The 72,089-nt window shown below is 42.7% G+C and overlaps 1 protein-coding gene across 1 annotated transcript; it reads right to left on the bottom strand.

Annotated features, from left to right (window-relative positions):
- Positions 1-37,246: 37,246 nt before the first annotated feature.
- On the bottom strand, positions 37,247-51,341 carry LOC142256254 (phospholipase A2 inhibitor and Ly6/PLAUR domain-containing protein-like). Its single transcript, XM_075327830.1, has 5 exons — positions 51,235-51,341; positions 46,202-46,315; positions 45,964-46,110; positions 40,059-40,208; positions 37,247-37,758 (listed from the first exon to the last, which is right to left on the bottom strand). The coding sequence occupies exons 1-5, from the start codon at positions 51,284-51,286 to the stop codon at positions 37,643-37,645; spliced, it is 579 nt and encodes a 192-aa protein (XP_075183945.1). The 5' UTR covers positions 51,287-51,341; the 3' UTR covers positions 37,247-37,642.
- Between the last annotated feature and the right edge of the window lie 20,748 nt (positions 51,342-72,089).

The raw sequence follows: 72,089 nt of genomic DNA, 5'->3' as shown, positions 1-72,089 counted from the left end.
CAAAACCCTATGAACACTCTGCACCACACCCACCAGACACACCATTGGGAGACCTGAAAGGAATAGGGCCACCCACTTGGGGCGTTGGTAGGGAAGGAGTCAGAAGTGTGGAGCAGTGAAGTTGAGGAGAGAGGAGGTGAGGTGCAGGGCTCCCTATAGAATACTAGGTGGCAGATGTTGGTCTGGGTCTGGTAGGAGCTGGAACCCCGGTTGCAGGGGATCGTGTCAATGGGCATGGATCTGTCGAGGTGGGCAGCCAGCGGCCTTGAGCCATCTCCGGGCAGGGGCCAGGGCACGATGGGGTACGTGGACCCTAGGCCGGGAAGTTGCTTCATATGTCCTGGTAATTTACCCGACGAGGGTACAGTCTTCAAGATTCATCCTCCACCCACTCCACAATCGGGGTACTAGCACAATGAGGGGGATAGGACTTTCCAAAATCATAGTCCAGAAAATCCCAAGCGTGAACCCTGAGAGCAAGCTCACTCCCTTAGCCATACGGGTGAGCAGGACCCGACTATTTCCACACTACAGGGTCTAAATAGTGAATAAAGTGCCACGGAAAAGGTCACAGGCTAACAAGCAACACCAAGGACAAGGATCCAAGCGTGCTCCCTCCCTGCTGCAGCGGTGCTCAGAATTCTGGTTTACAAACTGTTGGTGTCAGTATTCTTGGACTGAGTGAGTACGCAGAAAAACCTCTTTTCCTCCCCAACGGCACCCATTCACTACCATCATCGGGCCCCGGGGCAAACCCCCCTACCCATGGAGGGGTTAAACACCTTGCGTTGTACCACCGCCACCGGGCACTCCCAACAGCAACGATGGTACTCCATCTTACCACACACCGTGGGTGGCGTCACGAACTTCTAATCCCCCTGTACATATCCCAACTTTTAAATTCAAGTGTCCGCACGACCCCTCCTCGGGTCCGGAGACCCCTTGAGCCACCACGGTTCCGGATATGAGTGGCTCGGCCGCTGATATGGGGGCGGTACAATAACATTTTCAAAATGGCTAACAGAAAGTTTATCTCTCCAAGTGCTTTACATGAATTAACACAAAATGTCTGCATTTTTTCATTTTCTCAAGAAATAAAAAAAGATAGTGGGCCCCACCATTATTATACAACTGGCTGTAGTACCCGGGCATTGCCCAGGATAATAAATATTTCTTTGACTCTCTCCCAGTCTGTCTGTCTGTGTCTGTTTATCTCTTTCTGTCTGTGTGTCTGTCTCTGTGTGCGTGGCTGTGTCTGTCTCTTTCTTTGTCTGTCTCTGTGTGTCCGTCTCTCTGTCTGTCTCTTTCCCTGTTTGTCTGCGTGTCTGTCTCGGGTGTCATGTGTGTCTATGTCTCTATCCATATCTATCTGTCTGTGTCTATCTCTCTGTCTGTCTCTGTATTAGTCTCTGTCTGTCTCTATATCTCTGTACTTGTCTGTCTCTCTCTATCTCTGTATCTGTCTGTGTCTTTCTATCTCTGTATCTGGCTGTCTCTCTCTATCTCTGTCTGTATGTCTCTCTATCTCTGTCTGTCTGTCTCTCTCTATCTGTGTCTGTCTGTCTCTCTCTCTTCAGAATATCTTATTAGTATTCATTGAATTAAATATTCATATTCAAAAGGGATTAAAGGTCGAAATTCGTGACGCACATCCGTCCTCGTTAACGACGTCGTTTCGTGTGACACATACGAACGACCGCTGACGATAAAAAATAATCACCTTATCGTTGATTGTTGACACGTCGTTCTAATCCCAAATATCATTGATGGTGCTGGATGCAGGTTGTTCGTCGTTCCTGAGGAAGCACACATCGCTACGTGTGATACCTCAAGAACGACGAACAACACCTTACCTGCATCCTCCAGCAACGAGGTGGGCGTCACTTTCTTTTGGCTGCTCTCCGCCCCTCCACTTCTATTGGACGGCTGCCGTGTGATGTCGCCTTGACGCCGCACTAACTGCCCCCTTAGAAAGAAGGCGGTTCGCCGGCCACAGCGACGTCGCTAGGCAGGTAAGTCCGTGTAACAGGGACTAACGATATTGTGTGCCATGGGCAGCAATTTGCCCGTGACGCTCAAACGATGGGGGCGGGTTCTTTCACGAGCGACATCGCTAGAGATGTCATTGCGTGTAAAGTCCCCTTAACAGGTGATTCAACAGCATTATTGTTGTGATGTGGATACTCTCTGTTCAGGAATTTAATTTTCAATATTAATTTTTTTCTTTAAGAATAACCTTCTTCCTAGTCATTTGATAGATTGCCTTTCTATATCTATATAAGAGCTTCCAGATATTTACCAGGTATCTGTGCTTTTATAATATATATATATATATATATATATATATATATATATATATATATATATACAGTGCCTATACGTAGTATTCAACCCCCTGCAGATTTAGCAGGTTTGATAAGATGCAAATAAGTTAGAGCCTGCAAACTTCAAACAAGAGCAGGATTTATTAACAGATGCATAAATCTTACAAACCAACAAGTTATGTTGCTCAGTTAAATTTTAATAAATTTTCAACATAAAATTGTGGGTCAATTATTATTCAACCCCTAGGTTTAATATTTTGTGGAATAACCCTTGTTTGCAATTACAGCTAATAATCGTCTTTTATAAGACCTGATCAGGCCGGCACAGGTCTCTGGAGTTATCTTGGCCCACTCCTCCATGCAGATCTTCTCCAAGTTATCTAGGTTCTTTGGGTGTCTCATGTGGACTTTAATCTTGAGCTCCTTCCACAAGTTTTCAATTGGGTTAAGGTCAGGAGACTGACTAGGCCACTGCAACACCTTGATTTTTTCCCTCTTGAACCAGGCCTTGGTTTTCTTGGCTGTGTGCTTTGGGTCGTTGTTTTGTTGGAAGATGAAATGACGACCCATCTTAAGATACTTGATGGAGGAGCGGAGGTTCTTGGCCAAAATCTCCAGGTAGGCCGTGCTATCCATCTTCCCATGGATGCGGACCAGATGGCCAGGCCCCTTGGCTGAGAAACAGCCCCACAGCATGATGCTGCCACCACCATGCTTGATGTAGGGATGGTATTCTTGGGGTCGTATGCAGTGCCATCCAGTTTCCAAACGTCACATGTGTGGTTGGCACCAAAGATCTCGATCTTGGTCTCATCAGACCAGAGAACCTTGAACCAGTCTGTCTCAGAGTCCTCCAAGTGATCATGAGCAAACTGTAGACGAGCCTTGACATGACGCTTTGAAAGTAAAGGTACCTTACGGGCTCATCTGGAATGGAGACCATTGCGGTGGAGTACGTTACTTATGGTATTGACTGAAACCAATGTCCCCACTGCCATGAGATCTTCCCGGAGCTCCTTCCTTGTTGTCCTTGGGTTAGCCTTGACTCTTCGGACAAGCCTGGCCTCGGCATGGGTGGAAACTTTCAAAGGCTGTCCAGACCGTGGAAGGCTAACAGTAGTTCCATAAGCCTTCCACTTCCGGATGATGCTCCCAACAGTGGAGACAGGTAACTCCTTGGAAAGGGTTTTGTACCCCTTGCCAGCCTTGTGATCCTCCACGATCTTGTCTCTGATGGCCTTGGAATGCTCCTTTGTCTTTCCCATGTTGACCAAGTATGAGTGCTGTTCACAAGTTTGGGGAGGGTCTTAATTAGTCAGAAAAGGCTGGAAAAAGAGATAATTAATCCAAACATGTGAAGCTCATTGTTCTTTGTGCCTGAAATACTTCTTAATACTTTAGGGGAACCAAACAGAATTCTTGTGGTTTGAGGGGTTGAATAATAAATGACCCTCTGAATAAACTTTTCATAATTTAAAAAAAAAAATAAAAAAAGGAATAACATTCTTTTTTGCTGCATTTCACACTTCCAGGCTGATCTACAGTCCAAATGTCACAATGCCAAGTTAAATCCGAAAGTGTAAACCTGCTAAATCTGCAGGGGGTTGAATACTACTTGTAGGCACTGTATATATAAAAAAGGTCCCATGACAATCACAGTTTTCATTTACATTTTTTCACCCCTTCCCCCCCATTTTTTTCCTGGTTTCAAAAGGAGCAGATTACATAACCTTTGTCTGCTAGATCTGTTGGTGACACACGATTATCACACTGAATAGCAGGGTTATTGCCATGACCTTTACCAATACAAGGTATAGCATGTTTCATCTTTACCAGTAATCTTCCCATATGCATTATTTTTCCTTAATAGAACACATTTTTTCTTGAAGTTTACCACATGTTTTTGTTGTTTTTGTTTTTTGCCTATAAGCAAATAAATACAGACAGGACGTTGTATTTTTCTAAATATATTCATGTTTATATGTGACGGCCGGTTCACTGTCTTTTCGTTCTCTTTTTAGGGAAGCCTCAAATACCTACAAGATGTTATATTGTGATGACCTTTTTGTATATCACACATAAGCTATTTTAGGTAGTCATGTGTTAATATTGTTGATACAATAGTCTATTATGGACACTAGAGGGAGTGCTTCCCCTATTTAATTTGTACTTGTGACATGTGTAATATCTCATGTTATATGATTTTCATTAATGAATTTTTTTGATGTATAGATTCTGATTTTATGTTTTTGTTTCTATTTTGATAGTCAATGCTGAAGAAGACAACATAGCCGAAACGTTTTTTTCTTTGACTTTGACTGGGATAATTTCTCTAAGCCAATATATAACATCAAAAAATTAAAGTTCTAAATCATATGGTTGCTTGTTCTTCTTTTTTCACAAAGTGCCGGAGTCTAATTTTTCTAAAAAATGTGTTATTTTAGAGGCTGCTACAGAGAAGCCCAGATAGGTTTAAAGGGGTGATGGCATGACATGAATATTAGGGTAGAGGAAAAGCTGTGGAGGATAAAGCGCAATAGGGTCTTACCCTTATAGGCACAGGGCAATAGGCAAGGGGAGCAAATATACTCACCAACTGAAGTTGTGACAGTCACAACTACTGTACTCGCATTTACAAATGGATCCAGGCAGCGGCAACCCAAGGTGGCTGATAACAGAAAACAATTGTAGAAAAAGGGTTTCTATACCGCGCCAATGATCACAAGTCTGGAAGTCGGATTGATGTGGCTTTATTGTAGCATAGGTCTACGCGTTTCAGGAGCTCTGCTCCCTTCCTCAGGACCATAGAAACAACATCAAATCTACCGCAGTGAATACACACATACATTAAATAGATCCAGTGACGTCATAGTGCCGCCCCGTATAGAAAAAAACGGCGGGAAAGGATGCAACGTGGAAGAAAAAACATGACGCAATACAAAAAAGACATGATCAAAAGAAAAAACATACAACTCTTATTCAATGTAAGTGACCCAATTACTGACAGATCATAATAAATTCAGTGAACATTGAAAAATTAAACTTATTTCAATTATATCTGCTAAAAATGAACGCAGTTAGTAAAATATACAAGCATATCTATATATATATATACATATACCCAGATCAATGGAATATACCAAATCAATCAAGTGATAAAGTACAAAGCGAGCCCAGAACTCAAGAAGGGTGAAAGGTACTAAATCGTGAGTGACTACAAATCTAAACTGAAGCGGGTAAAGCCCGCTGTACCATGAGGACGTTATAATCCAAGCCGTGCAACAAACAGCAAAAACCACTGCAATGGAAGGTGTGCAATGATCGGACAAAAAAACCTCCCGATGTGGAAGTTATACATCTTATTTAACTAATAAAAAGTTAAACCAATAAACCCCACTTCCCCTGCTCGGGCAGAACTAACAAGGGGTAAAAACTCAGAATATTACTATCGTGCTCATTTATTATAAGTGTACATACATACACCCCTTTTAATAAGGATTATGTGTCATAGAGCTCCAGGGAACCGCTCCCTACCCTCATTATAAGCGTGAGTTCAAACAAGTTCAAACCATGGGAAAAAAAACCACGGCGGCTGCGCAAGCCGCGGATGTCAAAAGAGCGGGGTGAAACAAGTTCATACCCGTGGGAAAAAATTCCGGCGCGCATGCGCTGGTAACTACCTAGCACAAAGTAGATAGAGAACAGAAGAAGGGTGTGCTAAAAGAAATAGAAAGTGCTAAGAAACACCTCAGGTGCACAAATACTGCCAGCACAGATTAACTAATATTGTGACACTACTGCCATAAGGTCCAATCTAATGAACGGTGTACTGTTATGGCGGATTAGCAAAGGATCAAGTGAAGGGCAAAAAAGAAATTAAGGAGGGAGAATATTAGATAATTAACAAACATACAGAAAATGGAAAAGGGAAGGGGAGACGTCCCAATACAGGACCTGTATCAACAATTATCACCAAAAAGCGGATCTGAAAAGGTTTGTAACCAGTCACCGGAAAGAGATACGGAAGAACTCCAATTATCTCCCTACGGCACCAATACCGAAAAATTTCTAAAAACATTTTAATAACTAGTAATGGTATCATACACCCACATAAAAGGTTAAAAAATTCCCCAACCAATAATTCTACGTGTACAAATATGGTTATACCGGTGATAACACAGGTGCATTGGCAACTTGAAAAACAATATTTGTACTTTATACACGAATATTTGAGTTAAAATTTAAGAGATAACATCTAAAACCCATAAAATAATAAAAAATATATATATGTATAATGGAAAAATTCTAAAAAGGACTAAAATTACTAAAACCCTAACGGAAGTTTAATGGACCTTAATTAACAAACAAATGAAAAACCTGCAAAGGCACCCGTATCCACAACCCTCTCCCATCTGTTATGTGGATGTATATGAAAAAATGGTTTAATGGAACAGGTCTGTGACTTCATTTAGGCCCTGCGGTTTTAAAGTGTTCAGTTTATATATCCAATAGGTTTCCTTCCTATTTAGGACCTCGGCCCTATTACATACATGTGGGGGTATCTGTTCGATAGGGGTTATCTTTAATTTAATTTTCTTATTATGATGTAGGGTCACATGTCGAGACAGGCCATGTAACATGAACCCAATCTTAATGTTATGCCTGTGTGAGTTTAACCTATTGTGCAAAGGCTGCGTCGTCCTGCCAACATAACGCTTTGCACAATCGCATTCAATAAGATAAATAACATAGTCCGACTGACATGTAAGGTGACTTTTTTTAAAAAACTCCATTCCTCCCGGTTTAAGACCAAAGCTCAGCCTTCCATGCTGGATGTTTTTACAGCACAGACAATTTTTAGCGTAGCACTTGTAAGCACCCACCATTTTATTCATGACAATAGGAGTGTCAAAATCTCTAAGCCTACTAGGGGCTAAATGATTTTTGAGGGTAGATGCCCTCCGGTATGTAACCCCAGGATGACTGGGTAATACATTTTTCAAAAATGGATCATTGTGCAAAATAGCCCAATGTTTTTTGAGGATATTTTTGATCAAATTTCCATCGCTGCTAAACGTGGTTAGGAAATGGGAAGAAAAATTTAACCCCGGGGTACCCTGAGATATAGTCATATTGCTCTCCTTTTTGTGGATAAGATCGGACTGTTTGAGACTCTTATTTGTCTGATAGGCTTTTTTTATAGTGGCCATAGGGTAATTCTTCTCCCTGAATCTTTCTCTGAGTATCACTGCCTGTTCATTGAAATCTTTATCAAGTGTACAATTCTTTCTAATCCTTTTGAATTGGTTCCCAGGGATATTAAGTAACCATTTCTCATAATGGCTGCTAGTGAAATCTATATAGCCATTTGAATCCACAGGTTTAAAGAAGGTTTTCGTAATAATAATTCCATCAATATGTGATATCGTGAGGTCCAAAAAATCAATGGACTCAGCACCAATAGTAGGGGAGAATTCTAAGCCCCAATTATTGTTGTGTATACTCTCTAGGAAGTGAGGGAGGTTATTTTCACTATTATCCCAGATGATTATCAGATCATCTATATATCTCTTATAAACTATCACATTTTTGAAAAATTCGGAGGAATAAATATATAAGAGTTCGAACAATCCCATTACCAAGTTAGCGAACGTAGGAGACACTTTGGAACCCATTGCGACTCCACAACACTGATGGTACATGGCGTCCAGAAAGGTAAAGAAATTATTTTCAAGTATAAACTTCATCCCTTTCAAGATGAAGTCTTTTTGTATATGGGGCAACCGGTCGTCCATCTCTAAAAAATTCCTGAAACATTCAAGACCTAATGGATGTAAAATGTTGGTGTACAGTGACGTTATATCAAGGGTCACGAACAAAAAAGTCTCCCTCCATTCAATATCCTTAAGGATCTCAATCAAATGAGTGGAGTCCCTGAGAAAACTTCTAAGGTTGTTAACGTGTGGTCTCATAATGGTGTCAATATACGCTGCCAGGTTCTCTGTTAGAGACCCAATCCCTGAAATGATGGGTCTCCAGGGGGATTGGATAAACTTTTGTGGATTTTCGGGAGATGGTAGAAGAAGGCCAATCTGGGATTTTTGACCTCCAAAAACTTTTTCTCATCCTTACTGAGAATCCCTGTCTTCACTGCATCTTGAATGAGGATGTCATAATTCCGGATGGCATTCTGATAAACTACAGCATCCACTACCTCATAATGTAAACTATTTGAGAGCATCCTAAGGGCTTCTTGGATGTAGGCGCTCTTATCTTGTATCACAATCCCCCCCCCTTGTCAGCACTTCTGATGACAATATGGGGGTTATTTCTTAATTTTGACAGGGCAGTATTTTCATCTTTCGTCAGATTATTCTTGGAATGATTTTTCCTAGTGAGGATTCCTTTGAAGTCCTCTAAGACTAAATCACTAAATGTCTTAATGTGATGCCCAGTACTATGTACCGGGTAAAACTTAGACCTAAGCTTCAAATCCGTATGAAAAAAATCATCAGGCATAGATAAATCCTTGGATGGATTCACCCTATTAATCTGAAAATGACGCTCGAGGGTTAATTTCCTGATAAAACTCTGAAAGTCTATATATAGCTTAAAATCATCAGAGGGTTTCATAGGGCAAAAAGAAAGGCCTTTTTTCAAAATACTAATCTCATTATTGGAAAGCTCATGACTGGAGAGATTAAAAATTCCAGCATTACCACAACTCAATGGTTGCTTCTTTTCTCTTTTTTGTTTGACCCGGTGTCCTGCTCTAGTTCCTCTGACGTGTTTTTTCTTTCCCCCCCCCTGGGGGTGAGGAACTTGGTAATGTGGATCTGTGTGTTCCTGGCAACCGGTAAAAAAGGAAAGCAAGGGTTTCCTTTAAGGGTATTATCAATGGTATCCCTCTGGAAGGGGAAACAAGGGGTTCAGCTGGCGTATTGGAAATAGTGACAATCCCTTTTGAAGGGGAAGTCGGGGGTTCAATTGACATAGAGGGATGGGACTCACCCTCTTCATCCCCTGATGACCCTGGCAGAGGTAAGTATTCCTCATGCACTGATAAGTCTAAAAGGTCAGCAACGTCAATCTCTGGGAGAGTGCCACTACAAGGGAAAGTATCATTCGCCTCAGTCACTAGATTGATGGCTCTATTTTTTCATATCCTATCAATCTGTAATCTGAGTGACTCTAACTGTTTTTACGTCTCTTCAAAATCCACGGACACTCTGGAGGGGGTCCGAGTGACAGAAGGACCTGTGGAGGGGTTAACTTCCATAAGAGTGGTATTAACCTGTGGTAGAGTATTTGGTACCAAGGTCAAGACATCATCACTGGTAGTCACATTGGAATCCACCCGGGGTATAACAGTCTCATGACCAGTGTGGACCGGGATTTTTTTAGGCCGTTCATTGGAACTAGTCCCATCTCTGTCATTAGTAGAGACAGAGCCTTTCTTATGGAATTTACTATTAAAGAAATTCCTATTATTGCTGATAGATTGGGGTCTGCGTTTGATCGGTACAGACTCTCCTTCACTGGGTGTGGGTCTCCTTACTGCCCCAGGAATCATGTCAGATCTGTCCCTTTGAAGTTTCTTGGACTTTCGGAAAATGGTTTCCTGTTCTAACTGGATTAATTTAGTATTAATATCCGAGTTCAAGATCCTAAACTCAGGATGTAAGTCAAAACCGCTGAGCTTTTTATAAAGTTCAGCAATATTAACAGAAGCCTCATTAGCAATATTATTGCGCTTTTTAAAAAGGCATTGTAGCATTCCAGGCATTTGCAGGTTTTTCATTTGTTTGTTAATTAAGGTCCATTAAACTTCCGTTAGGGTTTTAGTAATTTTAGTCCTTTTTAGAATTTTTCCATTATACATATATATATTTTTTATTATTTTATGGGTTTTAGATGTTATCTCTTAAATTTTAACTCAAATATTCGTGTATAAAGTACAATTATTGTTTTTTAAGTTGCCAATGCACCTTGGTTATCACTGGTATAACCATATTTGTACACGTAGAATTATGGATTGGGGAATTTTTTAACCTTTTATGTGGGTGTATGATACCATTACTAGTTATTAAAATGTTTTTAGAAATTTTTCGGTATTGGTGCCGTAGGGAGATAATTGGAGTTCTTCCGTATCTCTTTCCGGTGACTGGTTACAAACCTTTTCAGATCCGCTTTTTGGTGATAATTGTTGATACAGGTCCTGTATTGGGACGTCTCCCCTTCCCTTTTCCATTTTCTGTATGTTTGTTAATTATCTAATATTCTCCCTCCTTAATTTCTTTTTTGCCCTTCACTTGATCCTTTGCTAATCTGCCATAATAGTACACCGTTCATTAGATTGGACCTTATGGCAGTAGTGTCACAATATTAGTTAATCTGTGCTGGCAGTATTTGTGCACCTGAGGTGTTTCTTAGCACTTTCTATTTCTTTTAGCACACCCTTCTTCTGTTCTCTATCTATTTTGTGCTAGGTAGTTACCAGCGCATGCGCGCCGGAATTTTTTCCCACGGGTATGAACTTGTTTCACCCCGCTCTTTTGACACCCGCGGCTTGCGCAGCCGCCGTGGGTTTTTTTCCCACGGTTTGAACTTGTTTGAACTCACGCTTATAATGAGGGTAGGGAGCGGTTCCCTGGAGCTCTATGACACATAATCCTTATTAAAAGGGGTGTATGTATGTACACTTATAATAAATGAGCACGATAGTAATATTCTGAGTTTTTACCCCTTGTTAGTTCTGCCCGAGCAGGGGAAGTGGGGTTTATTGGTTTAACTTTTTATTAGTTAAATAAGATGTATAACTTCCACATCGGGAGGTTTTTTTGTCCGATCATTGCACACCTTCCATTGCAGTGGTTTTTGCTGTTTGTTGCACGGCTTGGATTATAACGTCCTCATGGTACAGCGGGCTTTACCCGCTTCAGTTTAGATTTGTAGTCACTCACGATTTAGTACCTTTCACCCTTCTTGAGTTCTGGGCTCGCTTTGTACTTTATCACTTGATTGATTTGGTATATTCCATTGATCTGGGTATATGTATATATATATATATATAGATATGCTTGTATATTTTACTAACTGCATTCATTTTTAGCAGATATAATTGAAATAAGTTTAATTTTTCAATGTTCACTGAATTTATTATGATCTGTCAGTAATTGGGTCACTTACATTGAATAAGAGTTGTATGTTTTTTCTTTTGATCATGTGTTTTTTGTATTGCGTCATGTTTTTTCTTCCACGTTGCATCCTTTCCCGCCGTTTTTTTCTATACGGGGCGGCACTATGACGTCACTGGATCTATTTAATGTATGTGTGTATTCACTGCGGTAGATTTGATGTTGTTTCTATGGTCCTGAGGAAGGGAGCAGAGCTCCTGAAACGCGTAGACCTATGCTACAATAAAGCACATCAATCCGACTTCCAGACTTGTGATCATTGGCGCGGTATAGAAACCCTTTTTCTACAATTGTTTTCTGTTATGAATATTAGGGTGACTCTGGGACCTTCAAGTCTAATTGGTGAGTGCAAAGTGCCCAGAGTCTTTTCTACATTAATACATTTATATTTTTTCTACAGCACCTGTGCCATTCAGAATATCTTATTATTATTCATTGAATGAGATATTCATATTCAAAAGGGATTAACAGGTGATTCAACAGCATTATTGGTATGATGTGGATACTCCCTGTTCAGGGATTTAATTTTCAGTTTTAAAAAATGTTTCTTTAAGAAAAAATTCCTTACTAGTTATTTGATAGATTGCCTTTCTATATTGATATAAGAGCTTCCAGATATTTACCAGGTATTTGTGCTTTTATATAATTATGTAATAAAGTTCCTAAAATCGCTCTGCTATACAAACCGCAATCCATCTATTCTGTAATCTCTACACACTTGAAGGAAGGTAGCGCTGAAACGCGCGTGTTGGAGAGGGTGTCACATCTTTTGGCCCAGTGCTCTTGCTACACTTTGGTAAATATTTGTGGATTATCCTTTTCCTTTGTTTACCACTTAAAGTATGCCCTTACCGCCAGCAATCACTTATCCTCTCTGACCGTTGAAACGGTTCTTACTGTTTGTTAGAAACCTGCAGCTACATGAGACCAGTATACAGTACAGATCAAAAGTTTGGACACACCTTCGCATTCAAAGTTTTCTTTATTTTCAGGACTCTGACAATTGTACATTCACATTGAAGGCATCAAAACTATGAATTAACACATGTAGAATGAAATACTTATCAAAAAGTGTGTGAAACAACTGAAAATATGTCTTATATTCTAGGTTCTTCAAAGTAGCCACCTTTTGTTTTGATTACTGCTTTGCACACTCTTGGCATTCTCTTGATGAGCTTCAAGAGGTAGTCACCGGAAATGGTCTTCCAACAGTCTAGAAGGAGTTCCCAGAGATGTTTAGCACTTGTTGGCCCTTTTGCCATCACTCTGCGGTCCAGCTCACCCCAAACCATCTCGATTGGGTTCAGGTCTGGTGACTGTGGAGACCAGGTCATCTGATGTAGCACCCCATCACTCTCCTTCTTAGTCAAATAGCCCTTACACAGCCTGGAGGTGTGTTTGGGATCATTGTCCTGTTGAAAAATACATGATGGTCCAACTAAACACAAACCGGATGGAATAGCACGCCGCTGCAAGATGCTGTGGTTGTCATGCTGGTTCTGTATGCCTTCAATTTTGAATAAATCCCCAACAGTGTCCCCAGCAAAGCACCCCCTTACCATCACACCTCCTTCTCCATGCTTCACGGTGGAAACCAGCCATGTAGAGTCCATCTGTTCACCTTTTCTACAAAAACATGATAGTTAGGTCCAAAGATCTCAAATTTGGACTCATCAGACCAAAGCACAGATTTCCACTGGTCTAATGTCCATTCCTTGTGTTCTTTAGCCCAAACAAGTCTCCTCTGCTTGTTGCCTGTCCTTAGCAGTGGCTTCCTAGCAGCTATTTTACCATGAAGGCCTGCTGCACTTTTGGTCTGTACTGTATGCTGTTATAAAATTGCAGCTACATGTGGCCAGTATATGTGGTTATAAACCTGCAGCTACATGTGACCAGTGTACATTGGTGTGCAAATCACCCGTGCCTATAACAACTTCCTTGTGGTTTATGCTTTTTTTACTACGTACCATGGTAGCTACTTCATCTTGTATGTTGATTACAATTGATAACATTACTAGAGATGAGCGAACCGGTCGCGGTTCGGCTCGAGGTTGGTTCGCCGAACGGACCTCCCGTTCGAGTTCGGTTCGTCGAACGTTCGACGAACCGAACTCGAACTGCATAGGAAACAATGGCAGGCAATCACAAACACAGAAAAACACCTAGAAAACACCCTCAAAGGTGTCCTAAAGGTGACAAACAACTCAAACACATTGGAAAGTGACAAGGACATATACTCATGCGAAAACAAAACAGCTGGACAAGGAAAAAGAGGAGGACACACAGATATAGGCATGGCACGCCCTTCTAAAATCATGTAAAACACCGCAAGGTGACTCCAAGCGGAGTCTCCCTTTTTTCCAAAAATTGGGCCACACACACACCCACCCCTTCAGTGGTAGCACTTGTGCCCCAGTTGCACACTTCACAGCAAGATTTGCATCAAGCACATTCAAAAATACGCCATAATTAACCGTCCCCAGGATGACACCAGGGTAGGTAGCTAAGTCTTTCCTGATCCCAGCTCTGTGCAGCTTGGATCATTTATAAAAAACACAGCAATCAAGGGTTACTCCAAGCGGAGTCTCCCTTTTTTCCAAAAATTGGGCCCCACACACACCCACCCCTTCAGTGGCAGCAGTTGTGCCCTAGTTGTACACTTCACAGCTACATTTGCATCAAGCACATTCAAAAATACGCCATTCTTATCCGTCCCCAGGATGACACCGGGGTAGGTAGCAAAGTCTTTCCTGATCCCAGCTCTGTTCATCTTGGCTTCTTTTAAAAACAATGTAAGCAAGGGTTACTCCAAGCGGAGTCTCCCTTTTTTCCAAAAATTGGGCCCCACACACACCCACCCCTTCAGTGGCAGCAGTTGTGCCCTAGTTGTACACTTCACAGCTACATTTGCATCAAGCACATTCAAAAATACGCCATTCTTATCCGTCCCCAGGATGACACCGGGGTAGGTAGCAAAGTCTTTCCTGATCCCAGCTCTGTTCATCTTGGCTTCTTTTAAAAACACATCAAGCAAGGGTTACTCCAAGCGGAGTCTCCCTTTTTTTCCAAAAATTGGGCCCCACACACCCACCCATTCAGTGGCAGCAGTTGTGCCCCAGTTGTACACTTCACAGCTAGATTTGCATCAAGCACATTCAAAAATACGTCATTCTTATCCGTCCCCAGGATGACACCGGGGTAGGTAGCAAAGTCTTTCCTGATCCCAGCTCTGTTCATCTTGGCTTCTTTTAAAAACACATCAAGCAAGGGTTACTCCAAGCGGAGTCTCCCTTTTTTCCAAAAATTGGGCCCCACACACACCCACCCCTTCAGTGGCAGCAGTTGTGCCCTAGTTGTACACTTCACAGCTACATTTGCATCAAGCACATTCAAAAATACGCCATTCTTATCCATCCCCAGGATGACACCGGGGTAGGTAGCAAAGTCTTTGCTGACCCATGACTTGTTCATCTTGGCTTCTTTTAAAAACAATGTAAGCAAGGGTTACTCCAAGCGGAGTCTCCCATTTTTCCAAAAATTGGGCCCCACACACACCCACCCCTTCAGTGGCAGCAGTTGTGCCCTAGTTGTACACTTCACAGCTACATTTGCATCAAGCACATTCAAAAATACGCCATTCTTATCCGTCCCCAGGATGACACTGGGGTAGGTAGCAAAGTCTTTCCTGATCCCAGCTCTGTTCATCTTGGCTTCTTTTAAAAACACAGCAAGCAAGGGTTACTCCAAGCGGAGTCTCCCTTTTTTTCCAAAAATTGGGCCCCACACACCCACCCATTCAGTGGCAGCAGTTGTGCCCCAGTTGTACACTTCACAGCTAGATTTGCATCAAGCACATTCAAAAATACGTCATTCTTATCCGTCCCCAGGATGACACCGGGGTAGGTAGCAAAGTCTTTCCTGATCCCAGCTCTGTTCATCTTGGCTTCTTTTAAAAACACATCAAGCAAGGGTTACTCCAAGCGGAGTCTCCCTTTTTTCAAAAATTGGGCCCCACACACACCCACCCCTTCAGTGGCAGCAGTTGTGCCCTAGTTGTACACTTCACAGCTACATTTGCATCAAGCACATTCAAAAATACGCCATTCTTATCCATCCCCAGGATGACACCGGGGTAGGTAGCAAAGTCTTTGCTGACCCATGACTTGTTCATCTTGGCTTCTTTTAAAAACAATGTAAGCAAGGGTTACTCCAAGCGGAGTCTCCCTTTTTTCCAAAAATTGGGCCCCACACACACCCACCCCTTCAGTGGCAGCAGTTGTGCCCTAGTTGTACACTTCACAGCTACATTTGCATCAAGCACATTCAAAAATACGCCATTCTTATCCGTCCCCAGGATGACACCGGGGTAGGTAGCAAAGTCTTTCCTGATCCCAGCTCTGTTCATCTTGGCTTCTTTTAAAAACACATCAAGCAAGGGTTACTCCAAGCGGAGTCTCCCTTTTTTTCCAAAAATTGGGCCCCACACACCCACCCATTCAGTGGCAGCAGTTGTGCCCCAGTTGTACACTTCACAGCTAGATTTGCATCAAGCACATTCAAAAATACGTCATTCTTATCCATCCCCAGGATGACACCGGGGTAGGTAGCAAAGTCTTTCCTGATCCCAGCTCTGTTCATCTTGGCTTCTTTTAAAAACACAGCAAGCAAGGGTTACTCCAAGCGGAGTCTCCCTTTTTTTCCAAAAATTGGGCCCCACACACCCACCCATTCAGTGGCAGCAGTTGTGCCCCAGTTGTACACTTCACAGCTAGATTTGCATCAAGCACATTCAAAAATACGTCATTCTTATCCGTCCCCAGGATGACACCGGGGTAGGTAGCAAAGTCTTTCCTGATCCCAGCTCTGTTCATCTTGGCTTCTTTTAAAAACACAGCAAGCAAGGGTTACTCCAAGCGGAGTCTCCCTTTTTTTCCAAAAATTGGGCCCCACACACCCACCCATTCAGTGGCAGCAGTTGTGCCCCAGTTGTACACTTCACAGCTAGATTTGCATCAAGCACATTCAAAAATACGCCATAATTAACCGTCCCCAGGATGACACCAGGGTAGGTAGCAAAGTCTTTCCTGATCCCAGCTCTGTTCATCTTGGCTTCTTTTAAAAACAATGTAAGCAAGGGTTACTCCAAGCGGAGTCTCCCTTTTTTTCCAAAAATTGGGCCCCACACACCCACCCATTCAGTGGCAGCACTTGTGCCCTAGTTGCAAACAGGATGTTTTGATTTGCATCAAGCACATTCCAAATCAACAAGCATTTACTCTCCCCAGGATGACACAGGGGTAGTAAATTCCTTCTGGATCCATGATTTGTTCATTTTGATGAACGTCAGTCTGTCCACATTGTCACTGGACAGACGCGTGCGCTTATCTGTCAGCACACTCCCAGCAGCACTGAATACACGTTCAGAGACAACGCTGGCAGCTGGACACGACAAAATCTCCAAGGCGTAAGTTGCGAGCTCTGGCCATTTTTCTAGGTTTGAAGCCCAAAAGGAGCAAGGCTCCAGTTGCACAGTCATGGCATCGATGTTCATTTGGAGATACTCCTGTATCATCCTCTCCAGCCGTTGACTATGTGTCAGACTTGTTGTCTCTGGTGGCCTTGCAAAAGAGGGTCTAAAAAAATTATGAAAAGATTCCATAAAATTGCTGTTACCGGCACCAGATACGGTCCTACTGGTACGGGTAGACTGTTGAAGATGACGAGACCGTCCCATGTTTGTCAAGTTACAACTGGGAGATTCACTCCCTGCACCTGCACGGTTGTTTGGTGGAAAAGCCGAGCTAAGATCTAGTAACAGCTTCTGCTGATACTCCTGCATACGTGCGTCCCTTTCTATGGCTGGAATTATGTCACAAAATTTGGACTTGTACCGGGGATCTAATAGTGTGGCAATCCAGTAGTCATCATCACTTCTAATTTTGACAATACGACTGTCATGTTGGAGGTAGTGCAACAAAAAGGCACTCATGTGTCTTGCGCAGCCATGCGGACCAAGTCCACGCTGTGTTTGTGGCATAGAGGTGCTACCCGTTCTTTCTTCCTCTGACATCTGACCCCAACCTCTTTCAACTGAAATTTGACCAAGGTCTCCCTCATCCGCTGAGTCTTCCATGTCCATGGACAGTTCGTCCTCCATTTCTTCATTTTCTCCTGCACCTTGCTCAACATTTCGCCTGCTACTATGCGCCCTTGTCGATCCCTGTCCCCTTGGTCCCATGCCTGCTGCGTTGGTGATGATGAACGTCTGGACCTTGGTGATGTTGTTGTCCCTTGCGCATATGAATCCTCCTGTAGTTCCTCCCCTTCATGTTGTCCCACCCCCTGACTCCGAATAGTGTTTAGCGTGTGCTCCAGCATGTAAATGACTGGAATCGTCATGCTGATAATGGCATTGTCAGCGCTAAACATATTCGTCGCCATGTCGAAACTGTGCAGAAGGGTGCATAGGTCCTTGATCTGAGACCACTCCATCAGGGTGATCTGCCCCACCTCTGCATCTCGTTGGCCCAGGCTATACGTCATGACGTATTGCACCAGGGCTCTGCGGTGCTGCCACAGTCGCTGTAACATGTGGAGAGTTGAATTCCAGCGTGTCGCCACATCGCATTTCAGGCGATGAACCGGCAGGCCGAAAGACTTCTGGAGCGATGCAAGTCGCTCAGCTGCGGCGCTTGAACGGCGGAAGTGAGCAGACAGTTTTCGTGCCCTGTTCAGAAGGCCATCTAGGCCGGGATAGTGTGTTAAAAATTGCTGCACGACAAGGTTCAACACGTGAGCCATACAAGGTACGTGTGTCACCTTGCCCAGGCGAAGGGCCGCACCCAGGTTTGCAGCATTGTCGCACACGGCCTTACCAGGCTGCAGGTTGAGTGGAGACAACCATTTATTAAACTCGGACCGCAGAGCTGACCACAACTCCTCAGCTGTGTGACTCTTATTACCAAGACATGTCAAGCTAAAGACCGCCTGATGCCGTTGCGCTCTGCTGCCAGCATAGTAATGAGGGGTGCGTGATTCCTTCTGCGCAGTGAGAACGCTGGTGGCCTGACCAGGCAGGCTTGGGGCGGAGGTGGAGGACCCAGATGAGGTGGAGGATGCAGAAGCAGTGGCGGAACTTGGACAGACAGAGGATTGACACACAAGTCGTGGGGACGGCAAGACTTGTGCAGCAGACCCTTCACCATCTATCACCATAGTTGCCCAGTGCCCAGTCAGCGACATGTAACGTCCCTGTCCATGCTTACTGGTCCAAGTATCGGTGGTGAATGCACCCGTTCACACACAGAGTTTCTCAAGGAAGCGGTGATGTTGTGTGCGACATGCTGGTGTAGCGCGGGCACACCTTTCTTAGAGAAGTAGTGGCGACTAGGCATCTGGTACTGGGGCACAGCGACAGACATAAGGTCTCTAAAATCCTGTGTGTCCACTAGGCGGAAAGGCAGCATTTCGGTAGCCAACAGCTTACAGAGGGATAGAGTCAACCTCTTAGCTTTGTCATGGGTCGGAGGAAGTGGCCTTTTATTTGACCACATCTGAGGGACAGAGATCTGGCTGCTGTGTGTAGACGGTGTTGAGTAGGGTGTCCCTGGAAAAATGCAGGTTTGTGAGGAAAGTGCAGGCGGAGACATGATGTTGCCTTCATCCAACGTTGGTGCTATCGATGTCTGAGAGAGCTGTACACACTCACTTGTTTCCCCTTCCAAACCAACTGACGACCTTACAAGCAAACTGCCTGTTGCGGTTACAGTGGTGGAAGTTTTGCGTGGAAAAACAGGTGTGACAGCTGTCCCCACAGTCCTAGAAGATGAAGAGCGCGCGGATGCACTGGAAGGGGCGGGCGGTGGATGGTTCGCTCCGCTAGGCCGCATTGCAGCACGGTGAGCTTCCCACCGGGACTTATGATATTTAGTCATGTGACGATTCATGGAAGAAGTTGTCAAACTGCTGAGGTTTTGACCTCTACTAACAGAATCATGACAAATGTTACATATCACATGAGTTGGGCGATCTTTTTCGATGTGAAAAAAGGACCAGGCTAGGCAAGGCTTAGAGGCCATGCGACCTGTTGATCCACCCCGAATAATGCTCATAGGCAGAGTGGTGGCTGAGGATGCAGTTGTAGACGTGCTACCAGTGCTCCGACTCTGTCCAGGAAGGCGCAAGGTAACTTCGTCGTCGGTTGCATCCTCCTCCACCGCCTCTGTTGACCTCCTCGAGTGCCTGACTGGGGGTTGACAGTAGGTGGGATCTAGAACGTCATCATCAATTGTTGTGTTTGCACTCCCCTCCCCCTCAGACCGAGCCTCTTCTTGCCCTGACCGAATATTTAAGTTGTCATCCCAATCGGGTATCTGCGTCTCATCTTCATCAGTATGTTCCTCATTGTCTATAACCACAGGTGTTACAGTTTGTGACAAAGGGTCAACATTATGCTCAGAAACTTGGTCCTCACGGCCTGAATCAGAGTCACAAAGGTTCTGGGCATCACTGCAGACCATTTACTGTTCTGTACTCACTGTAGCTTGGGAGCAGACCTCTGATTCCCAGGCTATAGTGTGACTGAACAGCTCTGCAGACTCAGCCATCTCAGTTCCACCATACTGTGCAGGGCTGATGGAGACTTCAGAGCTGGGAGAAATCAAGTGTGATTGGGATGACAACTCAGAGGACAGGTGTTTTTTGGATGCGGTACTTGAAGTGGCTGAGAGGGCACTTGTTGGACCACTTGAGATCCATTCAAGCATTTTCCTTTTTTGCCCATCATCTACCTTTGTTCCTCTTGTTCGTGTCCGTAAAAAAGGGAGCACATCGGATTGTCCACAATAAGTAGTAGACATCTTACTTTTGCTAGTAGATGGTCTATCTGCAGCAGATGATAATGGAGCTTTGCCACCTTCCCCACTGACAAAACCTTTTTTGCCTTTTCCACCACGCCTCTTCCCCTTTCCACCAGCATCTGTCATTTTGCCACTCATGTTGATTGCGACAAGATTGTGGACTGAAAATGTGGTAGTAAAAATTGAGAGGTGGTGAAGATTGCAGTGGTGGTCTAGCTTTATTAACAGCAGAATAATAAAGAATAAATATCCCTGACAATGTAACTTAGTTATAATTAGTTGGAGTGTGCAACGCAGGCAGACGTGCTGCAAATGTCTTGGCACTAGTGGGACTATAGCAAAGTCCAATAGCCACGTATAGGATGCCACTAGGTACACTGAGTGTGTGCTAGTATAATGGCTTAGTTATAATTAGTTGGAGTGTGCAACGCAGGCAGATGCGCTCTGCAAATGTCTTGGCACTAGTGGGACTATAGCAAAGTCCAATAGCCACGTATAGGATGCCACTAGGTACACTGAGTGTGTGCTAGTATAATGGCTTAGTTATAATTAGTTGGAGTGTGCAACGCAGGCAGATGCGCTCTGCAAATGTCTTGGCACTAGTGGGACTATAGCAAAGTCCAATAGCCACGTATAAGATGCCACTAGGTACACTGAGTGTGTGCTAGTATAATGGCTTAGTTATAATTAGTTGGAGTGTGCAACGCAGGCAGATGCGCTCTGCAAATGTCTTGGCACTAGTGGGACTATAGCAAAGTCCAATAGCCACGTATAGGATGCCACTAGGTACACTGAGTGTGTGCTAGTATAATGGCTTAGTTATAATTAGTTGGAGTGTGCAACGCAGGCAGATGCGCTCTGCAAATGTCTTGGCACTAGTGGGACTATAGCAAAGTCCAATAGCCACGTATAGGATGCCACTAGGTACACTGAGTGTGTGCTAGTATAATGGCTTAGTTATAATTAGTTGGAGTGTGCAACGCAGGCAGATGCGCTCTGCAAATGTCTTGGCACTAGTGGGACTATAGCAAAGTCCAATAGCCACGTATAGGATGCCACTAGGTACACTAAGTGTTTGCTAGTATAATGGCTTAGTTATAATTAGTTGGAGTGTGCAACGCAGGCAGATGCGCTCTGCAAATGTCTTGGCACTAGTGGGACTATAGCAAAGTCCAATAGCCACGTATAGGATGCCACTAGGTACACTGAGTGTGTGCTAGTATAATGGCTTAGTTATAATTAGTTGGAGTGTGCAACGCAGGCAGATGCGCTCTGAAAATGTCTTGGCACTAGTGGGACTATAGCAAAGTCCAATAGCCACGTATAGGATGCCACTAGGTACACTAAGTGTTTGCTAGTATAATGGCTTAGTTATAATTAGTTGGAGTGTGCAACGCAGGCAGATGCGCTCTGCAAATGTCTTGGCACTAGTGGGACTATAGCAAAGTCCAATAGCCACGTATAGGATGCCACTAGGTACACTGAGTGTGTGCTAGTATAATGGCTTAGTTATAATTAGTTGGAGTGTGCAACGCAGGCAGATGCGTTCTTCAAATGTCTTGGCACTAGTGGGACTAAAGCAAAGTCCAATAGCCACGTATAGGATGCCACTAGGTACACTAAGTGTTTGCTAGTATAATGGCTTAGTTATAATTAGTTGGAGTGTGCAACGCAGGCAGATGCGCTCTGCAAATGTCTTGGCACTAGTGGGACTATAGCAAAGTCCAATAGCCACGTATAGGATGCCACTAGGTACACTGAGTGTTTGCTAGTATAATGGCTTAGTTATAATTAGTTGGAGTGTGCAACGCAGGCAGATGCGCTCTGCAAATGTCTTGGCACTAGTGGGACTATAGCAAAGTCCAATAGCCACGTATAGGATGCCACTAGGTACACTGAGTGTTTGCTAGTATAATGGCTTAGTTATAATTAGTTGGAGTGTGCAACGCAGGCAGATGCGCTCTGCAAATGTCTTGGCACTAGTGGGACTATAGCAAAGTCCAATAGCCACGTATAGGATGCCACTAGGTACACTGAGTGTTTGCTAGTATAATGGCTTAGTTATAATTAGTTGGAGTGTGCAACGCAGGCAGATGCGCTCTGCAAATGTCTTGGCACTAGTGGGACTATAGCAAAGTCCAATAGCCACGTATAGGATGCCACTAGGTACACTGAGTGTTTGCTAGTATAATGGCTTAGTTATAATTAGTTGTAGTGTGCAATGCAGGCAGACGTGCTCTGCAAATGTCTTTGCACTAGTGGGACTATAGCAAAGTCCAATAGCCACAGATAGGATGCCACTAGGTACACTGAGTGTTTGCTAGTATAATGGCTTAGTTATGAGTTGGAGTGTGCAGAGGACAAGAGGGTACAGTGGCAGGATTGTGGTGCTCTGGGTAGAGGAATGGAAGCCTGCCTTTCTATTCCCTCCTAATGGTGAAATGCAGGGAGGAAATCCCTGACCTTGGCTGCACAGACGCTGGCGCTGTTTTCAGGACCTGTCACCTTAACTCTGACCCTGCCGGTTTGAGCCCTTAAAAGGACTGCTATAAAGTGCTCTCCCTATGCTGTCTAACGCTGTGTATGCAGGGCATACAGCTGTATCAGCGATAGGACTCAAGACGGAGCTGCGACAGTGATGTCTGACACCAAAGACGCAGAAGGCAGATAATGGCGTCCGTGAAGAAAATGTCCGGTTTTATAATGCAGGGACATGTGACATGCAGATCCTATCACACATGCCGTTGCTTCTCTGGCTCAAAGTCCACTTAGCTGTGTGTGTGTCTGTGATTGGCTGACATGCTGGCCCGCCCCACAAGACGCGCGCGCTTAGGGAAGGAAGACAAGAAAAAAAAAAAAAAAAATGGCGATCGCCATTATAGAAACAGCAGTGATCTGAAGGCGCTGTTCACGCACACTATACACTGAAATGTGATAATAGTTTGATTCACAGAGTGACTTACACTATTACAGCAGAAACCAAGCTATGATTTAGCTGTTTTTTGGCTGCTAGAACCGTTCTCGAACGTTTCTAGAACTATCGAGCTTTTGCAAAAAGCTCGAGTTCTAGTTCGATCTAGAACATGCCCCAAAATCACTCGAGCCTAGAACTGGAGAACCACGAACCACGAACCGCGCTCAACTCTAGTGAGTATAGTTCAAATGCCATTTTAAGTCCTGTTTTTGAATATCTTCATTTAACCCTAGAACGCATACCTGGGGCCTCGCAGGCCTGCTAGGTCATTTGTTTTCTATGGTAGATTGAATTGCTTGCGCGTTCTAGGGTTAATTGTTAATGCTCATAACAGTTCATAACCATGTCCATAACACATAAGGCTGCTTTACACGCAGCGACATCGCTAGCAATGTCGCTAGTGAAAGCACCCGCCCCCATCGGTTGTGCGTCATGGGCAAATTGCTGCCCGTGGCGCACAACATCACTAAGAACCATCACACATACTTACCTGCCTAGCGACGTCGCTGTGGCCAGCGAACCGCCTCCTATCTAAGGATTATGCGGCGTCACAGCAATGTCACACAGCAGCTGTTCAACATAAGTGGAGGGGCTGAGAGCAGCCGAAAGAAAGTGACGCCCACCTTGTTCCCGGAAGACGCAGGTAAGCTTTTGTTCCTCATTCCTGGGGTGTCACACGTAGTGATGTGTGCTGCCTCAGGAACAACAAACAACCTGCGTCCTGCAACAGCAACGATATTTGGGATTAGAACAACGTGTCAACGATTAACGATAAGGTGAGTATTTTTGATCGTTAGCAGTGGTTTGTTCGTTTCACACGCAACAACGTCGTCAATGAGGCCGGATGTGCGTCACGAATTCCGTTACCCCAACGACATCTCGTTAGCGATATCATTGTGTGTAAAGCCCCCTATAGCCATGTTGGCCGTGGATCAGTTTTCACAGAAGATCAAGATTTCTCCTGTACACAGCAGTGCTGATGATGATACTGATGCCCTGCTCTATATAGCACTAGCTATCGTTTGATCACAGCTTCAAGTCTCATGAGGGGGCTAAAAAATACAGTAGAAGATGAGAAAAATGTTTATCAAAATAAGAAAAAATAAAAACTTACAACAGTTCAAATCACTCCCCTTTTTGTTCTAATAAACATAATTCAATAAAAAAAAACACCTTTTTGAGATTGCTACCTTCATAAAAGTCTGTATTATCAAAACACAAAATAAAATAATCTGATCCGTAAGGGCCATAATGAAAAAAAAAATCAAAACACCAGAATTAAATTTTTTGGGCCGCCGCAACATTGCAATAATTATTTATTACATATTTTTTTCTTATGGCCTTGACTACCATTGCCCCTTTTTTTCTAATATCTTTCTAAATGATGTGCTTTGGGTGTAGTTTCTGGCCAATTGCTCACATGGTCCTTTAATATGCCCTAATTTGGTTTTCTCATTGCAATAAAATGTAATAAGAGGTGATCAAAACATTGTACCTACCCCAAAATGGTAACAATAAAAATGTCATCTCTGGGAACAAAAATAAGACCTCAATCAGACGCATATCCTGAAGAATGAACATTTTATGACTTTTGAAATATCGCAAAACAAGATTTTTTTTTTTTTTAAAATTTCAGAATTTTTTTTCACCACTAAAAAAACACTATACATGTTTAGTGTCTTTGTCCTCAAATAGACCTGAAATATCATATCACCTGGTCAGTTTTACTATATTGTAAACATGGTAAATAAAAAATTAAAAATTGTAGAATTGCATTATTTTTTTGCAATTTCAAAACATTTGAATTGTTTTTCCCACTTTCTAATACAATTCTACATCACGTGATAACATTAACAGTGTAATTCAAAAGTATAACTTGTCCAGCACAAAAAACATATATATATATATATATATATATATATATATATATATATATATATATAGTAAAGACCAAACATTTGGACACACCTTCTCATCTCTAGAACAACTGTTAAGAGGAGACTTTGTGCGGCAGGCCTTCATGGTGAAATAGCTTCTAGGAAACCACTGCTAAGGACAGGCAACAAGCAGAAGAGACATGTTTGGGCTAAAGAACACAAGGAATGGATATTAGACCAGTGGAAATCTGTGCTTTGGTCTGATGAGTCCAAATTTGAGATCTTTGGATCCAACCACCGTGTCCTTGTAGAAAAGGTGAACGAATGGACTCTACATGGCTGGTTCCCACCGTGAAGCATGGAGGAGGAGGTGTGATGGTGTGGGGGTGTTTTGCTGGTAATACTGTTGTGGATTTATTCAAAATTGAAGGCATACAGAACCAGCATGGCTACCACAGCATCTTGCAGCGGCGTGCTATTCCATCTGGTTTGCGTTTAGTAGGATCATAATTTATTTTGCAAAAGGACAATGACCCCAAACACACCTTCAGGCTGTGTAAGGGCTATTTGACTAAGAAGGAGAGTGACGGGGTGCTACTCCAGATGACCTGGTCTCCACAGTCACCAGACCTGAACCCAATCGAGATGGTTTGGGGTGATCTGGACCGCAGAGTGAAGGCAAAGGGGCCAACAAGTGCTAAGCACTTCTGGGAACTCCTTCAAGATTGTTGGAAAACCATTTCCGGTGACTACCTCTTGAAGCTCATCAACAGAATGCCAAGAGTGTGCAAAGAAGTAATGAAAGCAAAAGGTGGCTACTGTGAAGAAACTAGAATATAAGACATATTTTCAATTGTTTCACACCTTTTTAAGTATTTCATTCCACATATTTTAATTTTAATTCACAGTTTTGATGCCTTCAATGTGAATCTACATTTTTTCAGAGTCCTGAAAATAAAGAAAACTCTTTGAATGAGAAGATGTGTCCAAACTTTAGGTCTGTACTGTATATATATGTATATGTATATATATATATATATATATATATATATATATATATATATAATTTATAAATATATAATTTGGAAGTAATGTTACCACTCAAATGGTTGAGGAAATAGATTTTGGCACATTTATCTCATGTAGGAATTGGCATATTCTTTTGTGCTGAGCGAGCATGGCACTTGATTGAGCGTGGTACTTGATTGAGCATTGGGGAGCTAAGCGCTCGATACCTGATCGAGTATTCTTGTGCTCGGGCACCATCCTTGAGTACCAGCCCCGCTAGTTTCACAGCTATTTTTTAGTCACTAATAATGCAATTAGCTGCCAGTTATTTGTTTACCCATCCTGGTTCATCCTCTTCTCATGTCTGTGTCTCCTCACCCTCCGGTCTTGTCTTGTGTTCTCCTGGCACCTTATCTCGTTTCAGTTTTCTGACCTGATCTTGATCCTCCCTCAGCACTTACCTGACTTCCCGGCTAGACTCTGACTGTTTGACTACTCTATTGCCACCTGGAGGTTCACCTGTGAACTGCCTGCTGAAGGTACTCTGCTGTACTTCAGCCTGTTACAGTGTTACTTTGACTCTCCTTCATTACACTGCTGCCACATAGTGGAAAATACTCTGTACTACTTCTCACCAGCCCCTTGTACTGCGTGACAGATATACTATAATTAATATTACTATGTCTAATATTGTACCTATTTAACCTTTCCCTCAAAGTTGTGGTCAACCTAACTACATATTGTAGGCCACAAGGGCACTCAAAAAAATAATATTAAAGGACTGCACTCTCGAAGTATAAGTTCCCCTTACTGTTTTTTTTTTTTTGCTTTTTGTTTTTTTTTGGGCTTTTTGTCTTTGGTGATTGATCAGAAGTGCTCCAGTTTAACCTCTCTTTTTTCCATTCTTGCATTGTGATTAAGTAAGAAAAAAGTGGGGTTTTAGCCTTCAATGTGTCTCACAAAGGGTCTTAATAAAAAACAGAGTTTTATCAGTTTTCCAAAATATCTTTTATTTATTGTTTAGTTGACATTTCTTTATTGATATATAGTCTATTCTACAAGGTGAGTTTGACATGCACAAGAGTGTGCTTGCATCACTTCCTGGTCTGGTGGAATGCAAGAAGTGTTGCGCATGCACCGTGGTGACTCACTATTGTCACACCTGGACTGGATAGAGTACATACCATGGGAAGATTGCATCGTTCCTATCTCCCAGCTTTCACACTTATAGGAAACATGTATATTTAGAGTAGACACCGATACCTGATGTGGCACCGATGGAGAGCTGGGCGAAAGGGCCTCTTTGTATTTCTTAACAGATTGGACTTAATGTTCCTGCTTTTCTACCCCTGATGAAGCTCCAAGACAAAGGGCAGGAACACATTGAGACTAAACCCTATGACCGGATTCTGTAGATACTGCATCACTCAAGACTAAGATGAGTATTGTTACGGGGGGCTGTCTGATAATAACCTAAAGGAGTATCAGACAGTCAGGGTCCACCGTGCAAAGACTCTGCTGCAGACTATGGCAGAGTGCAATACCTCTGTTAACTCACAGAAGGATATAATAAGTAAGTAAAGCAATTCCTCCCTTACTTGGAGGGTGTGTGCAATGATCTCTGTTAATAATCACAGAGACAAAGGCAATGTGTGCGAAATGGCACCTACCTAGGTCCGCTCTTCTAGTGGTGCAAAAGAGACGAACAGCAGCGTAAGCCGCACAAAGCTCCTACCTGCGTTCGCTCCACTAGTGTGCGAGGACACGAACCACTAGATATGGCACCTGCCTAGGTCCGCTCTTCTAGTGGTGCAAAAGAGATGAACAGCAGCATAAGCCGCACAAAGCTCCTACCTCTGTTCGCTCCCCTAGTGTGCGAGGATACGAACAACTGCCAGATGCAGTATAAGGAACGTTACCCTAGCGGCAACGTCCACCTACGAGTCGAACCACAAGGCCCAGCCAGACCATGTTCCTCAGGCACCTGCCTATGTCCGCTCCCCTAAGAGGTAAGGATACGGACAGCAGCCGAAGCTGTAAGGTATAAGAACGCTACCCTGCCGGTAGCGCTCACCTAGCATAGACAGAGGAATGCCTAGAGGAACGCGCACAGAGCGTCTACTCTTATGCATGAACCAAGAGGACTGAGCGCCATGCGGCGTGTGTCAGGGTCTTATATAGACTCTGTGCCTCATCCAAGATGGAGGACACCAGAGCCAATCCGCTGCCAGAACGATAGGAGTGACGTCATGCTGGCCTATCACCGAGCAAGGCGTCACAAGCACATGACCAGCGACCAATCGGCATAGAAGGTGTCAGAGACATGTGACCTCGTGTCAGCGATGATGTCACCCGCACATGTGCAATGGCTCCAAGATAGGACTTAGTCTCCGGCGCTCGCACATGTGCAGTAGCAAGAAATCTGGACTTAGTCTCCAGCGCTCGCACATGTGCAGTAGCAAGAAATCTGGACTTAGTCTCCAGCGCTCGCACATGTGCAGTAGCAAGAAATCTGGACTTAGTCTCCAGCGCTCGCACATGTGCAGTAGCAAGAAATCTGGACATAGTCTCCAGTGCTTGCAGCAACCGTAACAGTACCTCCCCCTCAAGGGCCCCCCTCCAGGTGACGCAGGTAATCGGCAACTAAGTCGGGAGCATGGACAGCCTCCTCAGGCTCCCAAGAGCGATGTTCCGGGCCGTAACCCTCCCAATCTATCAAGAAGAACCTGCGCCCTCTAACCATCTTAGAACCAACTATGGCTCGTACCTCATAGCTAGAGCGAGAGGAATCAGAGGCAGGAGAGTGCACTTCACGAGCGTGAGGTAAAATAGCTGGCTTTAGCAGTGAGACATGGAATTTGTCATGAATCCTAAGATGGACGGGTAACTTCAATTGTTAGACTACAGGATTTACCTGTCGAAGAACCTCATAAGGACCCAGGAAGCGAGGAGCAAATTTGACAGAGCTCACTCTGAGTCTCACGTGTTTTGCAGAGAGCCACACAAAGTCCCCTGGAGAAAAGACAGGAGCCGGGCGACGAAACCGATCGGACACCGTCTTCATACGGTCCTTAGCTGCTTGGATCGACTCTTGAGTCCGATCCCAAACCTCTCTGGCATTAGTTGCCCAGTCGGCCACAAGAGGAGGAGGTGCAGCAGTGGGAAACGGTACCGGTACCCTAGGGTGTTGCCCATTATTGAGTATGAACGGTGTCTGCCCAGTGGCCTCAGCCAGCGAATTGTTAAGGGCAAATTCTGCCCAGGGTAGGAGGGAGGACCATTTATCGTGATTCTCAGCAACAAAGTGTCGAAGGTATATAATCATAGATTGATTGGTACGCTCAACCAAACCATTGGTCTCCGGATGGTATGCCGAAGAGAGATTCAACTCAATTTGCAGAAGGCTACAAAGATCTCGCCAGAAACGGGAAGCAAATTGCGGGCCTCTATCACAAATGATACAATCTGGCATCCCGTGAAGCCTAAAGACATGCTTGAGGAATAGTTTGGCTAGTACCCTGGAAGATGGGATTCTCGATAACGGTACGAGATGAACCATCCGGGAGAAATGGTCCGTAATGACCCACACAAATCTATGTCCCTGTGAACATGGAAGATCACCCACAAAGTCCATGCCTACCACCTCCCATGGTCTATCTGGCACTGGTAAAGGATGCAAGAGCCCAGCCGGTCTCTGCCGTAATGGACGGTTGCGAGCACACGAGTAGCAGGAACCGACATATCTCTTGACGTGGCTGGCTAAGTGTGGCCACCAATACCACCTCTCCAGTAACTCTCGTGTCCGCCTAATACCAAAATGCCCACCCACCTTTGAGGTGTGGGCCCATGACAGTATATCATTCTGTCGATCAGGCGGAACAAAGGTCTTGCCCGGTGGGATTTGGTCTAACGTCACAGGGGAGAGCGTATGAAAAACCCTGGAGGGAAGGATAAGATGAGGTTCGTCAATCTCTTCCTGGGTAGAAAGCATAGAGCGAGACAGGGCGTCTGCCTTGTTATTCTTACTCCCAGACAGATAGTTGATGGAGAAGTGAAAGCGGGAGAAAAACAAGGACCAGCGGGCTTGGCGAGGATTCAGACGCTGAGCGGTTTGTAAGTACGTCAGATTCTTATGGTCTGTATAGACCTGGAAAGGATGTTTCACTCCTTCCAGCAAGTGACGCCACTCCTCCAAGGCTAATCTCAAGGCGAGCAGTTCCCTATCCCCAATGGTATAGTTTCTCTCTGCCGGTGAAAAGGTTTTAGCAAAGAAGAAACACGGCCTTTTTCTACCTGCACCGTTCTTTTGATACAAGACCGCACCGGCACCCACTGAAGAGGCATCAACCTCTAAGAGGAAGGGCTTACTCTCATCGGGTCTTTGAAGAACGGGAGCAGTTGAAAAGTGTCTTTTTACTGCCTCAAAAGCCTGAGATGTCTCAGTAAACCAGGCTTTGGGATTAGCACCTTTCTTAGTCAAGGCCACCAAAGGGGCCACCAAAGTAGAAAAATGGGGTATGAACTGCCTGTAATAATTTATGAATCCTAAGAAGCGTTGCACCGCCTTCAAGGAATGAGGTTCGGACCATTGCAGGACAGCAGAGAGCTTCACAGGATCCATAGCCAGGCCCTCTTGTGAGATAATGTAACCCAAAAAAGGCAATGAGGACTGCTCGAATACACATTTCTCGAGTTTAGCAAACAGTGAGTGCTCCCTTAAACGGGAAAGGACACGAACGACATCCTGACGATGAGTCTCCAGATCAGGAGAAAAAATCAGGATGTCGTCCAGATACACCACTACTGAGGATAACAGTAAATCCCTGAACACATCGTTTACGAAGTCCTGAAATACTGCGGGTGCATTACATAACCCAAAAGGCATGACGAGGTATTCATAGTGACCGTCTCGGGTGTTAAAAGCGGTCTTCCATTCGTCACCCTTTCGAATTCGTACCAAGTTATACGCACCCCGCAGATCCAACTTCGTAAAAACTTGAGCTCCTCTCAGTCTGTCAAAGAGCTCCGAAATGAAAGGTAATGGGTATTTGTTCTTTATTGTGATTGCGTTGAGACCCCTGTAATCTATGCAGGGACGCAAATCACCCTCTTTCTTCTGAACAAAGAAAAACCCAGCTCCCGCGGGAGAGACAGACTTACGAATGAACCCCTTCTCTAAACTCTCTCTTATATAGGTCGACATGGCCTCTGACTCAGGTATCGACAGGGGGTAAACCCTGCCTTTAGGTGGAACCGAACCTGGGATAAGTTCTATGGCACAGTCATACGGCCTATGGGGTGGAAGAACCTCAGCACCCTGTTTGGAGAACACGTCAGCGAAATCCAGATAGGGTGTAGGTATGGGAGAGAGATCAGTAGATGCAACCGCAATGACCTTAGGTGGTAAGGGAAGACATCGGGACTGACATTTCGAACCCCAACTAATAATGCTGTCAGACTCCCAGTCAATGTGAGGAGCATGAGTCCGAAGCCATGGGAGACCAAGAAGGACGTCGTCTATACCCTCAGGCAAAACAAGAAAAGAAATCTCTTCTATGTGACCCTGAGACAGGGAAAGGCGCAAGGGAACTGTCCTCAATGTAATGGAGTCAGACAACATAGTTCCATTAACAACACGGACAGGAATAGGCGCCTCTAACATGATAGAGGGAATATTGTGTCCCTTTACAAATCCTGAGGACACAAAAGTCCCGTCAGCTCCGGAATCCACAAAAGCCATAATAGGCCATGTATTCTCAGATAACGAGAGCTGACCTGGGACACAACACTTAGAGGGTGCAGAAGACGTCTCTAGTAACCCCCTCTAATGGTTACTAGGCCAGGGAGTTTCCCTGACAACTAGGACACTTGTTGGCATAGTGCCCAGCCTGACGACATACGTAACATATAGGAGGACCAGACTTGCGTAGTCTGGAAGACGTATGACCTAACTCCATAGGAGTGGGAGATGTTTCAGATGCTGAGGAAGATGGTAGTGGACCCTCAACAACTGGAATAGCCCGATGCTTAGGGCGTGAGGAAGAGACCTCGAGTCTACGTTCCTTATGGCGTACATCGATCCTCGTTGCTACTGTGATCAAGTCCTCCAGAGAAGCAGGGACCTCACGAGTAGCAAGAGCATCCTTGACATAGCCTGCCAACCCTCTCCAGAAGATAGGAATCAACACCTTCTCTGGCCAATCTAGTTCTGCCACCAGAGTTCTAAAAGCAATGGCATAAGAACTAGTGGATAACGAACCCTGAGATAGATCTAACAGTCTCAGGGCCGCATCATGGGTAACCTGCGGACCCATGAATACCGCCTTAAGAGCATCAAGAAAGTCTTGATGTCTCAGAGTAACCACATCAGAGCGCTCCCATAGGGGAGTCGCCCATTCTAAGGGTTTGTCCTGAAGTAAGGAGATGATAAAGCCTACTCTGGACCTCTCCGTAGAGAAGCGAGAAGAGTTGACCTCTAGGTGTATCTGACACTGACTAATGAAACCACGACATGATCTGGCATCGCCAGAATATCTGTTTGGCAGAGCAATTCGAGGATCATGTGCAGATGTCCCCATGGTCTGAGGTTTATCCTCTATACTCTTGAGCCGTGACTCAAGTACTTGTATGTAACGGTGTAACTGCTGATATTCTGCCATAACTGCCAGACCCTTGGCTCAGTTCTAATGTTACGGGGGGCTGTCTGATAATAACCTAAAGGAGTATCAGACAGTCAGGGTCCACCGTGCAAAGACTCTGCTGCAGACTATGGCAGAGTGCTATACCTCTGTTAACTCACAGAAGGATATAATAAGTAAGTAAAGCAATTCCTCCCTTACTTGGAGGGTGTGTGCAATGATCTCTGTTAATAATCACAGAGACAAAGGCAATGTGTGCGAAATGGCACCTACCTAGGTCCGCTCTTCTAGTGGTGCAAAAGAGACGAACAGCAGCGTAAGCCGCACAAAGCTCCTACCTGCGTTCGCTCCACTAGTGTGCGAGGACACGAACCACTAGATATGGCACCTGCCTAGGTCCGCTCTTCTAGTGGTGCAAAAGAGACGAACAGCAGCATAAGCCACACAAAGCTCCTACCTCTGTTCGATCCCCTAGTGTGCGAGGATACGAACAACTGCCAGACGCAGTATAAGGAACGTTACCCTAGCGGCAACGTCCACCTACGAGTCGAACCACAAGGCCCAGCCAGAATATGTGCCTCAGGCACCTGCCTATGTCCGCTCCCCTAAGAGGTAAGGATACGGACAGCAGCCGAAGCTGTAAGGTATAAGAACGCTACCCTGCCGGTAGCGCTCACCTAGCATAGACAGAGGAATGCCTAGAGGAACGCGCACAGAGCGTCTACTCTTATGCATGAACCAAGAGGACTGAGTGCCATGCGGCGTGTGTCAGGGTCTTATATAGACTCTGTGCCTCATCCAAGATGGAGGACACCAGAGCCAATCCGCTGCCAGAACGACAGGAGTGACGTCATGCTGGCCTATCACCGAGCAAGGCGTCACAAGCACATGACCAGCGAGCAATCGGCATAGAAGGTGTCAGAGACATGTGACCTCGTGTCAGCGATGATGTCACCCGCACATGTGCAATGGCTCCAAGATAGGACTTAGTCTCCGGCGCTCGCACATGTGCAGTAGCAAGAAATCTGGACTTAGTCTCCAGCGCTCGCACATGTGCAGTAGCAAGAAATCTGGACTAAAGGCCCCATCACACACAGAGATAAATCTTTGGCAGATCTGTGGTTGCAGTGAAATCATGGACATATTGTTCCATTTGTACACAGCCACAAACCTGGCACTGATTGTCCACAATTTAACTGCAACCACAGATCTGCCGCAGATTTATCTGTGTGTGGGACAGGGCCTTTAGTCTCCAGCGCTCGCACATGTGCAGTAGCAAGAAATCTGGACATAGTCTCCAGTGCTCGCAGCAACCGTAACAAGTATACAGGGATGTCTTAGGGAGTGTACACATCTATATTGTTAGTTTATTGTTTTCACAAGGGACATTTGCACTTTAGAATAGTTTGATGTGCTATGAACTATTGAGTTTAGGCATATTTATGTGGATATATTATTGGCTGCAAAGATGTACACTGTAATATGACAGGTATTGTTATTATGACTGGATAACCCTTATCCATTACAAAATAATTTTGCATCTTTAAATGAGAGGCAATTTCTCTGCAGATCTATTTTCCTCCATCAAAATTGTTTACAATAATTTACACCACTTCTACGAATGGTTAATTAAGGACTAGGGATGATTGAATACCTCAAATATTCGGAAACGCACATATTCGCCGAATAGGTCACTGCTGTTTGACTATTTGCGAATATTCGATGTGCAATGTTAGTCTAACGGGAAACCCGAATAGTTGCTGAATAGCAACTATTCGGGCTTCCCATAGACTGACATTGCGCATTGAATATTCACATAGCGGCGACCTCTTCGGCGGAAATTCTTGAAGCCGAATATTGCCGAATATTTGTGATATTCGATCATCCCTATTAAGGACCAAAGCAAAGTCAGATGACAAAAAGTAGAAAGTAGGGGGGGCATTTGTTTATTAGTATTATGGTGCTAACCCCTGTGGAAAGATAAGGACAAACAAATACAGTAAGAGATAGGAGAGCTATTTCTGACCTTCTACCTCTTTCTCCTTACACTATATAAACTTTAAATCATCTTTCACCGACTTTGGGTATTTTTCTTAACGATAGACATAAAAGTTAAATCTAATCGAAATATTTTCTTCTTTTCGTCTTCTATCTCTAATTGTACCTTAACTTTGACAATTTCTAATTACAATTTTATATATTGTGTGTAGCTCTATAACTTTCTAAATTCTACTTTTCTCAAATTGTTTTTTACTTTTCAAGGATCTTTCAAAACTACTAAAAAATATCTTCACTTGTATATGGGAATGTAGTGGGCATTCTCTGTGACACTGTGGAAAAAAGGAGTTGTATTCATTACATACTGGTAATAGTGGGAGTCGTCTTTATCCCTTAACGACCGTGGGCTGTAACATTACATCCTAACCCAATGATTGATTGCTCTCAGTGAGAGAAACAAAATTAAAATGTTGTAGTTGTGATACCTTTTAATGGCTAACTAAAATAAAATATGATGTTATAAAGCAAGCTTTCGAGACATCTCAGGTCTCTTCCAAGATGTCTCGAAAGCTTGCTTTATAACATCATATTTTATTTTTATTTTTATTTTAGTTAGCCATTAAAAGGTATCACAACTACAAAATTTTAATTTTGTTTCTCTCACTGAGAGCAAGCAATCATTTTTCAACTGGCTAATACGGTACCAAAATCTTTTTCTTTCATCCTAACCCAACATACAGTAATCACCTGCGGCTGCTGCAGGCAGCCGGCAGCGATCCACTTTTTTTATTTTACCATCAATCTTGCCATATAAGGGATTGTTTTTGCAGGACGAGTTAAAAGTACAACTCGTCCCATAAAAACAAGCCCTTATATGAGAAGATTGAAGGAAAAATAAAAAAAGTTACGGCTCTCGGAATAAGGGGAGCAAAAACAAAAAATGAAAAACGGAAAATTGGCTGGGGGTGATGGGGATTTTATATCAGAATTGATACCTCTTGTTCTAACTCCTCCAACAGGTGGTGGAACAAATTTATGTGACAGGTATGAACCTGTTGGGAGACTCTTTAAAAAGAACAAAAAAACTAGTGATGTTTATTTGGAAAAAATGAAAACATTAATTTAAATGTGTAAATGATAAATTACTGTTCTTTTAACAGTGTGATCTAATATTTGACACTTTGTAATAAATTTTATCAAAAGAATATGCTTTTTTCTCCACTTACACTACTCTTCCTTCTTTCTCTCAAACTCGTTATTTACTTGGAAAAATAGGATGAGGGAGGGAGCATATTTGCAAAGAAAAGAAAAGCAGCTAAGCTCACCATAGAGGAATGGACATAACAAAGGGCGCGGAGCACGGAATGATTCAGTCCGGTTCCTGAGCAGTACAATCCAAGTTAGAAAAAAGCCAACATCCACCAATGATCTTCATAAAAAGTTTTGCTTTAATTATTACACAAATTTAAAACTTAGACTCTGTCCGGTCTACGCATGTCGGTCAGAAGTGCACTTAATCATGACACAAAACATTATGTTTTCCTTTTGTCATGATTAAGAGCACTTCTGCTTGAAACGCATAGACCAGACAGAGTCTATGTTTTGAATATATAGAATAAAAAAAGCGAAGGTTTTTATGAAGAATATTGGCAGATGTTGGCTTTTTTCTAACTTCTATCATATTGCAGCTGCCTACTCAATTATATGGACTAACGAGAGCATACATAGAAGACATTGAGTCAAGGGATAGGCAAAGGGAGACATTAGCAGATATCACCCCCGGGCTGGTTTCACAGAAATCCTGTCCAGTATATAATTAATTCCCTACTGCTGTTGCTTTATAGTAAGTAACCTCACGACAGAACTGCATTCACAGCTACACTGCTCAGTATTTTTGTAAAATGTCCTTTTTGGTATTGCTTCTGATCATGCACTACACTGAGACAAAGGTGCAGAAATATTTTATGTTTTTGAGCTGTGTATGGGAAAATTTCATAGCTACTAGTACAACTAGAAGCTTAAAAACAAGTGAAAATTAGAGATATAGCCTGCAGAGGGGAAAACTGGTAAAAAATACGGAACTTACGTCAAATAAAGGCCATCAAAGTGGTTGACTTTTCTACACACATGCCGGCTTATTCTGATGTCATCCTACATTACAAGTTCTATTTAAGGATAAAAGTTTGTTTCAAAGTCTCCAGTCATTCTATGTGACTGCCCGCTGTCGACAACAACACCGGAGAATCCTGACAGTGTGCGGTGCACGGACTATGAAGATTCATTAGTCCAAAGTAAAAAAGAGTTAACGTAGACTTTTTAATCACAAACCTGAACAACCCCTTTATTCATTAAGGCATCAAAATGAGAAAACATATTGCTCAGTGAATATTTATTGAAGATTTCGGATAATCACATGGTAATTTAAAGCAAAAGATATCAAATGTTTTTTTCTTCTCTTTGATATGTTGACCAGACCATAATTCTTATGCTAGAAAATTGATCTAAAATTTGTGATTGCTGGCATACTACAGTTTTCAATGTGACAACAATATTACTATGTTTTGCTGTAACTACTTACAAATAAGCCCCAACCACCAACTAAAAAGCCAGAAATAATGTAGTTTTCCCAAATAAATGTTATATTTCGTATCCTACAAAGACAGTTGTAATTTGGACAGATCGGAGGAAAATAATTGAAATTGAAAGAGAATAATTCCTTGATTAATTCTTTCAGTTTTTTTGAAGATTCTTGGATTTTAACGGAGCATCTAACATTTCAGGTATCCCCTGTGTATTTCTTCTAACCCAATGTTGCTGTCAAGGTTGTTTCGGCAGGTGTCATTATTTACACATCCTTTGCCAGAGTAATTTGTGTCTTTCTCATCTATTGAAATAAAAACATCAGTCAATATTTGGTAACGAAAAATATTCACACTTTTGTTTAATACAATGTGAGGCCCCCTTCACACGTCCGTGAATAACATGTGTTTTTCACGGCTGTGTTGAAGGTGCGTATGGCCCATTTCTATGCCAAGATTTGTGTTCTCCGTGTGCTTTCAGTCATAGCACATGGAGAGCAGGAACTTTTTACTCACCCGGCCCTGACGCTACTGTTTCTGCTGCTGATGTTTCTGGCGCTGCTGTGTCCAACGCTTCTGTCTCTGGTGCTGCTGCTTCCAGGTCCGGTGCAGGGATTATGCAATAAGCATAATAAGTGGGACCAAGAAGCAAGCGACAGGCTCACCGAAGAGAACAGTGCTGGAGACAGGTGAGTATAGAAAATCATTTTATTTCATAGACTTGTGTTTTCTCCGGTACATGTCACATTGATGTCTCGCTGATCATATCAGTGTCTGGACCATGTGACATCATTGCTGCCAGAGAAAAACGGACTTGTCTCTGTGAAGAACTCACCGACACACATGTGTTACATACGGACACATGATCCTTGTGAAAACATTGATGTTTGTGCAGACCAATTGATTTTAAATTGCCTGTGTATGTACGTGTCTCCGGAACAGATCAAAACTGTCATCATATTATGAGGCATCAACCGGCTGCATTGTAAATGGCCGGTATGTTTTGTAAAAGCGTTGGTGCTCTGCATTGTGAAGTTGGCTGGGACTTTTGGTTCCACGGATTGCATTACTTGCAGAGTCATGGTTGTAAGTTGGGAAAGGTGTGTGAGGCTGATTAAACACTCCTTACCATCTGTGGGTGTGACTCCAAGGGTTAAAGCAATCCTGTGTTTCTGAGGCAGGAGCAGTGTGTGTGCTTGCAGCAGAGTCTGAGAACAGAAGCAGGGTGTTTTCTCTGCTTAGGATACCTTCTGGAGAAGGTATGGGCTAGAAAGTCCATGTGTAAAGCTTGGCTGGAGTCAGGGGGGACCTGGTAAGGACACTATCCACCTTCAGAGAAAGGTAACCAGGATTTAATCTAGTGTCTGAATACTGACAAGGGTCAGGGATACTGGTGTGGGAAATCCAACAGTGTTTTGACTTTATGATATGTGTTGGTCTTTGCTGAGAAAGCAAAGGAACGGCATCTTTTGTGTTATGTGACCCGGTAAAGTTTATGAAGCTGTAAATATCCGTCCTTTCCTCAATTCGCAATCTACAAAAATGCTAGTGCATGCCCTAATAATCTCCCGCCTCGATTACTGTAACATCCTCCTCTGTGGCCTCCCTGCTAACGCACTCGCCCCTCTCCAATCCATCCTTAATTCTGCTGCCCGACTGATCTACCTCTTGCCTCAATACCACCCTGCTTCTCTCTGCAAGTCCCTCCATTAGCTCCCAATCTTCCACCGTATCCAATTCAAACTACTAACACTGACCTACAAAGCCGTCCATAAGCTGTCTTTTCCGTATATCTCTGAACTAATCTCCCACTACACTCCAAAACGTCACCTCCGGCCCTCCCAAGATCTCCTTCTCTCCTCCTCTCTCATTCACTCCTCACGCAACCGACTCCAAGACTTCTCCAGAGCATCCCCAGTCTTCTGGAGCTCACTGCCTCAACATGTCAGACTATCTGCTACCTTTGCAAGCTTCAAACGGAACCTGAAACCTCATCTGTTCAGAAATGCCTATAATCTACAATGACCTGACTGCTTGACCACCATGCGGAGCTGCCGGCCGACCACCATGTGGAGCTGCCACCCGACCTACACCCCACCTACTGTCTCCTCCCCAAAATCCTATAGAATGTGAGCCCGCAAGGGCAGTGTCCTCTTCCCTCTGTACTATTCTGTCTACTGTAACTTGTATATGTATTCTGTATGTAACCCCCTTCTCATGCACAGAACCATGGAATTAATGGTGCTCTATAAATAAAAAAGAATAAAAAATAATAATAATAAATAAACCAAATGGACTGTTAAAGTGAAAAATTGCTCCGGGGTGCTTTACTCTTGCTACATGATGCGTGGTTCCCCATACGTTTGGGGCACACGTCGTCACAATATGCACTGGAATCACTGACGTGTGAAGGGGGCCTTAATGGAAGCTAAAATGTTTCAATTTTTTGAATATTCCCAAAATCTGTATACACAAAACAGTAAAATGTTTTATTTGAGACTAATGAATATTTTAAGTTGCAATAATTTTTATCTTACATGCGTTTGAGCAAAAAGATAATTTGTTTACAAAATATTTATACAAATTTAAGAAAAAAATTGCTCACATTGAATCCTCAAAGTTGCCCTGTAGTCAATACATCGGTCCATGGATCCAGTGCAGTTTATCTCCTTGTCAGTCTTACATTCCTCTAAAGTGCCGACACAGAGGGAGAATGGACATTTTACACCATTTGGTGTTGGATCCTCTTTAGGAACTGTAGAAATAAGCTCAATTATTGTTTAAATTATTATCTCAAAAGAGCTATAACTTATGATCAAGAAAACATGTTAATGTAATTCCAATACATTAGTATTTTTTGTTTTTTGTCATAAAAAGTAACTTTCTTCTTTCCTTTTTTTGATAACATATAGCATCTTTTTGTATGAGTCAAACATAATCTAAACTTAAATTTGGCAAAATTTCTTCTGAATTTCTACCTCTAAATAAGTAGTTTTTCATTTACTGAGAGGACATTCAGATGTCATTGACAGAGATCAACCAGTTTGTCGGATGGTAACAAGTAGAGATGGCCAAATCGAGCATAAGTGACCAAATCAAAAAAACTAAAATTTTCCCCAAATTTTACAAAATTTTTCAAATTTAGCAACGTGATAGTGGATCAGATGCCTTTTTACTGAATTAATTTGTTGGCTGGAAATTTGTTAAATAATATTGTACATTTTACTTACCTTCCCAATCCCCTCACCTTACTCTTTATGCCATTACTACTGCTCTTAGAAGGCCTCATGGTTGGCTTCTTTCAGATTTGTGGGGGGAAATACATATCCTTGATGTAAAGGATCTACATTTTTTGGCCTCACTGGCATCAGCTTAGAAAGAAGTGAAGACCACAATGCAGGACTCAGGAGCTAAGGCAATAACATTGTAAGGTTTAAAGGGAACCCATCACCAAGTTTTCCCCTTGTGATCTGCGGCCACCATCAGTGAGCTCTTATTTATTGTGTAGCGCCCTTGAACCCCTCAGGGCACTACTAGGTACTGCATCCTGGCAAAGATGCAGGTCTACCCCTAGGGACCTTGAAGATCAGTGCCGCTACCACCAAAACACATAACATCCCCAGTTCCCACTCCCTATTAGGGATGATTGACTAGTCCGGGACCCAATGGATGGCCGCCCAGAGGTGGAGCCAGTCCAGTCCACAATACGGCAACCCGGTGGAAAGGGACAGACAGACAGAACATCAGGAGAGTCCGGTAGTGACAGTTGAAGGGGACGGACGTAGCTCAAGATGGGGTTGTGTAACAGTCATCTAGGTGGCGTAGAAGAGTGGTTGCCAGGGAGGGTACAGCAAGGTACCTTTGAAACCAGAGCACGGAAACCCACAAGTGACATCACGATATAAACTCTAAAATCCCCTGTATATAATCCCTTTTAAAAAGCATCCCCCAGGGTCCCGGGATCGGGCATCGGCCATTACACAACCATGACACATCATCCCCGTACATATATGGCCCATGACTGAGTACCCCATATCCCTAAGCGGCACAAAAGCATTCCAGAATACTGTATATAAGAGACCAGGCCACTCTATAAATTATGAAAAACACTTTGATTATACTCACCTAGGGGGTGGTCCGGTCCGATGGGGGTTGCGGCTCTCCAGTCCAGCGCCTTTTCTCAGCGGTGATCTCCGTCCTCCTTCCGATGCCCATGTTCATGACGCATCCTATGTCATCCACACTAGCCAGCATTGAGATCCCGCACAGGTGCACTTTGATCTGCCCTGCTTAAGACAGATCAAAGTATTGTAGTGCACATGTGCGGGCAGTTTTTAACCTTTCTTCGTGCCTGCATATTGCAGTACTTTGATCTTCCCTTAGCAGGGCAGATCAAAGTGGGCCTGTGCAGGTCTGTAATGCCGGCTTAGGCTGAATAGAAGGAGGATTGGGATCTCAGCAGAGTGGAGGTGCTGGACCAGAAAGCAGTTACACTCGTTGGACCGGACCGCCTTAACGTGTGAGTATTATAAAAGTGTTTTTTGTTCTACATTGTGGTCTGGGCTCTTATATACAGAATTCTAGAATGCTACATATGGCCTAAAACACACTTCCGCATAAAAAACGTCCGTGTGACACGGTCCGTTTTTCGGGTCCGTGTTCCGTTTTTTGGGGGCATTTCTCCGGTACGTATGGCATCCATGTGATGGCGTATGCGAGCCGTGTGTACGTGTAAAATGTCTGTGTTTGTGTGTAAAATGCCCGTGTATGTGTACGTGGAATGTCCGTGTGGAATCTCCGTTTTTGTGTTGCACAATGTCGTTGATACATGTCGGCTGACAGCAGACAGAGTTGCGCAATGAGAATGAACTCGGGTGAACTTCACCCGACTTCATTGTCATGCCGCGGCTCTGTCTGTGTGCCGCGTACTGATTAGCGGTCACCTGTGAAGGATTCACCAGTGACCGCTAATCCCCCGAGTGACTGAAGTGAGTGGCCCTCTCTCATACTTACCGCTCCCCGATCACCAGCGCGGTGAGGAACAGCTGTGCAGAGAATACGCGGCAACAATTACTTTGAATATGCCGGCCGCTCATTAATCAATCTCGTATTCCCTGCTTTCCCCACCCACAGACGCCTGTGATTGGTTGCAGTCAGACATGCCCCCCATGCTGAGTGATAGGTGTCTCACTGCACCCAATCACAGCAGCCGGAGCTTACTGATGGTGGGCATAGCTTATTGTTTACAAATCTAGTAACAGGTTTCCTCATTTTTTATGCAGTATGAAGAGTTAGAAGAACTGAAAACTGGAATGGATGACAGATCTAACAACATTGTAAGGCATCAGGTATGCGTGTAGTGCTAGGTTTTCACGTTTAGATTTTTTTACGCAGTTCTTGAAGTGAAAGCCATAAATAGAAAACAGTTGTAGACTTTGTGCATGCAGAGTTTTTGAAAGAGAAACTGATAACAGAGAGTAGTAGAGAATGGGTTTCACAGCCGCGCCAAAAGACTACTGGATTCTTCTCAGATTAATGTTTCTTTTATTTCATAACAGGTCAAGTCTACGCGTTTCAGGAGAACACAGCTCCCTTCTTCAGGACAAACCAGCAAAAAATCATCAAATCTTTTTGCTGGTTTGTCCTGAAGAAGGGAGCTGTGTTCTCCTGAAACGCGTAGACTTGACCTGTTATGAAATAAAAGAAACATTAATCTGAGAAGAATCCAGTAGTCTTTTGGCGCGGCTGTGAAACCCATTCTCTACTACTCTCTGTTATCTGCCTCATGGGGACTGCTGCCGGGACTTGGTGTTACATGCTGCTATAGGTGTTGTGACTGTCACAACCCGAATTGGTGGGTAGGATTATTCTTTGCTTCACCCTATATATATTGGGGTAAGACCCTATTGCGCTTTCTTTTTCCACAATTTTCACTCATATGAAAGAGAAACTGGGCAGAAACTGAGAGAAAGTATTTGAATCCTTCCCAAAAATGCAAAAACAAGGTTTTGCTCAGTTTCCTCTCCGAAAACTCCCCACAAAAACTCTCTGTGCACATAGCTATAAAGAGAGACTGAAATTTCCCTTTCTGAATCCATTTCTGACTTCAAAAATTGCCAAAAATGTGACTTCCTCCTTTGAGAGGTTAATAAAATAAATGTTCTTATTTTTTAACTTCTTATTTTACTTTAATATTTTTGGTTTGAGGTCTACAGAGAAACCTCAAAAATGACAATTTTTTTAACTCAGATTAATTTATTCAGACCAAAGTGAATCTGCAAACTGGTTTGAGAAAATCTGTTTGAAAAAAAATTGACAATCGCAAAAAATTTGCGTAAACTGTACATAAATAGAAATGACTGGACCCGTTAAAGTTTAGTTCAGCGGGTTCATCTGTACTTTAGATAGAGTTCGATATTGGACTCAGACTTGACCTTAACAACAATTGAAGTCACTACTTGGGCAGTTTGGCTCTCTACCCAAATGCAGCCAGCCATAAACAGAGCACTTCAGGGGGAGGGAAGGAGTGGGTTTTCCATTTTTTTGTACACACTACATCCGATCATGCTGTTTTAAACCCCAGTGAGAGCCATTTAAAGGGAACCTGTCAGCAGATTTAGGGCCTATAAGCTATGGTGCTGCGCCAGCAAGTGTGCATGACGTAGGACGCATCATGCACACAAGCTTTAGAAGGAGGACGAAGATGGCCAAAAGAGGAGGCGCCGGAGAAAGGAGACACCCATCTGGCCCAACTCCACTGCAGTGACCGGTTTAGGTGAGTGCTATAAAGTGATGTATGTGTTCTACACAGCACCTGGGCTCTTTTATATAGCATGTTAGAATGCTGTATATAAGAGCCCACTGGTGGTGACCGCAGCTTATAGGCCCCAAATCTGCTGACAGGTTCCCTTAAACACTGCAAGCGGCTGACAGGGGAACTTTGCACGTTGCTACATCACTACTGTGATATCGTCAGGGTCAAATCGAAAGTTACACACATCCGGCGCCGGTAACAACATCGCAAGGTGTAAAGCCTAGATGCGTCGATAAACGATCGCAAAAGCGTCAAAAATCGGTGATCTGTGTAGCGTCAGTCATTTTCATAATGTCACACCAATAGGAGGTACGATGCTGTTCCTAGTTCCTGCGGTAGCACACAAAGCTGTGTGTGAAGCCACAGGAGCGAGGAACATCTCCTTACCTGCCTCCACCGGCGAAAGGAAGGAGGTGGGCGGGATGTTTACGTCCCGCTGATCTCCGCCCCTCTGCTTCTATTGGCCGCCTGCTGAATAACGTCGCTGTGACGCTACACGACCTGCCCCTTTAGGAAGAATTCGGGTCACTTGCCAGAGCGACGTCGCAGGGCAGGTAAGTGCTTGTGAAGCTGCCCTAGCGATAATGTTCGCTACGGCAGCTATCAGAAGATATCGCATGTGTGATGGGGGCGGGTACTATTGCGCTTGGCATCGCTAGCCGATGCTAGCGATGTTGCAACTTGCAAAGTACCCCTTAGCCAAGCACCAAACATATCCGAGCACAATGATGCATCTGCAAGTGGTTCGAATATGTAAAGCATCCGAACTCTGAACCCAAAATCTATTGTTTCTTTTAAAGTCTGTGTTTGATATGAACAACAAACACTGAACCTTGGGTTGGCCCATCTCTATGCATAATTTCCCATTCAAATGGTCATTTTTCCCAGACAGAAGTTTTTTTTCATGTTATCATATACAGATGTATCCTTTAGATGTCTGAGGTTTTTGTGGATGAGGGGTTTTGCAAAAAATAATGGAGATAAGTCTGTCTTTGTAAAGTCAGTGATCAAAATTGCTCATTGATGTCTATAATTCTGGGAAAAAAATGGACATCACCTAAATGCCTTCGATATGCAATTTATGTGCTACGGTGCTATTGTTTTTTTTTAACAATGCAATGAGTAGAAATGTTTTAAACATATAAAAAGATCACTTTTGAAACCCTGAGGATATGTGCCCATGATCAGGACTCGTTCAGAATGCAGTGGGTCCTGACATGCGGGGCCGCGCATCTCTTCCGCAGGAGAATGCAGGAGACTGCAGCTAGCAGTACCCACGATCAGGATTTAGTGTGTTGCGGTCTCCTGCTTGTGTTCTCAATATGGAGGATGCAGGCAAATCCGCAGCAAACAATTGACATGCTACGGTCGGGAAAGACGCGCTGCAGGTCAGTGTTTGCTGCAGAAAAAAGAAGCACAGTGGGCACGGGATTTCTAGAAATCCATCCACTGTGCATGTACTGTACACCGCAGCGGTTTGGACACAGCTGATGTATGCTGCATCCAAACCACTGCAAACACTGATTGTGGGCACGCACCCTTATGATGAAAACACACACACACTGGCCGGACACTGATGAAAATCAATTAATACTTATGAAACCGGAAAACCATTGATGCCTGAATGAGGACTTGTATTGAGATTTTAGTCATTAGTTAGTTAATCCCTTATAATAATTATCATTACGACACTTACGTTCGTATACTTGATTGTTGCATAACTCTCCAGTGCAGCAATGCGTCCAAAAATAAAATTTCGCATTTTTCATTATTCCCGCGCCTTTGGTTTCACACAAAGTTTCATTGGCGCAACCTTTATAAAATGACTTAAACTCCTTTCCGACTGGAAAATAAGTAAGTAGACATTACTAAATCAGAAAAACTGAGATGGCGATACTGTATTTTTGGTAAAATGAAGAATTGACTTTACTCACCAACGTAATAGTATTGGGAGGCAACCATACATCGATCTCCAAGACATTCAGTTTCAGTCTCCAGACATGTTGTAGAGTTTCGGCACATGCACGAAATACATTTATAGGGAAAGACTGGAAAAAAGCAGACAATCCAGACACATTATATGGGAACATTCAGTGAGAGGAACTCAGGTGAATATAATAGTTGTCAATAGATTTATCTTTTTTATTTTCACAACTAGAAATCCTCAGACATTGGTCTTTGCCAACACTGATTCTTTGATTTTATACTTAACCAATAAAAAAGTATTAACCACTAAGAACTATCAAATTTTAAAACAAATCCCACTTTGCTGCATAAATGTATGGCCCTTTTTCATCTGTTTTAATTTACACATTCGGAGGCATTTTTAACTGTAGATTTGACTTTTGAGCTTAAAATATTGCAACTGGATTTATTAAGAATGTTACAATCTATTTGTAGTAGGCGTCTTAAAAATATTAGTTAATACCTACAATTAGACATGTAGTATAGTTCTCCTGACTAGATATATTGCTTACCTTTTGTGCAGGGTATTCCAGAAACTTTGGAATCCATTAATACTTAAGCTACTACCATGCCCTGCACACGACGTAAGGGATATAGCAAAGCTACTACCATGCCCTGGACACGAGTTAAGGGATATAGCTATTCAGGAGAACTATACTATATATATTTACTGATTTTAGCTATTTTTTTTACTACATCTATTACATATGAATACTTATTACAACTACTAAACAGCTACTACAATGCCCTGCACACGAGGTACGTGATATACAGTAGCTATTCAGGAGAACTATATTAAATTTCAATTTGGTTGGGGATTTTAAATAATATTTTTATTACACCTACTACATAGCTACTACAATGCCCTGCACAGGAGGTAAGTGATATAGCTATTTAGGAGAACTACATTACATTTCAATTTAGGGATTTTAGCTAATATTTTTATTACACCTACTACATAGCTACTATAATGCCCTGCACATGAGGTAAGTGATATAGCTATTCAGGAAAACTATATTACATTTCAATTTAGGAATTGTAGCTAATATTTTTACTACATCTATTACATATGAATACTTAAGCTACTATAATGCCCTGCACACAAGGTAAGTGATATAGCTATTCAGGAGAACTATATTACATTTTAATTTAGGGATTTCCGCTAATATTTTTATTACACCTACTACACAGCTACTACAATGCCCTGCACATGAGGTAAGTGACATAGCTATTCAGGAGAACTATATTACATTTCAATTTAGGGATTTTAACTAATATTTTTTTTATACCTACTACATAGCTACTACAATGCCCTGTACATGAGGTAATTGATATAGCTATTCAGGAAAACTATACTACATTTCAATTTGAAGATTTTAGCTAGTATTTGTATTACACCGACTACATATAAATACTAAAGCTACTACAACGCCCTGCACATGAGGTAAGTGATATAGCTAAGCTACTACAATGCCCTGCTTATGAGGTAAGTGAGATAGCTATTCAGGAGAATTATATTACATTTCAATTTGGAGATTTTAGCTAATCATTTTATTACACCTACTACATATTGGGATAGGGTCTTGGAAATGGGATTACTTCTTTAATGTGTTTGACTCATTTTGCAGGCAGCAATACACAGTCATACACAGAGACTACGAAAGGAAAATGGTGCTGAATGTTTAATTACACCGAAAACAAAAGTTATTTTAAATCAAAATACAAGCCTTTTAGTAAAACAAACCCCTAAATTTAATTGAGATTTAATGTTATTAGTCTTTTTTGAGTAAATGCTGCTTTACACACAGCGACATCGCTAGCGATGTCACTGGTGAAAGCACCCGCCCCCGTCGGTTGTGCTTCATGGGCAAATCGCTGCCCGTGGCGCAAAACATCGCTAACACCCTTCGCACATACTTACCTTCCTAGTGACGTCGCTGTGGCCAGTGAATTGCCTCCTTTCTAAGGGGGCGGTTCGTGCAGCGTCACAGCGGTGTCACTAAGCAGCCGCCCAATAGAAGCAGAGTGGCGGAGATGAGCGGCCGTAACATCCCGCCCACATCCTTTCTTCCTCATTGCCGACGGCTGCAGGTACAGTGATGTTCCTCGTTCTTGTGGTGTCACACGTAGCGATGTGTTCTGCCGCAGGAACGACAAACAACCGGCATCCTGCAACAGCAATGATATTTGGAAAATGAACGACGTGTCAACGATCAACGATTAGGTGAGTAATTTTGATCGTTAACGGTCGTTCCTGTGTTTCACACGCAACAACGTCGCTAACGAGGCCGGATGTGCGTCACAAATTCCGTGACCCCAACGACATCTCGTTAGCGACGTCGTTGCGTGTAAAGCCCCCTTAAATATTGATTCCGTGAAGCCACATTCAAAGTATAAAAAATGGGTTAAAACAAAAAACACACGACAGAAAGAGCTGGGTCGGCATGAGCACACAAGTGCATTTTTAATAGTTGTGTACATGTGAAGTTTTTGGACATACTGTATATTAAACCTCTAATGAAAAATGGCTTACAGATAAATCAGCACAGGGGTGTCTGTGTGTGATTAGGGCTCAGGAGCTAAGCTTTTTCTATAAATGGTGGATAGCGTCTGTTTTACACAGCTGGCATCTGTCTCTTAAAGTTAAAAAAGAAAAAAGTTTTTTCAGTCTACCAAACCAAGCTATATGTCAGGTCCATGTTTGATGCATTGAATCCAGGATAGACTTTCCCCGTAGGTTAATTGTAGATGAGGACGATTAGAGTCCTCACATGTGACTATTGAATTTGGTAAAGATACTGCACCATCATAATTATATATTCAATATCCGAAGGATATGGCAAAAAGTTCACTATCCATAAAAAGTTATTTTTATTATTAATTAATATAAAAAACATCTAGACACATCAATAATTAACAATAGAAAAGCAAAGGATCCAGAAGGTTCACAGGAACTCAGATAAGTACAGTTACAAGTTGGTCATGTCTTCCTTCAACAGTACATGTAATAATTACTATTTCAATTATGTTTATAATTAAAATGGTTTATTTATATAATAATTAGATGTCATAGACTATAAAAGACCCAATTAATTTAGTTAAACACAGTTACAAAAGTGAGACAAATATCTCCAATTAATAGGTTACATAAAAATTTAAATTCCCCTTCCCTGAAGAAGAAGGTAGAAACGCGCGTTGGGTGTTTATCTTATGGTACTTGGGAGCTCAGGTTCCAGCTTCCATCCACTGATCTCAGTATGCACAACCTTAATTAATTTATTATTGTTAATTATTGATGTGATTGGGTTTTTTTATATTAATTAATAGTAAAAATAACTTTTTAGGAATAGTTCACTTTTTTGCCTTATATACTGAATAAATTAATTGTAGATGAGATAGAAAAATTATATGCTTTAAAAAAAATCTTTAAAATTTTATTTTATTAAAAAATGATTAAAATTGACACATTTAAAATTTTACGTGTTTCAGAGCCTAAGAATAGCGGTTTCTTAATCATCCTTTGAAATTCTTTATAACTCAATTTTTCTAAAGAAGATTAAAAATGACACAAATTTAAAACTTACGTGTTTCAAACCCTAAGAATTATAGATCTATGATTAAGGAGTCATGGGTTCTGAAATGCGTAAGTTTTAAATTTGTAATTTTTAATCATTTTTAATAAAATCGAATTTTAAAGTTTTTTTAAGCAGACCACGGTGCTGGATTTTTTCTACCTCATCTACAATCTGTCTCTTAAAGCAGCTGCCCAAACAGAAATTGGATAACTCGTGTTATACACTTAGATTCCAAAGTCAATCACAGGCAATGGAATTTAAATGAAAAGCGATGAACTATCTGAAAGAAACAATATTAGTTTTTTATTTACAAATATATGTATATTGAGTGGCATTTAAATGGAGCATTTGGCAATTGTGCATATTATTATTATTATTATTATTATTTATTACTATTATAGTGCCATCAATTCCATGGCGCTTTACATGTGAAAGAGGTATACATAATAGGGACAAGTACAATATTCATAAACAATACAAGAGACAGACAGGTACAGGAGGACAGAGGTCCCTTCCCTCGGAGGGCTCACAGTCTACAAGGGATAGGTGAGGATACAGTAGGTCAGTGTAGAGCTGATTTTGCGGTGCTATATCAGACTGAGGGTTTTGGCAGGTTGTAGGCTTGTCGGAAGAGGTGGGTCTTCAGGTTCCTTTTGAAGCTTGTCAAGGTAGGCAAGAGTCTGATGTGTTGAGGCAGAGCATTCCAGAGTATGGGGGAGGCACTGGAGAAATCTTGGATGTGATTGTGGGAAGAGGAGATGAGAGGGGAGTAGAGATGGAGATCTTGTGAGGATCAAAGGTTATGTGCAGGTAAGTACCGGGAGACAAGGTCAGAGATGTAGGGAGGAGACAGGTTGTGGATAGCTTTGTAGGTCATGGTTAGGGTTTTGAACTGGAGTCGTTGGGCAATGGGAAGCCATTGAAGGGATTGGCAGAGAGGAGAGGTCGGGGAGTAGCGGGGACAGGTAGATTAGCCGGGCAGCATACTTTAGAATAGATTGTAGGGGTGCGAGACTGTTAGAAGGGAGGCCACAAAGCAGGAGGTTGCAATAATCCAGGTGGGAGATAATAAGGGCATGTACTAGGGTTTTTGAAGCTTCTTGGGAAAGGAATGTATGAATCCGAGAAATATTTTTGAGTTGGAGGCAGCATATGCACTGGGTCTCATTTTCCTGGTATGGAGGCATCACGGAGCACCAAAAGGGTAAGAGGGCAGGTGGGGGCAACAGAATTCCCCTATCCTTGACATCTTTATATTCTATTGAAGCTTAGCCATAAGCTGAATTTCATAGCAGACAATAATGTACATTATGTTAATTCATAAATGGGGATCTATTGACTAGCATTGAAGAACAAGTCATTAAAACTTGCAGCCACCCCTCATTGCACTATGTATATATGATGGGAAGAGGCTACACCAGTCTTACCTGAGCCGGCAAGAGCAGAGATTGTACAAAGCAAAGCCACCAGAGTCTTCATTGTGGATGATGGGTGGCTTCTCGGAGTCTGTTCGCCTCGTCTGGTTGTCTATACACAGGGATCGTATAAATACTTAGGGAAAGGTAAAGAAACTTAAATCACGGGATGGATGAGCTCACTCCTGTTTCTCTATTACACATGGGACGTTACAGGTATCTTTGGCAGGACATTCTCTCCTATTCAAAATGATTGGTGTTTCCAGGTAAGCATCTGATTACACAAATTATAAGGAATCCATCAGAAAATGAGTCAATGTGATCTTGCCAAAAATCAAATGTTTATCGTAAAACATATTTACAAAATGTGTTTAACTCCCTTGAAGACTTTTAGAAGGATTAATGTTGTCAGTGTGCGCAAGATTCTTATTGTTTGTATGTTAAGTGCCTAAAGTAAAACTCCAAGCTGTACTAACATGGGTTTCGAGCCAATTTAAATCTTAAAAACAGATCTACATTTTCCAAAACAAATGTGCTGCTATATGTAATAATTACTCGGGATTGCTTTTAAATATCTAGATGAATATGAGATTGTTTTATTTTTCTTTTACCTTTTTTTTGGAAAAATTACATCAATTTGTTTTAAGAGGTTTTTTAATATTGGAAATTTGATTAAAATTTTGAAAAAGTTGCAAATTTTAAACTTTTAATTTTTATATTTTACCTACAGTCCTAAAGCACCAAAAAGTTTACATTTACCAAATGTCTACTTTACTTCAGCATCATTTTTTACTATATACAGTTAGGTCCAGAAAAATTTGGACAGTGACACAATTTTCGCGAGTTGGGCTCTGCATGCCACCACATTGGATTTGAAATGAAACCTCTACAACAGAATTCAAGTGCAGATTGTAACGTTTAATTTGAAGGTTTGAACAAAAATATCTGATAGAAATTGTAGGAATTGTACACATTTCTTTACAAACACTCCACATTTTAGGAGGTCAAAAGTAATTGGACAAATAAACCAAACCCAAAAAAAAAAATTATTTTCAATATTTTGTTGCGAATCCTTTGGATATCCCGGTACACTTCAGAATTCATCCGGCTACTCTTGTCTGCTGTTATGTCATCAATAAACACAAGTGACCCAGTGCCATTGAAAGCCATGCATGCCCATGCCATCACGTTGCCTCCACCATGTTTTACAGAGGATGTGGTGTGCCTTGGATCATGTGCCGTTCCCTTTCTTCTCCAAACTATTTTCTTCCCATCATTCTGGTACAGGTTGATCTTGGTCTCATCTGTCCATAGAATACTTTTCCAGAACTGAGCTGGCTTCATGAGGTGTTTTTCAGCAAATTTAAGTCTGGCCTGTCTATTTTTGGAATTGATGAATGGTTTGCATCTAGATGTGAACCCTTTGTATTTACTTTCATGGAGTCTTCTCTTTACTGTTGACTTAGAGACAGATACACCTACTTCACTGAGAGTGTTCTGGACTTCAGTTGATGTTGTGAACGGGTTCTTCTTCACCAAAGAAAGTATGCGGCGATCATCCACCACTGTTGTCATCCGTGGACGCCCAGGCCTTTTTGAGTTCCCAAGCTCACCAGTCAATTTCTTTTTTCTCAGAATGTACCCGACTGTTGATTTTGCTACTCCAAGCATGTCTGCTATCTCTCTGATGGATTTTTTCTTTTTTTTCAGCCTCAGGATGTTCTGCTTCACCTCAATTAAGAGTTCCTTAGACCGCATGTTGTCTGGTCACAGCAACAGCTTCCAAATGCAAAACCACACACCTGTAATCAACCCCAGACCTTTTAACTACTTCATTGATTACAGGTTAACGAGGGAGACGCCTTCAGAGTTAATTGCAGCCCTTAGAGTCCCTTGTCCAATTACTTTTGGTCCCTTGAAAAAGAGGAGGCTATGCATTACAGAGCTATGATTCCTAAACCCTTTCTCCGATTTGGATGTGAAAACTCTCATATTGCAGCTGGGAGTGTGCACTTTCAGCCCATATTATATATATAATTGTATTTCTGAAGATGTTTTTGTAAACAGCCAAAATAACAAAACTTGTGTCAATGTCCAAATATTTCTGGACCTAACTGTATTTTAGTAGTAATTTTTCAAATTTTAAAAGAAATTTACAAAACTAAATTTTAGGGACTTATTCAGATATAAAGTGATTTTATATTAACCATATATTAGAAACTCCAAAAGTAGTACTATTTAAAAAAATAATGTGACGTCCTGGCCTATCAGGTCGCCACAGGGTATTGTGCAACCTGCCCTTCTGCACAGTATCCGAATCCTCCTTGGTTACGGATCCTTGGCCTTCGGTGTTGCTAAGAGCAGAGCCAGTCAAAACCCTATGAACACTCTGCACCACACCCACCAGACACACCATTGGGAGACCTGAAAGGAATAGGGCCACCCACTTGGGGCGTTGGTAGGGAAGGAGTCAGAAGTGTGGAGCAGTGAAGTTGAGGAGAGAGGAGGTGAGGTGCAGGGCTCCCTATAGAATACTAGGTGGCAGATGTTGGTCTGGGTCTGGTAGGAGCTGGAACCCCGGTTGCAGGGGATCGTGTCAATGGGCATGGATCTGTCGAGGTGGGCAGCCAGCGGCCTTGAGCCATCTCCGGGCAGGGGCCAGGGCACGATGGGGTACGTGGACCCTAGGCCGGGAAGTTGCTTCATATGTCCTGGTAATTTACCCGACGAGGGTACAGTCTTCAAGATTCATCCTCCACCCACTCCACAATCGGGGTACTAGCACAATGAGGGGGATAGGACTTTCCAAAATCATAGTCCAGAAAATCCCAAGCGTGAACCCTGAGAGCAAGCTCACTCCCTTAGCCATACGGGTGAGCAGGACCCGACTATTTCCACACTACAGGGTCTAAATAGTGAATAAAGTGCCACGGAAAAGGTCACAGGCTAACAAGCAACACCAAGGACAAGGATCCAAGCGTGCTCCCTCCCTGCTGCAGCGGTGCTCAGAATTCTGGTTTACAAACTGTTGGTGTCAGTATTCTTGGACTGAGTGAGTACGCAGAAAAACCTCTTTTCCTCCCCAACGGCACCCATTCACTACCATCATCGGGCCCCGGGGCAAACCCCCCTACCCATGGAGGGGTTAAACACCTTGCGTTGTACCACCGCCACCGGGCACTCCCAACAGCAACGATGGTACTCCATCTTACCACACACCGTGGGTGGCGTCACGAACTTCTAATCCCCCTGTACATATCCCAACTTTTAAATTCAAGTGTCCGCACGACCCCTCCTCGGGTCCGGAGACCCCTTGAGCCACCACGGTTCCGGATATGAGTGGCTCGGCCGCTGATATGGGGGCGGTACAATAACATTTTCAAAATGGCTAACAGAAAGTTTATCTCTCCAAGTGCTTTACATGAATTAACACAAAATGTCTGCATTTTTTCATTTTCTCAAGAAATAAAAAAAGATAGTGGGCCCCACCATTATTATACAACTGGCTGTAGTACCCGGGCATTGCCCAGGATAATAAATATTTCTTTGACTCTCTCCCAGTCTGTCTGTCTGTGTCTGTTTATCTCTTTCTGTCTGTGTGTCTGTCTCTGTGTGCGTGGCTGTGTCTGTCTCTTTCTTTGTCTGTCTCTGTGTGTCCGTCTCTCTGTCTGTCTCTTTCCCTGTTTGTCTGCGTGTCTGTCTCGGGTGTCATGTGTGTCTATGTCTCTATCCATATCTATCTGTCTGTGTCTATCTCTCTGTCTGTCTCTGTATTAGTCTCTGTCTGTCTCTATATCTCTGTACTTGTCTGTCTCTCTCTATCTCTGTATCTGTCTGTGTCTTTCTATCTCTGTATCTGGCTGTCTCTCTCTATCTCTGTCTGTATGTCTCTCTATCTCTGTCTGTCTGTCTCTCTCTATCTGTGTCTGTCTGTCTCTCTCTCTTCAGAATATCTTATTAGTATTCATTGAATTAAATATTCATATTCAAAAGGGATTAAAGGTCGAAATTCGTGACGCACATCCGTCCTCGTTAACGACGTCGTTTCGTGTGACACATACGAACGACCGCTGACGATAAAAAATAATCACCTTATCGTTGATTGTTGACACGTCGTTCTAATCCCAAATATCATTGATGGTGCTGGATGCAGGTTGTTCGTCGTTCCTAAGGAAGCACACATCGCTACGTGTGATACCTCAAGAACGACGAACAACACCTTACCTGCATCCTCCAGCAACGAGGTGGGCGTCACTTTCTTTTGGCTGCTCTCCGCCCCTCCACTTCTATTGGACGGCTGCCGTGTGATGTCGCCTTGACGCCGCACTAACTGCCCCCTTAGAAAGAAGGCGGTTCGCCGGCCACAGCGACGTCGCTAGGCAGGTAAGTCCGTGTAACAGGGACTAACGATATTGTGTGCCACGGGCAGCAATTTGCCCGTGACGCTCAAACGATGGGGGCGGGTTCTTTCACGAGCGACATCGCTAGAGATGTCATTGCGTGTAAAGTCCCCTTAACAGGTGATTCAACAGCATTATTGTTGTGATGTGGATACTCTCTGTTCAGGAATTTAATTTTCAATATTAATTTTTTTCTTTAAGAATAGCCTTCTTCCTAGTCATTTGATAGATTGCCTTTCTATATCTATATAAGAGCTTCCAGATATTTACCAGGTATCTGTGCTTTTATAAAATATATATATATATATATATATATATATATATATATATACAGTGCCTATACGTAGTATTCAACCCCCTGCAGATTTAGCAGGTTTGATAGGATGCAAATAGGTTAGAGCCTGCAAACTTCAAACAAGAGCAGGATTTATTAACAGATGCATAAATCTTACAAACCAACAAGTTATGTTGCTCAGTTAAATTTTAATAAATTTTCAACATAAAATTGTGGGTCAATTATTATTCAACCCCTAGGTTTAATATTTTGTGGAATAACCCTTGTTTGCAATTACAGCTAATAATCATCTTTTATAAGACCTGATCAGGCCGGCACAGGTCTCTGGAGTTATCTTGGCCCACTCCTCCATGCAGATCTTCTCCAAGTTATCTAGGTTCTTTGGGTGTCTCATGTGGACTTTAATCTTGAGCTCCTTCCACAAGTTTTCAATTGGGTTAAGGTCAGGAGACTGACTAGGCCACTGCAACACCTTGATTTTTTCCCTCTTGAACCAGGCCTTGGTTTTCTTGGCTGTGTGCTTTGGGTCGTTGTTTTGTTGGAAGATGAAATGACGACCCATCTTAAGATACTTGATGGAGGAGCGGAGGTTCTTGGCCAAAATCTCCAGGTAGGCCGTGCTATCCATCTTCCCATGGATGCGGACCAGATGGCCAGGCCCCTTGGCTGAGAAACAGCCCCACAGCATGATGCTGCCACCACCATGCTTGATGTAGGGATGGTATTCTTGGGGTCGTATGCAGTGCCATCCAGTTTCCAAACGTCACATGTGTGGTTGGCACCAAAGATCTCGATCTTGGTCTCATCAGACCAGAGAACCTTGAACCAGTCTGTCTCAGAGTCCTCCAAGTGATCATGAGCAAACTGTAGACGAGCCTTGACATGACGCTTTGAAAGTAAAGGTACCTTACGGGCTCATCTGGAATGGAGACCATTGCGGTGGAGTACGTTACTTATGGTATTGACTGAAACCAATGTCCCCACTGCCATGAGATCTTCCCGGAGCTCCTTCCTTGTTGTCCTTGGGTTAGCCTTGACTCTTCGGACAAGCCTGGCCTCGGCATGGGTGGAAACTTTCAAAGGCTGTCCAGACCGTGGAAGACTAACAGTAGTTCCATAAGCCTTCCACTTCCGGATGATGCTCCCAACAGTGGAGACAGGTAACTCCTTGGAAAGGGTTTTGTACCCCTTGCCAGCCTTGTGATCCTCCACGATCTTGTCTCTGATGGCCTTGGAATGCTCCTTTGTCTTTCCCATGTTGACCAAGTATGAGTGCTGTTCACAAGTTTGGGGAGGGTCTTAATTAGTCAGAAAAGGCTGGAAAAAGAGATAATTAATCCAAACATGTGAAGCTCATTGTTCTTTGTGCCTGAAATACTTCTTAATACTTTAGGGGAACCAAACAGAATTCTTGTGGTTTGAGGGGTTGAATAATAAATGACCCTCTGAATAAACTTTTCATAATTTAAAAAAAAAAATAAAAAAAGGAATAACATTCTTTTTTGCTGCATTTCACACTTCCAGGCTGATCTACAGTCCAAATGTCACAATGCCAAGTTAAATCCGAAAGTGTAAACCTGCTAAATCTGCAGGGGGTTGAATACTACTTGTAGGCACTGTATATATAAAAAAGGTCCCATGACAATCACAGTTTTCATTTACATTTTTTCACCCCTTCCCCCCCATTTTTTTCCTGGTTTCAAAAGGAGCAGATTACATAACCTTTGTCTGCTAGATCTGTTGGTGACACACGATTATCACACTGAATAGCAGGGTTATTGCCATGACCTTTACCAATACAAGGTATAGCATGTTTCATCTTTACCAGTAATCTTCCCATATGCATTATTTTTCCTTAATAGAACACATTTTTTCTTGAAGTTTACCACATGTTTTTGTTGTTTTTGTTTTTTGCCTATAAGCAAATAAATACAGACAGGACGTTGTATTTTTCTAAATATATTCATGTTTATATGTGACGGCCGGTTCACTGTCTTTTCGTTCTCTTTTTAGGGAAGCCTCAAATACCTACAAGATGTTATATTGTGATGACCTTTTTGTATATCACACATAAGCTATTTTAGGTAGTCATGTGTTAATATTGTTGATACAATAGTCTATTATGGACACTAGAGGGAGTGCTTCCCCTATTTAATTTGTACTTGTGACATGTGTAATATCTCATATTATATGATTTTCATTAATGAATTTTTTTGATGTATAGATTCTGATTTTATGTTTTTGTTTCTATTTTGATAGTCAATGCTGAAGAAGACAACATAGCCGAAACGTTTTTTTCTTTGACTTTGACTGGGATAATTTCTCTAAGCCAATATATAACATCAAAAAATTAAAGTTCTAAATCATATGGTTGCTTGTTCTTCTTTTTTCACAAAGTGCCGGAGTCTAATTTTTCTAAAAAATGTGTTATTTTAGAGGCTGCTACAGAGAAGCCCAGATAGGTTTAAAGGGGTGATGGCATGACATGAATATTAGGGTAGAGGAAAAGCTGTGGAGGATAAAGCGCAATAGGGTCTTACCCTTATAGGCACAGGGCAATAGGCAAGGGGAGCAAATATACTCACCAACTGAAGTTGTGACAGTCACAACTACTGTACTCGCATTTACAAATGGATCCAGGCAGCGGCAACCCAAGGTGGCTGATAACAGAAAACAATTGTAGAAAAAGGGTTTCTATACCGCGCCAATGATCACAAGTCTGGAAGTCGGATTGATGTGGCTTTATTGTAGCATAGGTCTACGCGTTTCAGGAGCTCTGCTCCCTTCCTCAGGACCATAGAAACAACATCAAATCTACCGCAGTGAATACACACATACATTAAATAGATCCAGTGACGTCATAGTGCCGCCCCGTATAGAAAAAAACGGCGGGAAAGGATGCAACGTGGAAGAAAAAACATGACGCAATACAAAAAAGACATGATCAAAAGAAAAAACATACAACTCTTATTCAATGTAAGTGACCCAATTACTGACAGATCATAATAAATTCAGTGAACATTGAAAAATTAAACTTATTTCAATTATATCTGCTAAAAATGAACGCAGTTAGTAAAATATACAAGCATATCTATATATATATATATACATATACCCAGATCAATGGAATATACCAAATCAATCAAGTGATAAAGTACAAAGCGAGCCCAGAACTCAAGAAGGGTGAAAGGTACTAAATCGTGAGTGACTACAAATCTAAACTGAAGCGGGTAAAGCCCGCTGTACCATGAGGACGTTATAATCCAAGCTGTGCAACAAACAGCAAAAACCACTGCAATGGAAGGTGTGCAATGATCGGACAAAAAAACCTCCCGATGTGGAAGTTATACATCTTATTTAACTAATAAAAAGTTAAACCAATAAACCCCACTTCCCCTGCTCGGGCAGAACTAACAAGGGGTAAAAACTCAGAATATTACTATCGTGCTCATTTATTATAAGTGTACATACATACACCCCTTTTAATAAGGATTATGTGTCATAGAGCTCCAGGGAACCGCTCCCTACCCTCATTATAAGCGTGAGTTCAAACAAGTTCAAACCATGGGAAAAAAAAACACGGCGGCTGCGCAAGCCGCGGGTGTCAAAAGAGCGGGGTGAAACAAGTTCATACCCGTGGGAAAAAATTCCGGCGCGCATGCGCTGGTAACTACCTAGCACAAAGTAGATAGAGAACAGAAGAAGGGTGTGCTAAAAGAAATAGAAAGTGCTAAGAAACACCTCAGGTGCACAAATACTGCCAGCACAGATTAACTAATATTGTGACACTACTGCCATAAGGTCCAATCTAATGAACGGTGTACTGTTATGGCGGATTAGCAAAGGATCAAGTGAAGGGCAAAAAAGAAATTAAGGAGGGAGAATATTAGATAATTAACAAACATACATAAAATGGAAAAGGGAAGGGGAGACGTCCCAATACAGGACCTGTATCAACAATTATCACCAAAAAGCGGATCTGAAAAGGTTTGTAACCAGTCACCGGAAAGAGATACGGAAGAACTCCAATTATCTCCCTACGGCACCAATACCGAAAAATTTCTAAAAACATTTTAATAACTAGTAATGGTATCATACACCCACATAAAAGGTTAAAAAATTCCCCAACCAATAATTCTACGTGTACAAATATGGTTATACCGGTGATAACACAGGTGCATTGGCAACTTGAAAAACAATATTTGTACTTTATACACGAATATTTGAGTTAAAATTTAAGAGATAACATCTAAAACCCATAAAATAATAAAAAATATATATATGTATAATGGAAAAATTCTAAAAAGGACTAAAATTACTAAAACCCTAACGGAAGTTTAATGGACCTTAATTAACAAACAAATGAAAAACCTGCAAAGGCACCCGTATCCACAACCCTCTCCCATCTGTTATGTGGATGTATATGAAAAAATGGTTTAATGGAACAGGTCTGTGACTTCATTTAGGCCCTGCGGTTTTAAAGTGTTCAGTTTATATATCCAATAGGTTTCCTTCCTATTTAGGACCTCGGCCCTATTACATACATGTGGGGGTATCTGTTCGATAGGGGTTATCTTTAATTTAATTTTCTTATTATGATGTAGGGTCACATGTCGAGACAGGCCATGTAACATGAACCCAATCTTAATGTTATGCCTGTGTGAGTTTAACCTATTGTGCAAAGGCTGCGTCGTCCTGCCAACATAACGCTTTGCACAATCGCATTCAATAAGATAAATAACATAGTCCGACTGACATGTAAGGTGACTTTTTTTAAAAAACTCCATTCCTCCCGGTTTAAGACCAAAGCTCAGCCTTCCATGCTGGATGTTTTTACAGCACAGACAATTTTTAGCGTAGCACTTGTAAGCACCCACCATTTTATTCATGACAATAGGAGTGTCAAAATCTCTAAGCCTACTAGGGGCTAAATGATTTTTGAGGGTAGAGGCCCTCCGGTATGTAACCCCAGGATGACTGGGTAATACATTTTTCAAAAATGGATCATTGTGCAAAATAGCCCAATGTTTTTTGAGGATATTTTTGATCAAATTTCCATCGCTGCTAAACGTGGTTAGGAAATGGGAAGAAAAATTTAACCCCGGGGTACCCTGAGATATAGTCATATTGCTCTCCTTTTTGTGGATAAGATCGGACTGTTTGAGACTCTTATTTGTCTGATAGGCTTTTTTTATAGTGGCCATAGGGTAATTCTTCTCCCTGAATCTTTCTCTGAGTATCACTGCCTGTTCATTGAAATCTTTATCAAGTGTACAATTCTTTCTAATCCTTTTGAATTGGTTCCCAGGGATATTAAGTAACCATTTCTCATAATGGCTGCTAGTGAAATCTATATAGCCATTTGAATCCACAGGTTTAAAGAAGGTTTTCGTAATAATAATTCCATCAATATGTGATATCGTGAGGTCCAAAAAATCAATGGACTCAGCACCAATAGTAGGGGAGAATTCTAAGCCCCAATTATTGTTGTGTATACTCTCTAGGAAGTGAGGGAGGTTATTTTCACTATTATCCCAGATGATTATCAGATCATCTATATATCTCTTATAAACTATCACATTTTTGAAAAATTCGGAGGAATAAATATATAAGAGTTCGAACAATCCCATTACCAAGTTAGCGAACGTAGGAGACACTTTGGAACCCATTGCGACTCCACAACACTGATGGTACATGGCGTCCAGAAAGGTAAAGAAATTATTTTCAAGTATAAACTTCATCCCTTTCAAGATGAAGTCTTTTTGTATATGGGGCAACCGGTCGTCCATCTCTAAAAAATTCCTGAAACATTCAAGACCTAATGGATGTAAAATGTTGGTGTACAGTGACGTTATATCAAGGGTCACGAACAAAAAAGTCTCCCTCCATTCAATATCCTTAAGGATCTCAATCAAATGAGTGGAGTCCCTGAGAAAACTTCTAAGGTTGTTAACGTGTGGTCTCATAATGGTGTCAATATACGCTGCCAGGTTCTCTGTTAGAGACCCAATCCCTGAAATGATGGGTCTCCAGGGGGATTGGATAAACTTTTGCGGATTTTCGGGAGATGGTAGAAGAAGGCCAATCTGGGATTTTTGACCTCCAAAAACTTTTTCTCATCCTTACTGAGAATCCCTGTCTTCACTGCATCTTGAATGAGGATGTCATAATTCCGGATGGCATTCTGATAAACTACAGCATCCACTACCTCATAATGTAAACTATTTGAGAGCATCCTAAGGGCTTCTTGGATGTAGGCGCTCTTATCTTGTATCACAATCCCCCCCCCCCTTGTCAGCACTTCTGATGACAATATGGGGGTTATTTCTTAATTTTGACAGGGCAGTATTTTCATCTTTCGTCAGATTATTCTTGGAATGATTTTTCCTAGTGAGGATTCCTTTGAAGTCCTCTAAGACTAAATCACTAAATGTCTTAATGTGATGCCCAGTACTATGTACCGGGTAAAACTTAGACCTAAGCTTCAAATCCGTATGAAAAAAATCATCAGGCATAGATAAATCCTTGGATGGATTCACCCTATTAATCTGAAAATGACGCTCGAGGGTTAATTTCCTGATAAAACTCTGAAAGTCTATATATAGCTTAAAATCATCAGAGGGTTTCATAGGGCAAAAAGAAAGGCCTTTTTTCAAAATACTAATCTCATTATTGGAAAGCTCATGACTGGAGAGATTAAAAATTCCAGCATTACCACAACTCAATGGTTGCTTCTTTTCTCTTTTTTGTTTGACCCGGTGTCCTGCTCTAGTTCCTCTGACGTGTTTTTTCTTTTTCCCCCCCTGGGGGTGAGGAACTTGGTAATGTGGATCTGTGTGTTCCTGGCAACCGGTAAAAAAGGAAAGCAAGGGTTTCCTTTAAGGGTATTATCAATGGTATCCCTCTGGAAGGGGAAACAAGGGGTTCAGCTGGCGTATTGGAAATAGTGACAATCCCTTTTGAAGGGGAAGTCGGGGGTTCAATTGACATAGAGGGATGGGACTCACCCTCTTCATCCCCTGATGACCCTGGCAGAGGTAAGTATTCCTCATGCACTGATAAGTCTAAAAGGTCAGCAACGTCAATCTCTGGGAGAGTGCCACTACAAGGGAAAGTATCATTCGCCTCAGTCACTAGATTGATGGCTCTATTTTTTCATATCCTATCAATCTGTAATCTGAGTGACTCTAACTGTTTTTTCGTCTCTTCAAAATCCACGGACACTCTGGAGGGGGTCCGAGTGACAGAAGGACCTGTGGAGGGGTTAACTTCCATAAGAGTGGTATTAACCTGTGGTAGAGTATTTGGTACCAAGGTCAAGACATCATCACTGGTAGTCACATTGGAATCCACCCGGGGTATAACAGTCTCATGACCAGTGTGGACCGGGATTTTTTTAGGCCGTTCATTGGAACTAGTCCCATCTCTGTCATTAGTAGAGACAGAGCCTTTCTTATGGAATTTACTATTAAAGAAATTCCTATTATTGCTGATAGATCGGGGTCTGCGTTTGATCGGTACAGACTCTCCTTCACTGGGTGTGGGTCTCCTTACTGCCCCAGGAATCATGTCAGATCTGTCCCTTTGAAGTTTCTTGGACTTTCGGAAAATGGTTTCCTGTTCTAACTGGATTAATTTAGTATTAATATCCGAGTTCAAGATCCTAAACTCAGGATGTAAGTCAAAACCGCTGAGCTTTTTATAAAGTTCAGCAATATTAACAGAAGCCTCATTAGCAATATTATTGCGCTTTTTAAAAAGGCATTGTAGCATTCCAGGCATTTGCAGGTTTTTCATTTGTTTGTTAATTAAGGTCCATTAAACTTCCATTAGGGTTTTAGTAATTTTAGTCCTTTTTAGAATTTTTCCATTATACATATATATATTTTTTATTATTTTATGGGTTTTAGATGTTATCTCTTAAATTTTAACTCAAATATTCGTGTATAAAGTACAATTATTGTTTTTTAAGTTGCCAATGCACCTTGGTTATCACCGGTATAACCATATTTGTACACGTAGAATTATGGGTTGGGGAATTTTTTAACCTTTTATGTGGGTGTATGATACCATTACTAGTTATTAAAATGTTTTTAGAAATTTTTCGGTATTGGTGCCGTAGGGAGATAATTGGAGTTCTTCCGTATCTCTTTCCGGTGACTGGTTACAAACCTTTTCAGATCCGCTTTTTGGTGATAATTGTTGATACAGGTCCTGTATTGGGACGTCTCCCCTTCCCTTTTCCATTTTCTGTATGTTTGTTAATTATCTAATATTCTCCCTCCTTAATTTCTTTTTTGCCCTTCACTTGATCCTTTGCTAATCCGCCATAATAGTACACCGTTCATTAGATTGGACCTTATGGCAGTAGTGTCACAATATTAGTTAATCTGTGCTGGCAGTATTTGTGCACCTGAGGTGTTTCTTAGCAATTTCTTTTAGCACACCCTTCTTCTGTTCTCTATCTATTTTGTGCTAGGTAGTTACCAACGCATGCGCGCCGGAATTTTTTCCCACGGGTATGAACTTGTTTCACCCCGCTCTTTTGACACCCGCGGCTTGCGCAGCCGCCGTGGTTTTTTTTCCCACGGTTTGAACTTGTTTGAACTCACGCTTATAATGAGGGTAGGGAGCGGTTCCCTGGAGCTCTATGACACATAATCCTTATTAAAAGGGGTGTATGTATGTACACTTATAATAAATGAGCACGATAGTAATATTCTGAGTTTTTACCCCTTGTTAGTTCTGCCCGAGCAGGGGAAGTGGGGTTTATTGGTTTAACTTTTTATTAGTTAAATAAGATGTATAACTTCCACATCGGGAGGTTTTTTTGTCCGATCATTGCACACCTTCCATTGCAGTGGTTTTTGCTGTTTGTTGCACGGCTTGGATTATAACGTCCTCATGGTACAGCGGGCTTTACCCGCTTCAGTTTAGATTTGTAGTCACTCACGATTTAGTACCTTTCACCCTTCTTGAGTTCTGGGCTCGCTTTGTACTTTATCACTTGATTGATTTGGTATATTCCATTGATCTGGGTATATGGTTATATATATATATATAGATATGCTTGTATATTTTACTAACTGCATTCATTTTTAGCAGATATAATTGAAATAAGTTTAATTTTTCAATGTTCACTGAATTTATTATGATCTGTCAGTAATTGGGTCACTTACATTGAATAAGAGTTGTATGTTTTTTCTTTTGATCATGTGTTTTTTGTATTGCGTCATGTTTTTTCTTCCACGTTGCATCCTTTCCCGCCGTTTTTTTCTATACGGGGCGGCACTATGACGTCACTGGATCTATTTAATGTATGTGTGTATTCACTGCGGTAGATTTGATGTTGTTTCTATGGTCCTGAGGAAGGGAGCAGAGCTCCTGAAACGCGTAGACCTATGCTACAATAAAGCACATCAATCCGACTTCCAGACTTGTGATCATTGGCGCGGTATAGAAACCCTTTTTCTACAATTGTTTTCTGTTATGAATATTAGGGTGACTCTGGGACCTTCAAGTCTAATTGGTGAGTGCAAAGTGCCCAGAGTCTTTTCTACATTAATACATTTATATTTTTTCTACAGCACCTGTGCCATTCAGAATATCTTATTATTATTCATTGAATGAGATATTCATATTCAAAAGGGATTAACAGGTGATTCAACAGCATTATTGGTATGATGTGGATACTCCCTGTTCAGGGATTTAATTTTCAGTTTTAAAAAATGTTTCTTTAAGAAAAAATTCCTTACTAGTTATTTGATAGATTGCCTTTCTATATTGATATAAGAGCTTCCAGATATTTACCAGGTATTTGTGCTTTTATATAATTATGTAATAAAGTTCCTAAAATCGCTCTGCTATACAAACCGCAACCCATCTATTCTGTAATCTCTACACACTTGAAGGAAGGTAGCGCTGAAACGCGCGTGTTGGAGAGGGTGTCACATCTTTTGGCCAAGTGCTCTTGCTACACTTTGGTAAATATTTGTGGATTATCCTTTTCCTTTGTTTACCACTTAAAGTATGCCCTTACCGCCAGCAATCACTTATCCTCTCTGACCGTTGGAACGGTTCTTACTGTTTGTTAGAAACCTGCAGCTACATGAGACCAGTATACAGTACAGATCAAAAGTTTGGACACACCTTCGCATTCAAAGTTTTCTTTATTTTCAGGACTCTGACAATTGTACATTCACATTGAAGGCATCAAAACTATGAATTAACACATGTAGAATGAAATACTTATCAAAAAGTGTGTGAAACAACTGAAAATATGTCTTATATTCTAGGTTCTTCAAAGTAGCCACCTTTTGTTTTGATTACTGCTTTGCACACTCTTGGCATTCTCTTGATGAGCTTCAAGAGGTAGTCACCGGAAATGGTCTTCCAACAGTCTGGAAGGAGTTCCCAGAGATGTTTAGCACTTGTTGGCCCTTTTGCCATCACTCTGCGGTCCAGCTCACCCCAAACCATCTCGATTGGGTTCAGGTCTGGTGACTGTGGAGACCAGGTCATCTGATGTAGCACCCCATCACTCTCCTTCTTAGTCAAATAGCCCTTACACAGCCTGGAGGTGTGTTTGGGATCATTGTCCTGTTGAAAAATACATGATGGTCCAACTAAACACAAACCGGATGGAATAGCACGCCGCTGCAAGATGCTGTGGTTGTCATGCTGGTTCTGTATGCCTTCAATTTTGAATAAATCCCCAACAGTGTCCCCAGCAAAGCACCCCCACACCATCACACCTCCTTCTCCATGCTTCACGGTGGAAACCAGCCATGTAGAGTCCATCTGTTCACCTTTTCTACAAAAACATGATAGTTAGGTCCAAAGATCTCAAATTTGGACTCATCAGACCAAAGCACAGATTTCCACTGGTCTAATGTCCATTCCTTGTGTTCTTTAGCCCAAACAAGTCTCCTCTGCTTGTTGCCTGTCCTTAGCAGTGGCTTCCTAGCAGCTATTTTACCATGAAGGCCTGCTGCACTTTTGGTCTGTACTGTATGCTGTTATAAAATTGCAGCTACATGTGGCCAGTATATGTGGTTATAAACCTGCAGCTACATGTGACCAGTGTACATTGGTGTGCAAATCACCCGTGCCTATAACAACTTCCTTGTGGTTTATGCTTTTGTTACTACGTACCATGGTAGCTACTTCATCTTGTATGTTGATTACAATTGATAACATTACTAGAGATGAGCGAACCGGTCGCGGTTCGGCTCGAGGTTGGTTCGCCGAACGGACCTCCCGTTCGAGTTCGGTTCGTCGAACGTTCGACGAACCGAACTCGAACTGCATAGGAAACAATGGCAGGCAATCACAAACACAGAAAAACAACTAGAAAACACCCTCAAAGGTGTCCTAAAGGTGACAAACAACTCAAACACATTGGAAAGTGACAAGGACATATACTCATGCGAAAACAAAACAGCTGGACAAGGAAAAAGAGGAGGACACACAGATATAGGCATGGCACGCCCTTCTAAAATCATGTAAAACACCGCAAGGTGACTCCAAGCGGAGTCTCCCTTTTTTCCAAAAATTGGGCCACACACACACCCACCCCTTCAGTGGTAGCACTTGTGCCCCAGTTGCACACTTCACAGCTAGATTTGCATCAAGCACATTCAAAAATACGCCATAATTAACCGTCCCCAGGATGACACCAGGGTAGGTAGCTAAGTCTTTCCTGATCCCAGCTCTGTGCAGCTTGGATCATTTATAAAAAACACAGCAATCAAGGGTTACTCCAAGCGGAGTCTCCCTTTTTTCCAAAAATTGGGCCCCACACACACCCACCCCTTCAGTGGCAGCAGTTGTGCCCTAGTTGTACACTTCACAGCTACATTTGCATCAAGCACATTCAAAAATACGCCATTCTTATCCGTCCCCAGGATGACACCGGGGTAGGTAGCAAAGTCTTTCCTGATCCCAGCTCTGTTCATCTTGGCTTCTTTTAAAAACAATGTAAGCAAGGGTTACTCCAAGCGGAGTCTCCCTTTTTTCCAAAAATTGGGCCCCACACACACCCACCCCTTCAGTGGCAGCAGTTGTGCCCTAGTTGTACACTTCACAGCTAGATTTGCATCAAGCACATTCAAAAATACGTCATTCTTATCCGTCCCCAGGATGACACCGGGGTAGGTAGCAAAGTCTTTCCTGATCCCAGCTCTGTTCATCTTGGCTTCTTTTAAAAACACATCAAGCAAGGGTTACTCCAAGCGGAGTCTCCCTTTTTTCCAAAAATTGGGCCCCACACACACCCACCCCTTCAGTGGCAGCAGTTGTGCCCTAGTTGTACACTTCACAGCTACATTTGCATCAAGCACATTCAAAAATACGCCATTCTTATCCATCCCCAGGATGACACCGGGGTAGGTAGCAAAGTCTTTGCTGACCCATGACTTGTTCATCTTGGCTTCTTTTAAAAACAATGTAAGCAAGGGTTACTCCAAGCGGAGTCTCCCTTTTTTCCAAAAATTGGGCCCCACACACACCCACCCCTTCAGTGGCAGCAGTTGTGCCCTAGTTGTACACTTCACAGCTACATTTGCATCAAGCACATTCAAAAATACGCCATTCTTATCCGTCCCCAGGATGACACCGGGGTAGGTAGCAAAGTCTTTCCTGATCCCAGCTCTGTTCATCTTGGCTTCTTTTAAAAACACATCAAGCAAGGGTTACTCCAAGCGGAGTCTCCCTTTTTTTCCAAAAATTGGGCCCCACACACCCACCCATTCAGTGGCAGCAGTTGTGCCCCAGTTGTACACTTCACAGCTAGATTTGCATCAAGCACATTCAAAAATACGTCATTCTTATCCGTCCCCAGGATGACACCGGGGTAGGTAGCAAAGTCTTTCCTGATCCCAGCTCTGTTCATCTTGGCTTCTTTTAAAAACACATCAAGCAAGGGTTACTCCAAGCGGAGTCTCCCTTTTTTCCAAAAATTGGGCCCCACACACACCCACCCCTTCAGTGGCAGCAGTTGTGCCCTAGTTGTACACTTCACAGCTACATTTGCATCAAGCACATTCAAAAATACGCCATTCTTATCCATCCCCAGGATGACACCGGGGTAGGTAGCAAAGTCTTTGCTGACCCATGACTTGTTCATCTTGGCTTCTTTTAAAAACAATGTAAGCAAGGGTTACTCCAAGCGGAGTCTCCCTTTTTTCCAAAAATTGGGCCCCACACACACCCACCCCTTCAGTGGCAGCAGTTGTGCCCTAGTTGTACACTTCACAGCTACATTTGCATCAAGCACATTCAAAAATACGCCATTCTTATCCGTCCCCAGGATGACACCGGGGTAGGTAGCAAAGTCTTTCCTGATCCCAGCTCTGTTCATCTTGGCTTCTTTTAAAAACACAGCAAGCAAGGGTTACTCCAAGCGGAGTCTCCCTTTTTTTCCAAAAATTGGGCCCCACACACCCACCCATTCAGTGGCAGCAGTTGTGCCCCAGTTGTACACTTCACAGCTAGATTTGCATCAAGCACATTCAAAAATACGTCATTCTTATCCATCCCCAGGATGACACCGGGGTAGGTAGCAAAGTCTTTCCTGATCCCAGCTCTGTTCATCTTGGCTTCTTTTAAAAACACATCAAGCAAGGGTTACTCCAAGCGGAGTCTCCCTTTTTTCCAAAAATTGGGCCCCACACACACCCACCCCTTCAGTGGCAGCAGTTGTGCCCTAGTTGTACACTTCACAGCTACATTTGCATCAAGCACATTCAAAAATACGCCATTCTTATCCATCCCCAGGATGACACCGGGGTAGGTAGCAAAGTCTTTGCTGACCCATGACTTGTTCATCTTGGCTTCTTTTAAAAACAATGTAAGCAAGGGTTACTCCAAGCGGAGTCTCCCTTTTTTCCAAAAATTGGGCCCCACACACACCCACCCCTTCAGTGGCAGCAGTTGTGCCCTAGTTGTACACTTCACAGCTACATTTGCATCAAGCACATTCAAAAATACGCCATTCTTATCCGTCCCCAGGATGACACCGGGGTAGGTAGCAAAGTCTTTCCTGATCCCAGCTCTGTTCATCTTGGCTTCTTTTAAAAACACATCAAGCAAGGGTTACTCCAAGCGGAGTCTCCCTTTTTTTCCAAAAATTGGGCCCCACACACCCACCCATTCAGTGGCAGCAGTTGTGCCCCAGTTGTACACTTCACAGCTAGATTTGCATCAAGCACATTCAAAAATACGTCATTCTTATCCGTCCCCAGGATGACACCGGGGTAGGTAGCAAAGTCTTTCCTGATCCCAGCTCTGTTCATCTTGGCTTCTTTTAAAAACACAGCAAGCAAGGGTTACTCCAAGCGGAGTCTCCCTTTTTTTCCAAAAATTGGGCCCCACACACCCACCCATTCAGTGGCAGCAGTTGTGCCCCAGTTGTACACTTCACAGCTAGATTTGCATCAAGCACATTCAAAAATACGTCATTCTTATCCGTCCCCAGGATGACACCGGGGTAGGTAGCAAAGTCTTTCCTGATCCCAGCTCTGTTCATCTTGGCTTCTTTTAAAAACACAGCAAGCAAGGGTTACTCCAAGCGGAGTCTCCCTTTTTTTCCAAAAATTGGGCCCCACACACCCACCCCTTCAGTGGCAGCAGTTGTGCCCCAGTTGTACACTTCACAGCTAGATTTGCATCAAGCACATTCAAAAATACGCCATAATTAACCGTCCCTAGGATGACACCAGGGTAGGTAGCAAAGTCTTTCCTGATCCCAGCTCTGTTCATCTTGGCTTCTTTTAAAAACAATGTAAGCAAGGGTTACTCCAAGCGGAGTCTCCCTTTTTTTCCAAAAATTGGGCCCCACACACCCACCCATTCAGTGGCAGCACTTGTGCCCTAGTTGCAAACAGGATGTTTTGATTTGCATCAAGCACATTCCAAATCAACAAGCATTTACTCTCCACAGGATGACACAGGGGTAGTAAATTCCTTCTGGATCCATGACTTGTTCATTTTGATGAACGTCAGTCTGTCCACATTGTCACTGGACAGACGCGTGCGCTTATCTGTCAGCACACACCCAGCAGCACTGAATACACGTTCAGAGACAACGCTGGCAGCTGGACACGACAAAATCTCCAAGGCGTAAGTTGCGAGCTCTGGCCATTTTTCTAGGTTTGAAGCCCAAAAGGAGCAAGGCTCCAGTTGCACAGTCATGGCATCGATGTTCATTTGGAGATACTCCTGTATCATCCTCTCCAGCCGTTGACTATGTGTCAGACTTGTTGTCTCTGGTGGCCTTGCAAAAGAGGGTCTAAAAAAATTATGAAAAGATTCCATAAAATTGCTGTTACCGGCACCAGATACGGTCCTACTGGTACGGGTAGACTGTTGAAGATGACGAGACCGTCCCATGTTTGTCAAGTTACAACTGGGAGATTCACTCCCTGCACCTGCACGGTTGTTTGGTGGAAAAGCCGAGCTAAGATCTAGTAACAGCTTCTGCTGATACTCCTGCATACGTGCGTCCCTTTCTATGGCTGGAATTTTGTCAAAAAATTTGGACTTGTACCGGGGATCTAATAGTGTGGCAATCCAGTAGTCATCATCACTTCTAATTTTGACAATACGACTGTCATGTTGGAGGTAGTGCAACAAAAAGGCACTCATGTGTCTTGCGCAGCCATGCGGACCAAGTCCACGCTGTGTTTGTGGCATAGAGGTGCTACCCGTTCTTTCTTCCTCTGACATCTGACCCCAACCTCTTTCAACTGAAATTTGACCAAGGTCTCCCTCATCCGCTGAGTCTTCCATGTCCATGGACAGTTTGTCCTCCATTTCTTCATGTTCTCCTGCACCTTGCTCAACATTTCGCCTGCTACTATGCGCCCTTGTCGATCCCTGTCCCCTTGGTCCCATGCCTGCTGCGTTGGTGATGATGAACGTCTGGACCTTGGTGATGTTGTTGTCCCTTGCGCATATGAATCCTCCTGTAGTTCCTCCCCTTCATGTTGTCCCACCCCCTGACTCCGAATAGTGTTTAGCGTGTGCTCCAGCATGTAAATGACTGGAATCGTCATGCTGATAATGGCATTGTCAGCGCTAAACATATTCGTCGCCATGTCGAAACTGTGCAGAAGGGTGCATAGGTCCTTGATCTGAGACCACTCCATCAGGGTGATCTGCCCCACCTCTGC

This window comes from Anomaloglossus baeobatrachus, chromosome 11, assembly GCF_048569485.1.
Source record: "Anomaloglossus baeobatrachus isolate aAnoBae1 chromosome 11, aAnoBae1.hap1, whole genome shotgun sequence".
Taxonomy (NCBI): Eukaryota; Metazoa; Chordata; class Amphibia; order Anura; family Aromobatidae; genus Anomaloglossus; species Anomaloglossus baeobatrachus.
The sequence above is the reverse complement of the archived record's forward strand: the minus strand, read 5'-3'. Positions and strand labels throughout refer to the sequence as shown.

Bases quoted from the DNA above. Each gene is read 5' to 3' on its own strand.
- LOC142256254 (XM_075327830.1), bottom strand. From the start codon at position 51,286: ATGAAGACTCTGGTGGCTTTGCTTTGTACAATCTCTGCTCTTGCCGGC. The intron at 46,111-46,201 runs GTGAGTAAAGTC...CTTATTTTCCAG, and splicing joins CTCCCAATACTATTACGTTG to TCGGAAAGGAGTTTAAGTCA. The intron at 37,759-40,058 runs GTGAGCAATTTT...TTATTTCAATAG, and splicing joins GGCAACTTTGAGGATTCAAT to ATGAGAAAGACACAAATTAC.